This window comes from Pongo pygmaeus, chromosome 1, assembly GCF_028885625.2.
Source record: "Pongo pygmaeus isolate AG05252 chromosome 1, NHGRI_mPonPyg2-v2.0_pri, whole genome shotgun sequence".
Taxonomy (NCBI): domain Eukaryota; kingdom Metazoa; phylum Chordata; class Mammalia; order Primates; family Hominidae; genus Pongo; species Pongo pygmaeus.
In genome coordinates this window covers 230,349,370-230,421,458 of record NC_072373.2, presented here as the reverse complement: position 1 = coordinate 230,421,458, position 72,089 = coordinate 230,349,370, and the positions used below count along the sequence as shown (strand labels likewise).

The 72,089-nt window shown below is 40.9% G+C and overlaps 1 protein-coding gene and 1 pseudogene across 25 annotated transcripts; one reads left to right on the top strand and one right to left on the bottom strand.

Moving 5' to 3' along the window:
- Positions 1 to 25,949: 25,949 nt before the first annotated feature.
- On the top strand, positions 25,950 to 28,327 carry LOC129014473 (tubulin beta-8 chain-like; annotated as a pseudogene).
- Positions 28,328 to 30,196: 1,869 nt separating this feature from the next.
- LOC134739089 (keratin-associated protein 5-5-like) lies at positions 30,197 to 71,400 on the bottom strand. Of its 25 annotated transcripts, none has more exons than XM_063660988.1 (8): positions 71,244 to 71,381; positions 67,456 to 67,613; positions 50,487 to 50,686; positions 47,333 to 47,462; positions 42,660 to 42,789; positions 42,265 to 42,386; positions 41,225 to 41,602; positions 30,197 to 37,162 (listed from the first exon to the last, which is right to left on the bottom strand). In XM_063660988.1, exon 8 carries the CDS (start codon positions 33,777 to 33,779, stop codon positions 31,875 to 31,877), a length of 1,905 nt encoding a protein of 634 aa, XP_063517058.1. In that variant the 5' UTR covers positions 33,780 to 37,162; positions 41,225 to 41,602; positions 42,265 to 42,386; positions 42,660 to 42,789; positions 47,333 to 47,462; positions 50,487 to 50,686; positions 67,456 to 67,613; positions 71,244 to 71,381; the 3' UTR covers positions 30,197 to 31,874. The 25 variants fall into 25 exon arrangements, with proteins under 25 accessions (XP_063517058.1, XP_063517065.1, XP_063517059.1 ...); XM_063660995.1 differs by having other exon boundaries at positions 42,265 to 42,380; XM_063660989.1 differs by lacking the exon at positions 42,265 to 42,386 and adding an exon at positions 42,129 to 42,221.
- Between the last annotated feature and the right edge of the window lie 689 nt (positions 71,401 to 72,089).

Genomic DNA, 72,089 nt, shown 5'->3' with positions numbered 1-72,089 from the left:
CAATATTCCAGGATTTTGCAGGCTTGTAAAGTTTTCAGAAACTGCCTCAGAATTAAGCAATTTACAGTGGAAATGACTTTAAACTATCATAGTTAGACATAATTGGCAAGATAATTTTATTTTTTACAGGCGTGCGCCACCACGCCCAGCCTCTAAAGTTAATTAAATAAAACTTTATAAATAAATTTATCAAATGTTGTCATCTTTTAATCCCAGATTTTTTGAACCTGTGCTGTGCATTTTCCCCCAACTTTCTTTATTTATCTAGTTTTATGTAGTTTTTTTTTTACTTCTTCAATTTGAAATCTTTAAGTAACTTCAAACCAAAAAAAATTAAAACACATTTTTGTGTCTTCATAAGTTTTATCATCAAAAGCATATGTTCACAAGCCTGTAATCCCAGCACTTTGGGAGGCCAAGGCAGGTGCATCACTTGAGGTCAGGGGTTCAAGATCAGCCTGGCCAACATGGTGAAACTCCGTCTCTATTAAAAATACAAAAATTAGCCAGGTGTGGTTGCGAGCACCTGTAATCCCAGCTACTTGGGAGGCTGAGGCAGGTGAATCCCTTGAACTGGGGAGGCAGAGGTTGCAGTGAGCTGAGATCATGCCACTGCATGCCAGCCTGGGCAACAGAACAAGACTCATTCTCAAAAAAGAAAAAAAAAGCATATCTTGCTTTTTATACACTCTGTATGCAGAATTGTTTCTCTCATATCTAGTAATTAAGTCTTAGGAGCCCCAATTTTCAATGAAAACCCTAAAAAGTGATTTTCAACTGTCTTGTATTAGTATTTTTAGATAAAAACCATTTTATAACTTTTAAGAAATATAGTTCTTCAAATTACTGTTTATTAACAGAACTAAAGATATTTAGGTTTTCTATACCATATACAAGTAACATGTCATGGTATATAGACCTAAACTAATTTTTAATGGTTAATATTTCACTATTTTAGCTTACAAATGACTCAAGATATTTTTTGGTTATGTATTACTTAATTTAACATGATTTTAAGATTTTTAATTAATGAACAGAATTTTGAAACTATGACACAGGTAGCATCCGTAATGTCTTCCCTCAGTAATTCTAGGTCCCAAGTAGCCACATGGCACCCAGGAAAACTATGAAGATCAGGGCCTGCCTGAGTCCATTAGGACTAAAGACAAAGCTGTGAAGGCTATAACTGGAGGATCCAACCCTGCCTAAAATAGCCAGGAGGCAAAACAGGAAAAGCACAGAAAGAAGGGGCTGATTGCTTGATTCTGGCTTGTAGCTGCTGGTCTAGGCACTGAGAACATGTCTCCATACTTCATCATGGTCACCTATCAAGACCCATGAATCTAGAAACTTTCAACAAAAGACATAAGCTCACAGTTAAATCAAGCAAGTATCTAATTATTTTTAATGGATAATTGTAAAGCCATTTCTATTTAACTAACGATTTAAGAATGAGCTTTATTTATAAAATATTATCATATAACATGTAACACATATAGACATACAAACACACAGGAGCAGATCTTACAGCTTTCATAAAGGATTTTAAAAATTTTTTATTTTAGGTTTGGGGGTACATGTGAAGGTTTGTTACATAGATAAACTCATAACACAGGGGCTTGTTATACAGATTATTTCATAACACAAGTATTAAGCCCAGTACCCCATAGTTATCTTTTCTGTTCCTCTCCCTTCTCCCACCTTCTCTGCTCAAGTAGACCCCAGTGTCTGTTGTCTGTTGTTTCCTTCTTTGTGTTCATAAGTTCTCATTATTTAGCTCCCACTTACAAGTGAGAACACGTAGCTGCATAGTATTCCATGGTGCATGTGTTTGTTCTGTGTAGGAAACGTGTGAGGAAAGAAAAGAAACACACAATACTTTTAAAGGTAAATAGACTTTATCCCGAGTATATGGCAATATAGATATAATAAGCAAATGATACAATAAACAAATTTTAATGGGAAGGGGAGAAGGGAAAAGATATATACATACATATATATATATTTACACTCACCAGACTATGGAGGATTCATCACCAGACTGGGAAGCAACAGCCTGGGATTCAGAATTGGCCACTAGTCCGTGCACAGATGAGGAGGGGTCCCATGAAGCTTCGGCGCACTCTGGGAACCAAGCTCTTTTTGTAACAAGTTGTTTGTCATGAGGCCCAGTCATGAGGGCCCTTCACAACTGAGCTCAAGGAACACAAAAAGATCAACTTGTTTTTGCAATTGCCTGTTGTTTTTCAATAACTGTTTTTCAATAACTGTTGTTTTTCAATAACTGTTTCTTCGAAGCAGCACTGGATGAATGCCTCAAGGGGCTCACACAACTCGTTCCAGGACTTAGTGACCATTGTTTGTGTCCCTGTTCAATTGAGTTCAAATTTAATATTTAACTTTTCTTCCGCAGTGCGCCATATTATCTGCATCCAATCTGTCATCATTGGGCATTTAGGTTGATTCCATGTCTTTACTATTGTGAATAGTCCTGCAATAAACATTTATGTGCTTGTGTCCTTATGACAGAACAATTTATATACCTCTGGGTATATACCCAGTAGTGAGATTGTTGGGTCAAGTGATAGTTCTGCTTTTATGTCTTTCGAGGAAAGCACTGTTGTGCTTTCCACAATGGTGGGACCAATGTACACTCCCACCAACAGTGTATGTGTTCTCTTTCTCCACAACCTTGCCAGCATCTGTTATTTTTTGACTTTTTCATAATAGCCATTCTGACTGGTGTGAGATGGTGTCTCACTGTGCCTTTGATTTGCATTTCTCTAATGATCAGTGATATTGAGCTTTGTATTCTATGGTTGTTGGTCACATGTATGTATTCTTTTGAAAATTGTTCATGTCCTTTGCCCACTTTTGAAACATTTTATTTCCATAGGTTTTAGGACAACAGAGGGCATTTGGTCACATTAGTAAGTTATTTATTGATTTGTAAGATTTTGGTGCATCCATCACCTCATCTGTATACACTGAACCCAATTTGTAGCCTTTTATCCCTCACCACCTTCTCCCCTTTCTCCCTGAGTCCCTAAAGTCCATTGTGTCATTCTTATGCTTTTGCATCCTTATAGCTTAGCTCCCAATTATAAGTGAGAATATATGATGTTTGGTTTTCCATTCCTGAGTTACTTCACTTAGAATAATAGTCTTCAATCCCATCCAGGTTGCTGCAACTGCCATTAATTCATTCCTTTTTATGGCTGAGTGGTATCCCATCGTACATATGTACCACAGTTTCCTCATCCACTCATTGATTGATGGGCACTTGGATTGGTTCCACATTTTTGCAATTGCAAATTGTGCTGCTATAAATATGTGTGTGCAAGTATATTTTTTGTATAATGACTTTTTTTTCCTCTGGGTGCATAGCCAGTAGTGGGATTGGTGGATCAAATGGTACTTCTACTTTTAGTTCTTTAAGGAATCGCCACACTATTGTCCATAGTGATTGTACTAGCTTGCATTCCCACCAGCAGTGCAGAAGTGTTCCCTTTTCACAACATTCACACCAACATCTATTATTTTTTCTTATGTCCATTCTTGTGGGAGTGGGGTGGCATTGCATTGTGGTTGTAATTTGCATTTCCCTGATCATTAGTGATGCTGAGCATTTTTGCATATGTTTGTTGGCCATTTGTTTATCTTCTGAGAATTGTCTCTGACCACACTGCCAAAAGCAACCTACAAATTCAATGCAATTCCCATCAAAATACCATCATCATTCCTCACAGAACTAGAAAAAACAACCCTAAAATTCATATGGAACCAAAAAGGAGCCTGCATAGCCAAAGCAATATTAAACAAAAAGAACAAATCAGAAGGCATCACATTACCTGATTTCAAACTATATCATAAGACCATAGTCACCAAAACAGCATGGTTCTGGTATAAAAACAGGCACATAGACAAATGGAACATAACGGAGAACCCAGAAATTAACCCAAATATTTACAGCCATCTGATCTTTGACAAAGCAAACAAAAACAAAGTGGGGAAAGAACACCATACCCAACAAATGGTACTGGGATAATTGGCAAGCCACAAGTAGGAGAATGAAATTGGATCTTTATCTCTCACCTTATACAAAAATCAACTCAAGATGGATCGGGAACTTAAATCTAGGACCTGAGAGTATAAAAGTTCTAGATGATGACATCAAAAAAACCCTTCTAGATATTGGCTTAGGCAAAGATTTCATGACCAAGAACCCAACAGCAAATGCAAGAAAAACAAAGATAAATAGGTGGGATTTAATTAAACTAAAGAGCTTTTTCACGGCAAAAGGAACAGTCAGCAGAGTAAACAGACAATCCACAGAATGGGAGAAAATCTTCACAATCTGTATATCTGACAAAGAACTAATATCCAGAATATACAAAGAGCTCAAACAAATTAGCAAGAAAAAAACAAACAATCCCATCAAAAAGTAGGCTAAGGACATGAATAGACAATTCTTTGGCCACTTTTTGATAGGGTTGTTTGTTTTTCTCTTGTAAATTTAAGTTCCTTATATTGAATATTAGATCTTTGTCAGAGACATAGTTTGTAAATACTTTTTCTCATTCTATAGATTGTCTGTTCACTCTATTGATAATTTCTTTTGCTGAGCAGAAGCTTTTAAGTTTAATTAGATCCTGCTTGTCAATAGTTGCATTTGTTGTAATTGTTTTTTGTGTCTTTATCATGAAATCTTTGCCTGTTTCTATGTCCAGGATGGTATTGCCTAGGTTGTCTTCCAGGGCTTTTATAGTTTTGGGTTTTACATTTAAGTATTTAATCCATCTTGGGTTGATTTTTGTGTGTAGTATAAGGAAGAAGTCCAACTTCAATCTTCTGCATATGGCTAGCCAGTTATTCCAGCACCATTTACTGAATAGGGAATCTTTTCCCCATTGCTTGTTTTTGCCAGGTTTGTCAAAAATTAGATAGTTGTACATATGTGCAGTTATTCCAGCACCATTTATTGAATAGGGAATCTTTTCCCCATTGCTTGTTTTTGCCAGCTTTGTCAAAGATTAGATAGTTGTAGGTATGTGGTCTTATTTCTGGGCTCTCTATTCTGTTCCATTGGTGTATGTGTCTGTTTTTACACCAGTACCATGCTGTTTTGGTTACTGTAGTGCTGTAGTATAGTTTGAAGTCAAGTAATGTGATGCCTCAAGCTTTGCGGATTGCCTTGGCTACTTAGGTTCTTTCTTGGTTCTATATGAATTTTTAAATAGCTTTTTCTACTTCTGTGAAGCATGTCATTGGTAGTTTAATATAGCTTTGAGCAGTACAACCATTTAAATGATATTACTTCTTTCTCTCCATTAACATGGAATGATTTTTCTTTTGTTTGTGTTTTTTCTGACTTCTTTGAGCAGTGTTTTGTAATTTTCATTATAGAGATTTTTCACCACCCTGGTTAGCTGTATTCCTATGTATTTTATTCTTTTTGTGGAAATTGTGAATAAAATTGCCTCTCTGATTTGGTTTTTAGTCTGGCTCTTCTTGGTGTATGGGAATGTTAGCAAATTTTGTACATTGATTTTGTATCCTGAAACTGTATGGAAGTTGTATCAGCTTAAGGAGCTTTTGGGTCACAACTACAGGGTTCAGATAGAGAATTATGTTGTCTGCAAACAGAAGTAGTTGGACTTCTTTTTCTATTTAAATACACTTTTTTTCTTTCTCTTGTCTGATTGCTCCAGCAAGGACTTCTAATACTCTATTGAATAGGAGTGGTGAGAGAGGGCATCCTTGTCTTGTGCCGGTTTTCAAGGAGAATGCTTCCAGACTTTGCCCATTTAGTATAATGTTGGCTGTGACTTTATCATAGGTGGCCTTTATTATTTTGAGGTATGTTCCTTCAATACCTCATTTATTGAGACTTTTTAACATGAAGTATTGCTGAATTTTACTGAAGCCTTTTCTGTGTCTATTGAGACAATCACGTGGTTCTTGTCTTTAGTTTTATTTATGTTATGAATCACATTTTATTGATTTGCCCATGATGGACCAACCTTCCATTCCAGGGAAGAAGCCTACTTCACTGTGGTGAATTAGCCTTTTGATGTGTTGCTGGATTCGGTTTGCAAGGATTTTGTTGTGGATTATTGAATGGATGTTCATCAAGGATACTGGCCTGAAGCTTTCTTTTTTTGTTGTGTCACTGCCAGGCTTTGGTATCAAGATGATGCTGGCCTCGTAGAACAAGTTGGGGAGGAGTCCCTCCTCCTCTATTTCTTGAAATAGTTTTAGTAGGAATGGTACTGGCTCTTGTTCATATATCTGTTAAAATTTGACTATTAATCTATCAGGTCCTGGGCTTTTTTTTTTTTTCTGATGGTAGGCTATTTACTACTGATTAAATTTTTGGAGCTCATTATTGGTCTGTTCAGGGACTCAGTTTCTTCCTGGTTCAGTCTTCAGACTGTGTATGTGGCCAGGAATTTATCCATCTCTTTTAGAGTTTCTAGTTTGTGTGTGTAGATGTGTTCATAGTAGTTGCTGGTTGTTATTTTTACTTCTCTGGGGTCAGTGGTAACATTCCCTTCATCATTTCTAATTTTGTTTATTTGAATCTTCTCTCTTTTCTTCTTTATTCATCTAGCTAGTACCCTATCTTATTAATTTTTTCAAAAAACTTTGATTAAGTGATTTTTTGAACAGTTTTTCATGTCTCTATTTCTTTCAATTCCGCTATGATTTTAGTTATTTCTTGTCTTCTATAAGCTTTGTGGTTGAATTCTTCTTGCTTCTCTAATTCTTTCAATTGTGATGTTAGGTTGTTAATTTGAGATCTTTCTAACTTTTTGGTGTGGGCATTACTTCTTATGCCCCACCCTAACTTTTCTCCTTCTCCTAGAAAACTCAGAACTATGCTTTCTAAACCAATTCAAACTTTCTCAGTGAATCAACCTGGTCTCCCTGAGGCAAAGCTAACAATTTTCCATTACACATGGTCCTCTTTCTCTCTAAGAATATCTAATGCAACAATGCAAGTGTTTCATCCCTCTTGGGTATGCGAGGAATTCCTTTTGGCTGAAACCAAGACTTAAAACCTCGTTCTTTCAACATTAATGAAGATCTATTTAGAAAGCCTCCATTTTTTTATAGCAGAATGATTTATAATCCTTTGGGTATATACCCAGTAATGGGATGGCTGGGTCAAATGGTATTTCTAGTTCTAGATCCTTGAGGAATCGCCACACTGTCTTCCACAATGGTTGAACTAGTTTACAGTCCCACCAACAATGTAAAAGTGTTCCTATTTCTCCACATCCTCTCCAGCACCTGTTGTTTCCTGACTTTTTAATGATCACCATTCTAAATGAGATGGTATCTCATTGTGGTTTTGATTTGCATTTCTCTGATGACCAGTGATGATGAGCATTTTTTCATGTGTCTGTTGGCTGCATAAATGTCTTCTTTTGAGAAGTGTCTTTTCATATCCTTCACCCACTGGGGTTTTTTTTTTTTTTGTAAATTTGTTTGAGTTCTTTGCAGAAATAGCTATACTTATACTAGATAAAAATGATTTCAACAAAAGACTGTAAGACTGTAGAAAGAGATTTAAAAGGTCATTATATAATAATAAAGAGATCAATTCATCAAGAGGATATAGTAATTGAAAATATATATGCACCCAACACTAGAACACCTAGATAAATGAAGCAAATATTATAAGAGCTAAAGAAAGAGACCTCAATACAATAATGGCTGGACACTTTAACACCCCATTTTAGTCATTGGATAGACCTTTCAGACAGAAAATCAGCAAAGAAACATCAGACAATCTGCACTATAGAACAAATGAACCTAATAGATATTTACAGAAAATTTCATGCAACAGCTGCAGAATAAACATTCTTCTCCTCAGTGCATGGGTTATTCTCAAGGATAGACCATATGTTAAGTAACAAGTCTAAAAACATTCCAAAAAATTGAAGTAATATCAGCATTTTCTCTGACTACAGGGAATAAAACTAGAAATCAATTAAAAAAGGAATTTCAGAAACTGCACACACACGGACATTAAACAATAGGCTCCTGAATGATTAGTAGGTCGATAAGAAAGTTAAGAAGAAAAGAGAAAAATTTCTTGAAACAAATGATAATGGAAATATAGCATAGCAATACCTATGAATATAGTAAAAGAGGTACTATTATAAAAGGAAAATTTGTAACGGTAAGTGCCTACATAAAAAACAGAAAAGCTTCAAATAAATAACCTAATAATACATCTTAATTAACTAGAATAAAAAGGCCAAACCAAACCCAAAATTAGAAGAAAATAATAAAGATTACAGTGGAAGTAAATAAAGATAAAATGAAGAAAACGCAAAAGATTAATGAAACAGAAAGTTGATTTTTTGAAAAGTAAAACAATTGACAAATATTTAGACAGGCTAACTAAAAAACAGAGAAGATACAAATTAGTAAAATCAGAGGTGAAAAGGAGACATTACAAGTAATGCTTCAGAAAATCAAAAGATCATTAGTGGCTACTATCAGCAATTGTATGCCAACAAATTAGAAAATCTAGAGGAAATTAATTCTTAGACACACACAGCTTACCAAGATTGAACTAGGAAAAAATCTAAAACCTGAACAGACCAATAACAATTAACAAAATTAAAGCGTTAATAAAAAAGTCAGTAGGACCAGACTCAAAAATAGAGAAGGAAAGAACATTTCCAAACTCATTCTTTGAGGCTAGTATTACTCTGATATCAAAACCAGACAAAGACACATTAAAAAAGCAAACTACAGGCCCATATCTGAGAATACTGGTGCAAAACTTTGCAAAACACCTAGCAAACTCAATTAAACAAGACATAAATGGGTAATTCATAATGACCAAGTGGGATTTATCCCAGGGATGCAAGGATGGTTCAACATTCAAATCAATCAATGTGATACATCACAGAAACAGAATGAAGGGGCCGGGCAGAGTGGCTCACGCCTGTAATCCCAGCACTTTGGGAAGCCGAGGTGGGCAGATCACCTGAGTTCAGGAGTTTGAAACCAGTCTGGCCAACATGCCAAAACCCCGTCTCTACTAAAAATACAAAAATTAACCAGGCACGGTGGTGGGCTCCTGTAATCCCAGCTACTCGCGAGGCTGAAGAAGGAGAATCACTTGAACCCAGGAGGCAGAGGTTACAGTGAGCTGAGATCACGCCATTGCACTCCAGCCTGTGTGACAGAGGGAGACTTCACCTCAAAAAATAAATAAATAAAAGGACAAAATCCATATAATCATTTCAATTATGCTAAAAAATTTTTTGATAAAATTTAATATTCATTAATTATAAAAAACTCTTAGAAAACTGGGCATGGAATGAACATACCTCAACATAATAAAAGTCATATATGACAGACCCACAGCTAGTATCATGCTAAGTGGGGAAAAACTAAAAGCCTTTCCTCTAAAATCTGGAAGATGACAAGAATGTCCACTTTTACCACTGTTATTCAACATAATTCTGAAAGTCCTATCTGGAACAATTGGACAAGAGAAAGCAATAAAAGGCATCCCCATTGGAAAAGAAGTCAAATTATCTTTTTTTTGCCAATGATATAATCTTATATTTGAAAAAACATAAAGACTCCTCTGATAGGGTTTGAATGTATGTCCCCTCCCAAATCTCATATTTAAATGTAATTCTCAATGTTGGAGGTGGGCCTGGTGAAAGGTGATTTAACCATCGGGGGGGATTACTCAGAAATGGCTTAGCACCATCCCATTTGGTACTATACTCATAACAGTGAGTGAGTTCCTATAAGATCTGGTTATTTAAAAATGTGTAACAACTTGCCCCTCTGTTTTTTGCTCCGGCTTTTGCCCTTTGATGTGCAAGATTCTGCTTCAACTTCTGCCATGACTGGAAACTTCCAGAGGCCTCCCCAGAAGCACATGCCAGTGCTGTGTCTTCTCTACAGCCTGTAGAACCATGAGCCACTTAAACCTCCTTTTTTAAAAATAAATTATCCAGTCCCACTCTTATAGTGATGCAAAAATAGCTTAATACAGAAAATTGGCACCAAGGAGTGAAAAATTCTTATAAGAATACCTGAAAATGTGAAATTAGCTTTGTAATTGGGTAAACAGGCAGAGATTGAAAGAGTTTGTGGGATTCAGAGGAAGACAGAAAAATGAGGGAAAGTTGAGATTTTCTTAGAGACTGGTTGAATGGCTGTGACCAAAATGCTGATAGTGATCTGGACAGTGAAGGCCAGGCTAAGGAGGTCTCAGATAAAATTAGAAACTTATTAGGACCGAAACAAAGGTCATGCATGTTGTCTTAGCAAAGTAGTTGGCTGAATTTCTGTCATGCCCTAGGGATATATAAAACTTTGATTTGGAAATTGATGATTTAGAGTTTCTGTTGGAAAAATGTCTAAGTGGCAAAGCATTTGAGATATTGCCTGGCTGCTTCTAACAACCTATGCTCACATGATCTAGCAAAAAAAATATATAAGTTGTAACTTACAAGGGAAGCATAGTGTAAAAGCTTGAAAACTTTGCAGCCTAGTCATGTGGCTAAAAAATAAAAAGATTTTATAAGACAGGAACTCAAGCAGGCTATGGAGCAACGACTTGTTAGAGATATTTGTATAACCTAAAAAAAAGCAAGTGTTGATAGCCAAGACAAGGGAAGAGGAATTGAAGGCATTTTAGAAATCTAAAATGCAGCCCCCCCATCACAGGCCTTGAGGCCTAAAAGAAGTGAATAGTTTCTGGGATCAGGCCCAAGACCTGCTGCCTTGGGTAGCTTTGGAACATGGCTCCCTGCATCCTGGCCACTGCTTCAGCTCCAGGTGTAGGTCAAATTGACCCAGTTACAACTCCAGTCACTGCTTCAGAGGGTGCAAGCCATAAGCCTTGGTAGCTTCCATGTGGTGTTAGGCCTGTGGGTGTACAAAATGCAAGAGTTGAGACTTGGGGGCCTCCACCTTTGTTTCAAGGGATGTGTGAACAAGCCAGGGCGTGCAGGCAGAAACATGCTGCAGGGGTGGAGCCCTCATGGAGAATCTCTACTAAAACAATGGAGAAAATAAATATGGGGTGACAGTCTTCATGCAGGCTCCCCACTGGGGCATGGCCTAGTAGATCTGTGAGGAGAGGATCACTGTCCTCCAGACCCCAGAATGGTAGATCTAGCTACAGCTTGCACCTTGCACCTTGAAAAGCCAGAGACACACAATACCAGCCAGAGGCACACAATGCCAGCCCATGAGAGCAGCTATGGGGGCTGAACCATGCAAAGTCACAGGTTGAACCTTCCCAAGGCATTAGTGTGCCCTGGAAATGGGACACCGAGTCAAAAATAATTATTTTGGAGCCTTACAATTCAATAACTTCCCTTCTGGGTTTCAGACTTTCGTGGGTCCTGTGGCCCCTTTCTTTTGGCTTATTTCTTCCTTTTAGAATAGAAGTATTTACCCAGTGCCTCTGCTCCATTTGTATCTTGAAAGTGCCTAACTTTTTTTTTTTATTTTACAGGCTTATAGGAGGAATAAACTAGCTTTGTCTTAGATGAGACTTCTGACTTTTGAGTTAAGGCTGAAATGAGTTAAGACTTTGGGAATTATTGGGAAGTCATGACTGTATTTTGAAATATGAGAAGGATATGAGATTTGGAATGGCCAGGGGCAAAATGATATAGTTTGGGTGTGTGTTCCCACCAAAATCTTATATTTAAATGTAATCCTCAATGTTGGAAGTGGGCCTGGTGGGGAGGTGATTGAATCAAGAGGGCAGGATTTCCATGAACAGTTTGGCATCATTTCCTTTGGTGCCATTCCCACAATAGTAAGTTTTCATGAGAGCTGGTTATCTACAAGTGTGTAGCACTTACCCTCTGCCCTAGCACTTACCATGTGATGTGCAAGCACCGGATTTATTTTTCACCTTGTCAGTTGCCAGAGGCTTCCCCAGAAGCAGAAGCCAGTGCTATGCTTTCTGTACAGCCTGTAGAACCATGAACAAATTAAATCTATTTTCTTTATAAATTAACCAGTCACTGGTTATTTTTTATAGCAATGTGATAATAGCCTAATACATCCACCAAAAAACTATTAGAAGTAATAACTTGAGTAAATTTGCAGAATACACAATCAACATATACAAATCAGTAGGATTTCTATATGCCAACAGTCAACAAACTGAAAAAGAATTCAAAAATGTAATACTATTTGCAGTAGCCACAAATAAAACAGAATGTGTGGGAATTTACCAAAGAAATAAAAGTTCTCAACAATTAAAACTGTAAAACACTGATAAAAGAAATGAAAGAGGACCCAAAAATTGGAAAGATATTTTTATGTTCACAGATTGGAAGAATCAGTATTTTTCTAAAATGTCCATACAATCCAAAGCAATCTACACATTTCACGCCATCTCTATCAAAGTAACAGGCCAGGGGCAGTGGCTCATGTCTGTAATCCCAGCACTTTGGGAGGCCAAGGTTCGTGGATCATGAGGTCAGGAGTTCAAGACCAGCCTGGCCAACTTGGTGAAACCCCATCTCTACTAAAAATACAAAAAAATTAGCCAGGCATGGTGGCGGGTGCCTTCCCAGCTACTCAGGAGGCTGAGGCAGATAATTGCTTGAACCCAGGAGGCAGAGGTTGCAGTGAGCTGAGATCACATCACTGTACTCCAGTCTAGGTGACACAGTGAGATGCCATCTAAAAAAAAAAAAAGACATTCATCACAGAAATAGAAAAAAATTCTGAAATTTATATGGAACTGTCACAAAACACCACAATAGTCAAAGCTATGCTGAGTATATTAAAAAAAACTGGAGGAATTCCATTACCTGGTTTTAAATTATACTACTAAGTTATAGTAATTAAAACAGCATGACACTAGCATAAAAACAGACATAAAGACAAATGGAACGAAATAGAGACCTTAGAAACAAACTCATACAGCTAAACTAAACTTATTTTCAACAAAAGTGCCAAGAACATACAATAAAAAATAAGACAGTTTTTGTAATAAATAGGGCTGGGAAAACTGGCAAGCCATAGGCAGAAGAATAAAACTAGAACCCTATTTCTTGCCACATACAAAAATCAAATTAAAATGAATTAAAGACTTAAACCTAATGCCTCAAAGTATCACACTTTTACAATAAAACATTGGGGAAACTCTTTAGGGCATTGGTTTGGGCAAAAATTTCTTAAATAATGCCCCATAAGCACAGACAACCAAAACAAACACGGGCAAATGGGATTACAGCAAGTCAGAAAGCCTTTTTAAAGTGAAGGAAACAATAAAGTGAAGAGAAAATCCACAGAATGGGAGAAAATATTTGTAAATTATCCATCTGAAAAGCAATTAATAGCTGCATGATATGGTTAGGCTTTGTGTCCCCATCCAAATCTCATATTGAGTTGTAATCCCCAGATTTTGAGGAGAGGCCTGGTAGAAGGTGATTGGATCATGGGGGTGGTTTCCCCCATGCTGTTCTTCTGATAATGAGTGAGTTCTCATGAGATCTGATGGTTTTATAAGGGACTCTTCCCCCTTTGCTTCACATACATGCTGTCTCGCCTGCTGTCGTGTAAGAGCTGCCTGCTTCCCCATCTGCCATGAGTGTAAGTTTCCTGAGGCCTGCTAAGCCATGTGGAACTGTGAGTCAATTAAACCCATTTCCTTTATAAATTACCCAGTCTTGCCAGGTGCGGTGGTTCATGCCTGTAATGTCACCACTTTGGGAGGCTGAGGCAGGTAGATCACGAGGTCAGGAGTTCAAGACCAGCCTGGTCAAGATGGTGAAACCCCATCTCTACTAAAAATACAAAAATTAGCCACACATGGTGGCAGGTGCCTGTAACCCCAGCTACTCAGGAGGCTGAGGCAGAGAGTTGCTTGAACCAGGAGGCGGAGGTTGCAGTGAGCTGAGACTGCACCACTGCACTTCAGCCTGGGCAACAGATAAAGACTTCATCTCATTAAATAAATAGATAACCCAGTCTTGAGTATTTTTTTATAGCAGTGCTGAAACAGACTAATACACTACAATATATTGAGTTCAAAAAATTCTATAAAAAAATAATAATCCAATTAAAGGGTGGACAAAAAATGTAAATAGACATTTATGAAAAGAAGACATACAAATGTCAAACAGGCAAATGAAAAGGTGCTACACATTACTGATCAACATAGAAATGCAAATCAAACCCAAAATGAGATATCATTTCACCCCAGTTAAGGTGGCTTTTATCCAGAAGTCAGTAAAAAACCAATGCTGGTGAGTATGTGGAGTGAAGGGAATCCTTGTACATTGCTGTTGGGAGCACATTTAAGGACAGTTTGGATGTTCCTGATATAACTAAAAATAGAGCTACTATATGGTCCAGCAATCCCACTGCTCAGTATATGCCTAAAAGAAATAAAATTGGTAAATCAAAGACATATTGGCACTCTCATATTTGCTACAGCAGGGTTTATAATAGCCAAGATTTGGAAGCAACTTAAATGTCCCTCAACAGCTGACTGGATAGAGAAAATGTGGTACATATACCCAATGGAGTACTATTCAGCTATAAGAAAGAATGAGAGGCTGCCATTTGCAATAACATAAATGGAACTGAAAGTCTTTATGTTAAGTGAAATAAGTCAGGCACAGAAAGACAAATGTCACATGTTCTCACTTATTTGTGTGTGCTAAAATTCGAAACAATTGGTGTCATAGAGATGGAGAGTATAAGGATGGTTACCAGAGGCTGGGAAGGGCAGTGAGGGAACAGACGGGTAGTGGGGATGCGAAATCGGTACAAAAAATTGTTAGAAAGAATGAATAAGACAGTATTTGATAGCACAACAAGGTGATTGTAGTCAAAAATAATTTAACTATACATTTTAAAAAACTAAAAGAGTGTAATTAGATTGTTTATAACACAAGCTATAAATGCTTGAGGGGATGGACACCCCATTTTTTATTATGCATTACTCATTGCATGCCTGTATCAAAGTATGTCATGTACCCCCATAAATATATACACCAACTATGTACCCACAAAAATAAATTAAAAATTGAAATTAAAATTAAAACCAAAGGGAGGAGAATATAATGAGGCCCATGGCTTGAACTAGCTTTTCAGGTTAACTTTGGAATGTCCTTATCCAAGAAGAGGGGTCCATTTAGTCAATAGGGGCTTAGAAATTTATTTTTACTCTATTTATTTTTAGTTTAGTTTATAGCAATAACCTCTCCATCATTATGACTAGAAGTTGAAATGTGGTATTTAACAACCCTACCTGATAAGATCAGATATGCCTGTTTAGTGACAGCCTCTTTTATGACAAAATTTATTTTTAGTTTATAAGTGGAAAAAAGGATTTTTAATCCTGAGCTATATGTTTCAGTCAATCAATCCCTGCAGGGAACCCTGTTCTTTTCCACTGAATAACACCACATTTCAAAGTGAGGGGAAACATCTTGAAACTAAGAGGTACAGCCTTATTAAATTTGATTTGGTTTCCATTGTAATTAATTTAATCACATGTGTTCTAGAGTTTGTCCTCAGTCTTCTCCTACTTTAGGTCCACGATCTGTTGAATTTACTCAGCTCCCTGCTTAACAGCAGGAAATCAGTTAGAATTATTTAAAAATCTCACTGTGGCTGGGAGCAGTGGCTCATGCCTGTAATCCCAGCAATTTGGGAGGCCAAGGTGGGCAGATCACTTGTTGTCAGGGGTTTGAGACCAGCCCAGCCAACAGAGTGAAACCCCATCTCTACTAAAGATACAAAAATTAGCTGGGTGTGTTGATGCATGCCTGTAATTGCAGCTACTTGGGAAGCTGAGGCAGGAGAATTGCTTGAATCTGGGAGGCAGAGGTTTCAGTGAGCCAAGATGGTGCACTACACTCCAGCCTGGGCAACAGAGAAGACTCTGTCTCAAAATAATAATAATAATAAATAAGTAAAAATAAAAATCTCATTGTGTTTCAAACAAAATTTCTTTTGAATATCAACTGTATCAACTTGCATATTACCTATAATCATTTTGTTTACTTTATATCCAATCTTGAGAAATCTTTGAGGACTAATTTCACTCTTTTCTGCCATTTTGGTAAACATACCAAATTCCATCAAACAAAATGCACAGAATTCCTGAGAAATACATTTTCTCCTTGAGGAGTAGACTTGTTGTGTTAGAGCAGCTCATGGTTACCAAGCTTCTAGTTTAATAAACATGACTAGAATACTCTATCTTAATATGAGTAGCTAGGTACTCACAAGGCATCTAGAAGATTAATACTCATGGTCTGAAAATAGCCACATTTTTTAGCTGGCCACAAATTACAATTGCAGAATATTTGTGGTCATACAAGACATCTTCCACTAAGCCTGAAAAATGTATAAATGTCCTAGAGTGCAGCATTTTTTTTGTAAGGATAATATTAATGAGCTAGCTTAGGTCAACAGGTTAATGATCATTGTTAAAACCAATAGCCCCAACTTTAGTGAGTACATCTGCACCTTCCAAGTTTAACTATAACTCTTTCTCTTTGTGGTTACTTATAAGTAGAGACACTAACAAAAGACAATGCATTCCTGCTCTTGTTTTCTGAGGATGTCCAACTCTAATGGAGTCATTTCTGGTAAACTTGCTTCTTTCACTGTGCTCTCTGACTCACCTGAAATTTTTTCCTGCACAAGGTCTAAGAATCCTACTTTGTGGTCTGTATCAAGACCCTCTTTTCCAGCAACATCTTTCAGCAACACCATGAAGGGACACCAAGACAAGACCCCCACTCCAAGGAAAACAATCCACACAGAATCAATCAGCTAACACCTGGCAAGTGGGCTGTCTTTTAGAGTTGTGAAGCCATTCTGGTGGGCAAGAACGATTATCGACTACCACTTAAGTGAGAGGCCCTAGGGCATAATGTTAGGGTGAGAGACTCAGCCCAAAGTTAGAGGCCTGGGGGAGTCATACTCAGATTAGAGGCCAAGCCCACAGGGTTAGAGGCCCTTGGGAATATTGAGAAGAATGGATTTGGCTAAACAAGGTGTTTACCACTTTCTCTTTTTGGACTGTCCACCTTGTACTCTCTGTCCCTCACCTGAGTGCTCTGCATCTTGTCACCTTTCTGCTCACCTCCTCTGTTTTCTAGTAGCCTGGAGGCTGCCCCAGGAAAGAGGCCCCAAACAGTTTAGCTTTTCCTTTCCTCAGCGATCGTCTGACTTCTAGCTGATTGCTTATTTAATTTGCCACTGGTCCAAGTGACACTGAAAAAAAGAGATGTCTTGGAACCTAGTATTTTTGTACCTTAATTATCAGAAAAAAATCAGCAATAACCTCTCCATCATTATGACTAGAGGTTGAAATGTGGTATTTAACAGCCCTACATGATAAGATCAGATATGCCTGTTTAGTGACAGCCTCTTTTATGACAACCCTTTGCAAACAATTAGCCTCAAGATGGAGAACATGAGACTTTTTCTTAAGAGTTTTCTCTCATTTCTTAACCATAAGGTCATCTTTGATGAGCTGGTATAGGGCAGCTGGACCCTACTTTCTAAACCCAGCATGTCACTTTTTTCCTGAGAGAGTTTTGTCAGTTTTGTCATAGCAGTGTGAAAATGGACTGATACATTACAATATACAAGTTACAGCTTTCCCATTTCCCCTGTTCGGTCTGACTCCTTTTTTTGCAGCTTCATTTGTTTTATAGAAGAGAAACTAAGTGGGAGGAAATACATTATATACAGGCTTCTCTGATGCTTGGTCAGGATAAAAAATTAAAATGGGCTTCTATATGTTTGATGGAGGAAAAGACAAAATAGGGATGGCACATAATTGATTACCCTTTTAATGCAAGTGCCTCTTAATATTAGGCTTTTCTTAGCTGGGGCTGAACTCCCCCTGCCAGTCCAAGCACCCCATAAGAACACAGTCAGACTCCTTCCAGTTCTGGTGAGGTGTGCAACATGTTATTAATTTCATCTAGTTTTCCAGGGTTATCTAGTGTCCAGTCATCATCTTCTCCCTGCCCTTCGAGTCCTGTCTTACATACATACCCCACTGTTTGAACACCCGAGCTTCACCAGAACAACATGCAGTGGGGCCTCTTATCAGCTGGCAAAGTTGAATGTTTGCCCTCTCTGGGAAGTGACAGATGATAATAGGGACACTGTATAGGTATATGTACCCTTTTCTATGTCTGAATTAGCCATATGCAAGGAAAAACTAAAACAGTTTTCAGAGATGCCTGGAAAATACATAGACAAATTTAAGAGGCTAATCTTGATGTATGATCTGACCAGACAAGATTTACATATATTTATGTTTACCTGCTGCATGGTAGAAAAGCAGTGTGTTATTCTCTTTGAAGCAATTGTGAATGGGAGTTCACTCATGGTTTGGTTCTCTGTTTGTCTGTTATTGGTGTATAAGAATGCTTGTGATATTTGCACATTGATTTTGTATCCTGAGACTTTGCTTAAGTTGCTTATCAGCTTAAGGAGATTTTGGGCTGAGACTATGGGGTTTTCTAGATACACAATTATGTCATCTGCAAACAGGGACAATTTGACTTCCTCTTTCCCTAATTGAATACCGTTTATTTCCTTCTCCTGCCTGATTGCCCTGGTCAGAACTTCCAACACTATGTTGAATAGGAATGGTGAGAGAAGGCATCCCTGTCTTGTGCCAGTTTTCAAAGGGAATGCTTCCAGTTTTTACCCATTCAGTATGATATTGGCTGTGGGTTTGTCATAGACAGCTCTTATTATTTTGAGATACGTCAATATCTAATTTATTGAGAGTTTTTAGCATTAAGCATTGTTGAATTTTGTCAAAGGCCTTTTCTGCATCTATTGAGATAATCATGTGGGTTTTGTCTTTGGTTCTGTTTATATGCTGGATTACATTTATTGATTTGCATATGTTGAGCCAGCCTTGCATCCCAGGGATGAAGCCCACTAGATCATGGTGGATAAGCTTTTTGATGTGCTGCTGGATTTGGTTTGCCAGTATTTTATTGAGGATTTTTGTATTGATGTTCATCAGGGATATTGGTCTAAAATTCTCATTTTTTGTTGTGTCTCTGCCAGGCTTTGGTATCAGGAAGATGCTGGCTTCATAAAATGAGTTACGGAGGATTCCCTCTTTTTGTATTGATTGGAATAGTTTCAGAAGGAATGGTATCAGCTCCTCCTTGTACCTCTGGTAGAATTAGGCTGTGAATCCATCTGGTCCTGGACTTTTTTTGGTTGATAAAATACCTAGGAATCCAACTTAAAAGGGATGTGAAGAATCTCTTCAAGGAGAACTACAAACAACTGCTCAAAGAAATAAAAGAGGATATAAACAAATGGAAGAACATTCCATGCTCATGGGTAGGAAGAATCAATATTGTGAAAATGGCCATACTGCCCAAGGTAATTTATAGATTCAATGCCATCTCCATCAAGCTACTGATGAGTTTTTCACAGAATTGGAAAAAACTACTTTAAAATTCATATGGAAACAAAAAAGAGCCCACATTGCCAAGTCAATCCTAAGCCAAAAGAACAAAGCTGGAGGCATCACGCTACCTGACTTCAAACTATACTTCAAGGCTACAGTAACCAAAAGAGCATGGTACTGATACCAAAGCAGAGGTATAGACCAATGGAACAGAAAGAGCCCTCAGAAATAATGCCGCATATCTACAACTATCTGATCTTTGACAAACCTGACAAAAAACAAGAAATGGGGAAAAGATTCTCTATTTAATAAATGGTGCTAGGAAAACTGGCCAGACATATGTAGAAAGCTGAAACTAGATCCCTTCCTTACACCTTATACAAAAATTAATTCAAGATGGATTAAAGACTTAAATGTTAGACCTAAAACCATAAAAACCCTAGAAGAAAACCTAAGCAATACCATTCAGGACATAGGCATGGGCAAGGACTTCATGTCTAAAACACCAAAAGCAATGGCAACAAAAGCCAAAATTGACAAATGGATCTAATTAAACTCAAGAGCTTCTGCACAGCAAAAGAAAGTACCATCAGAGTGAACAGGTAACCTAGAGAATGGGAGAAAATTTTTGCAATCTACTCATCTGACAAAGGGCTAATATCCAGAATCTACAATGAACCCAAACAAATTTGCCAGAAAAAAACAAACGAACCCATCAAAAAGTGGGGGAAGGATATGAACAGACACTTCTGAAAAGAAAACATTTATGCAGCCAACAGACACATGAAAAAATGCTCATCATCACTGGCTATCAGAGAAATGCAAATCAAAACCACAGTGAGATGCCATCTCACACCAGTTAGAATGGTGATCATTAAAAAGTCAGGAAACAACAGGTGCTGGAGAGGATGTGGAGAAATAGGAACACTTTTACACTGTTGGTGGGACTGTAAACTAGTTCAACCATTGTGGAAGTCAGTGTGGTGATTCCTCAGGGATCTAGAACTAGAAATACCATTTGACCCAGCCATCCTATTACTGGGTATATACCCAAAGGATTATAAATCACGCTGCTATAAAGACACATGCACATGTATGTTTATTGTGGCACTATTCACAATAGCAAAGACTTCGAACCAACCCAAGTGCCTATCAATGATAGACTGGATTAAGAAAATATGGCACGTATACACCATGGAATACTATGCAGCCATAAAAAATGATGAGTTCATGTCATTTGTAGGGACATGGATGAAGCTGGAAGCCATCATTCTCAGCAAACTATCACAAGGACAAAAAACCAAACACAGCATGTTCTCACTCATAGGAGAGAATTGAACAATGAGAACACATGGACACAGGAAGGGGAACATCATGCACTGGGGCCTGTTGTGGGGTGGCGGGAGGGGGAAGGGATAGCATTAGGAGATATACCTAATGCTAAACGATGAGTTAATGGGTGCAGCACACCAACATGGCACATGTATACATATGTAACAAACCTGCACGTGGTGCACATATACCCTAAAACTTAAAGTATAATAAAAAAAAAAAAAAGAAAAAAGGAAAGCAGTGTGTTATGGGAGTGGTAGAGCACATGCTAATAGGGTGGCAGCCTGCAACCAGGGACATGACACCTATCAAGTAGGAGGCACAGCAGTGCCTGACTAAGACCCAAAAGAGAACTAGAATCTAGAAAAGACAAATGAATTAGGAAGAAAGTGGGATATAGAGAGAAAAAATTATGATCATTTGACTCCTTGAAGGAATAAAAAAAAGTGTGATAAAGCTTTTTAATTTTTATAAAGTCTGGAAAATTACTCGGAAAAGATGAAAACCTAGCCTTATTACAAGGGTGGATAATTTAGACCTTGAGAAAATACACTAACACTGACCCTTACTCCAAGAAGGGACAGGCATTGCTAGGAGTTTACTTTATAGACCAGCCTGCTTCTGATATCTGCAGGAAGCTGCCAAAAGCAGCCTTTGGCTTCCAGACTCCCATGGATCAGATTTTAGATTTGGATTTTGTAGTTTTCCATCACAGGAATAGGGCAGAGAAAACATAAAATAAACCAAATCTGCCAAAAGGCCCAGCTTCTAGCTGCAGCCTTGTGCTCTCCACCACTTCAGAGGCAGCCCCTTAACCCTGGCCCTCACAGAGGAAGTGAGAAGGTGAAAGTCCCAGTCTGTGCCTCTGGGCCACTGTGCCGTGGATATAAATCAATGTGCCTTCTGTAAGAAGGTCGGCCACTGCCGAAGGAAATGCACCGTGCTTCCAAGGGAGCCATCCTCAGAGCCCAGCAGACTCGCAAGTGGGAGGGCCTGATACTTCCTGCCACTCCCATTGGACTATTAGCTATGGAGAGATGGAGGAGCCTCAGGTGACTCTTGAAGTGGCAGGTAGGAGTATTAACTTCTTATTAGGTATGGGAGCAGATGACTCTGTCCAGATTCAATACAATGGGCTCCTGTCTCCTCACGATGGACAAGCCCAAAATAACTGCTTTTGGTATCTTCTAAGTTGTCCTCCAGGGCCTCTGGGCTTCTCACCTGCCTTTTAGTACTGTCTGAATGCCTGACCTCTTACTGGGGAGAGGTTTATTGACTCAGGAGACCAAGTCATGGTCACCTTCACAGATCATAAAGCATAGCAAGGGTTACTTTTGTTCCTGACCCCTCAGGGGGAAAAAAAGAAGTTAAGAATGAGCTGTCACATTTACCACCTGAGGTATTGTCTCAAGTAAATCTTGAGGTTTGGGCCACACAGGCTCTGGGAAATGCACTAAACACCTCCCCCATTCAAATCCAACTTCAGCCTAGTTCTCCTGCCCTCAGAAGTGACAATACATTTTAAGGCAAGAAGCATGAGGGGAAATTCAACCCCTTATTGCCAAATTCTTGCCATATGAGTTATGAAGGCCATGAGAGTCTCCTTACAATACTCGCATATTACCAGATAAAAAGCCTAATGGCAAGTACAGATTTGTCAGAATCCTTAGAGCATTAAGAAATGCAGTTGTCTCCATACACCTCATTGTCCCCAAAACTTACCAAGTCACAGTGGATGCAAGCTGGTTTACATTCTTAAATCTGAAAGATGCATTTTTCTGCATCTCAATGCATCCAGATTCATAATATGTTTGCCTTTGAATGGACTGATCCAGATATGGATTCAGCCTCAAAACTAACCTGGACAGTCATCCCTGAAGGGTTCTGGGATAGCCCCCACTTATTTGAAAATGCTCTAGCTAAGGACTTAAGAAATCTACAATTGGAAAGGGACACAATTATTCAGTATGTAGGTGACTTGCTCATTGCTAGCCCAACTAAAGAAGACTCAAATAATAATACGGTTAAGTTGGTAAATTTCCTGGGAACTTGCAGATATATGGTATCACCATACAGGACTCAGATTTTGACTCAAAGACTTAAATATTTGGAATCTATCTTAACCTCTGGAACTGATCAACATCCCTAGAAGATAAAAAAGTTATTTTAGTCATCTAAGGAGTCCTAGTCTGACAAATGACTGTGGGCTTTTTTAGGAGATGGCTGGGTACTGCTGCTTATGGGTGCCCAGATTTGGACATGTAGCCAAGCCGTTATATGATACACTGAAGGGAAAGATTTAGGGCTCCTAGAATGTAAGTATAACTGCAAGCAAACCTTCAATACTCTCAAGGAGAAATTGGGCTCTGCTGCAGCCGTGGGAGTCCCCAGGTTGGATGAACCATTTTTTCTTTATGTGACCAAAAATCAAGTCATAGGTCTTGGGTAATCTTGTCCCAAAACTGGGGGACATTCCAAGGCCAGTAGCCTAATTTTCTAAGCAGATAGGCCAGGTGGCCTCAGGATGGCCTTGATGTCTTAGAGCTATTGCTGCTACCACTTTTCTAGTAGGCAAAGCTAATAAACTAAAATTAGAACAGCACCTACAGGTTTTTGACCCCACACCAAAGGAAGAAGGTCTTAGAAACTAAAGGGCACAAGTGGATAATAGGAGAACATTTATGAAAGTGTCAGGCCTTATTGCTAGACACTCCAGACATAACCCTTAAAGCCTGCCAAACCACAAACCCAGCTACTTATCTGCCAGAGTCCGCAGGTGCTCCTAGCCTTTCTGGCATACAGATTGTATTAGTCTGTTCTCATGCTGCTAATAAAGACATATCTGAGGCTGGGTAACTTATAAAGAAAAGAGGTTTAATTGACTCACAGTTCTACATGGTCGGGGAGGCCTCACACTCATGGCAGAAGGCAAGTGAGGAACAAAGTCACATCTCTTACATGGCAGCAGGCAAAAGAGCTTGTGTAGGGAAACTCTCCTTTATAAAACCATCAGCTGTAATCCCAGCACTTTGGGAGGCCAAGGCAGTGGATGACCTGAGGTGAGGAGATGGAGGCCAGCCTGGCCAACATGGTGAAACCCCGTCTATACTAAAAGTACAAAAATTAAACAGGCATGGTGGTTGGCGCCTGTAATCCCAGCTACTCGGGAGGCTGAGACAGGAATCGCTTGAACCCAAGAATCAGAGGTTGCAGTGAGCCAAGATCATGATAGTGCACTCCAGCCTGAGCAACAGAGCAAGACTATGTCTCAAAAATAAATAAATAAATAAACCATCAGATCTCATGAGGCTTATTCTCTGTCACGAGAACAGCATGGGAAAGACCCATCCCCCGATTCAATTACCTCCCACGGGGCCCCTCCCAAGATATATGGAATTATGGGAGCTACAATTCAAGATAAGATTTGACTGGGGATACAGCAAAAGCATGTCACAGGTTATGAAACAAATGTATTCTAGCAGGCCAGACTTAAGAGAGATGAGCCCCTTGACCATCCCAAGGCAGAGTGGTTAACAGATGCAAGTTGTTTTATGCATCAGGAAAACAGGAGGGCTAGATATGCTACTATTAGTCAGCACAAGAGAATCAAGGCACAAGCCTTGCTGGCCTTGACCTCAGCTCAAAAAGCTAACTTAATTGAACTTACTAGGCCCCTGCAGTTGGAAAGGATTTAAAGATTAACATTTACACTGATTCCAAGTATGATTTTTTAGTGCTTCATGCTTATGCTGCAATTTGGAATGGGTAGGGACTCCTGACCCCCAAGGGCTTTTCCATACAACATCATTCAGATTTTGAGTTTGTTAGAATGCTGCTTTGCTGCCAGAAAGTGACTATAATTAATTGCAGAGGACATCAAAAGAGAGACTGACCATGTAAAAGGAAATGCCCTTGTAGATGCCGCAGCCAAGGCCCCTGCACTGAAAGGCCAGTGAAGCTTATGGGCGTGCTGGTCAGCATACATAGAACTGGGCCGGAATACCCTGAAGAAGAACAAAAATGGGCCAGGGATTGCATTTCAGTCCAGGGCCCCTCTGGCTGGCTGAATGATGGTAATAAATTATTAATGTCAAGTACCAATCACAGGAACATAACTCAGCACTTTCATAATTCTTTTCACCCTAGAAGGGATTGTTTCTGTTAATGTCTCATTTGTTTATAGGGGTAAATCTTTTCAAGACACTAAAACAGGCGACTCAGCACTGTGAGCTCTGTGATGGGCATGACCCAAGTGGCCAGCAATTTTCTCCTCCAGTTAAACCTGTCCAAAGTTGAGGATCCTATCCAGGTGAGAACTGGCAACTCTAGTGTACCCAGATGCCTTTCTGCAGGAGATTCAAATATTTGCTAATGTTTACTGATACCTTCACTGGTTAGATCGAGGCATTCCCCACCCCATCTGAAAAATGTTTACCAGAAGAAATAACTCCTCAGTTTGGGTAATCTAACAGCCTGCAAAGTGACAGTGGCCCATCTTTCACAGCAGGCGTAGCCCAACACCTATCCTCAGCTTTAAGAATCCAATATTACCTTCACTCTGCTGGAGACCGCAGTCCTCTGGAAAGGTGAAAGGGCTAATCCTACTATAAAGAAGACTGTAGCTAAATCAGAGGCCTGACTGTCTCTAACACCCATAGCTTACTGCGGGTTTGAACTGCTCCAAAGTAAAACGTATAATTAGGTCCGTTGAGTTAACATACGGAAGGCCTTTCCTAAACACAGATCTCCTAACAGATGAAAGGACGCATCCATTACAAAAATATGTCATCAAGCTAGGACACGTGCAAAGGCACTCTGTGAATACGGAAACAAGAGTCTTCCCCTCCCACATGGGAGGAAAATTCAGTTTCAGCTCAGCTAGGGATTTAGTCTTACTAAAGACGTGGGAGGAAGTTCTCCAGCTGAGCAGCTTTCCCCAACGTGGAAAGGACCACGCAAGGACACCTGAGCTCTCCAACAGACGTTCAACGCCAAGGGAGTCACAGGTGGGTGCACCTGTGTAGAAGTAAAGCTGTTGCTTATTCTGGGAGCTGAATCCGAGGCTGGGGGGAGGTGAGCGCGGGGCTATTTAAGCGTTGGCGGAGGGCGGGCTGGGTCGCTCCGCGTCTGCTCCTCCTTCTCGCGTTTCTCCTACAGCCCTGATCCCGCCTTGGCCATGAGGGAAATCGTGCTCACGCAGACCGGGCAGTGCGGGAACCAGCTCGGCGCCAAGGTTGGCAACCGGGGCTCTGAGGGCCCAGCCCGGGCCTGCCGGGGGCCGGGGAAGATGTTGGCAGTGGCGGGGGCGGTGTCCCTGCATTGCGGCCCTTGGGATCCCTGCCGGGGACGCGGTGGAACTAGGTGCTGGAGAGGCGGCCGGGGTGGAGCCCAGGGACACGGCGGCCTAGGGATGGGGGTGCGGATGAGGGTGCGGGTGGGAGAGGGGCTGGGGCGCCCTCATGACTCAGCCCTGGCCTGTCTGGCTCCTCCCGTCTCTGGCAGTTCTGGGAGGTGATCTCTGATGAACACGCCATCGACTGCGCTGGCACCTACCACGGGGACAGCCACCTGCAGCTGGAGCGCATATCAACGTGTACTACAACGAGGCCAGCGGTGAGATCCCCTCCTTCCCCACTGCCCTCCTGGGAACGCGGCCCTCCCCTCGCTCATGCGCTCCCGCCCCACTCAGGTGGCAGGTACGTGCCCCGCGCTGTGCTCGTGGATCTGGAGCCCCGCACCATGGACTCTGTGCGCTTGGGGCCCTTCGGGCAGGTCTTCAGGCCAAACAACTTCATCTTCGATGAGCTGCGGGAGAGGGCTGGGGCCAGGGCAGCTCAAAATCTAGGAGTGCCCCAAGGTCATCCTGTGGGAACTGTGGAGCCAGGGCCCCTGAACATCCTCTTGTCCTCCCAGTCGAGTCGCTCAGTCCATCTCTCCTAAACGGGCTTTGGGAGGAAGGCCCGGGTGTCTCCTCAAGGTGAGGAGCTACTGATGTAAACTCCCTGCAGGGAGCTGAGTTGGGGCCGTGGCTGCTGCCTTCCCTGAAAATGGGCAGGAGCTACCTGCAGCAAGGTCTGTTAGCCCCTCTCAGGTTTGACTCCTGACTTAATTCCTAACAGGGGAAGCTGCCGTCCTGTAACTCCGGGAGAGGGGGTTTCATTTGCTCCACCTGCAGTGAGGTCTGTTAGCTCCTCTCAGGTTTGACTCCTGACTTAATTCCTAACAGGGGAAGCTGCCGTCCTGTAACTCCGGGGGAGGGGGTTTCATTTGCTCCACCTGCAGTGAGGTCTGTTAGCCCCTCTCAGGTTTGACTCCTGACTTAATTCCTAACAGGGGAAGCTGCCGTACTGTAACTCCGGGGGAGGGGGTTTCATTTGCTCCACCTGCAGGGCGAACGGTGCTCTCACCTCACACGTGACACTTGGCTCTTTCTGCATTATGGTGGAGACCACTGATGACCATAAACCTGGCCATCGAGTGACTGGCTGTACTGTCTTACAGGTCAGAGTGGGGCTGGAAACAACTGGGCCAAGGGACACTACACGGAAGGCGCGGAGCTGATGGAGTCAGTGATGGATGTTGTCAGAAAGGAGGCTGAGAGCTGTGACTGCCTGCAGGGTTTCCAGCTGACCCAATCCCTGGGTGGGGGGACGGGGTCTGGGATGGGTACCCTTCTGCTCAGTAAGATCCGGGAGGAGTACCCAGACAGGATCATAAACACATTCAGCATCCTGCCCTCGCCCAAGGTGTCGGACACCGTGGTGGAGCCCTACAACGCCACCCTCTCAGTCCACCAGCTCATAGAAAACGCGGATGAGACCTTCTGCATAGATAACGAAGCGCTGTATGACATATGTTCCAGGACCCTAAAGCTGCCCACACCCACCTATGGTGACCTGAACCACCTGGTGTCTGCGACCATGAGCGGGGTCACCACGTGCCTGCACTTTCCAGGCCAGCTGAATGCCGACCTGCGGAAGCTGGCCGTGAACATGGTCCCGTTTCCCCGGCTGCATTTCTTCATGCCCGGCTTCGCCCCACTGACCAGCCGGGGCAGCCAGCAGTACCGGGCCTTGACCGTGGCTGAGCTCACCCGGCAGATGTTTGAAGCTAAGAACATGATGGCGGCCTGCGACCCCCATCACGGCCGCTGCCTGACGGCGGCCCCATTTTCAGGGGTCGCAGCCCATGAGGGAGGTGGATGAACAAATGTTCAACATTCAAGATAAGAACAGCAGCTACTTTGCTGACTGGCTCCCCAACAACGTGAAAACAGCCGTCTGTGACATCCCACCCGGGGGGCTGAAAATGTCGGCCACCTTCATTGGGAATAACACAGCCACCCAGGAACTCTTCAGGTGTGTCTCAGAGCAGTTTACAGCAATGCTCAGGCGCAAGGCCTTCCTCCACTGGTACACGGGCGAGGGCATGGATGAGATGGAATTCACTGAGGCCGAGAGCAACATGAACGACCTGGTGTCTGAATATCAGCAATATCAGGATGCCACGGCCGAGGAGGAGGATGAGGAGTGTGCTGAGGAGGAGGTGGCCTAGAACTTTCCTTTCCTAGGTAAAGGGGGGAAGCAGTGTGGATCCTTCACTGTGTTCTGACAGCCATGTGTCCCTAAGCACTTGTTCATTTGTGTCTTCACGTCTCCTCCTCCTGCATTTTAAAGCACTTTTATAGTATGTGGTTTTGCCTAACAAAGTATTCTCACAGCATCTGGTTTAACCTCCAATTTCTTTCTATGGGCCCTCTGGCCACTGCTGCCAGATGCGCATAGTTGTCCTGCAAGGCTGAAGCTGTCTGGAGTTATCACATGCGCAAGAACAAGCATTCCAGTGGCTTCAGGAGGGGTCGGCATGGGCTGTGGACATGGCAGGCAGGCTTCACACGAACTTGGGGATGCCCTGAACCTTTGAGCAGCGACGTGGTGGAGAACCTGTTCCTGAAGGCAAGCCTTGGCTTATCCTATGTACCAAACTTCTAGGAGACCCAGCATGTCTGCAGTTCTTAAAACAAAAATGGCCAGGCGTGGTATCTGATGCCTGTAATCCCAGCACATTGGGAGGCCAAGGCAGGTGGATCACGAGGTCAGGAGATCGAGAGCAGCCTAGCCAAGATGGTGAACCCAGTCTCTACTAAAAATTAGCCGGGCGTAGTTGTGGACATCTGTAGTCCCAGCTACTCGGGAGGCTGAGGCAGGAGACTTGCTTGAACCCGGGAGGCGGAGGTTGCAGTGAGCCAAGATAGTGCCACTGCACTCCTGCCTGGAGACAGAGCAAGACTCCATCAAAAAATAATAATAATAATAATTTAAAGGATTAAAAGACTTTGAAAAATGTATATATCTACCATTATAGTATCATACAGAATGGTTTTACTGCCGTTGAAGATTCTCTGTGCTCTGTGTGTCCATCTCTTCCTTCCCCTTGGTCCATGGCAACCACTGATCTTTCTACTGTTCCCATAGTTTCACCGTTTCCAGAACGTCATATAATTGGAATTGAACAGTACGTAGACTTTTCGGATTGGCTTCTTCTTTTAGCAATATGCATTTAAGTTTCCTCCATGTATTTTTTTTTGTGGCTTGTTAGATCATCTCCTGTTAGCAGTGAATAATATCCCATTGCCATTATAGTTTTGTCAAGACTCAAAGTACAATGTGAAGAGTAAACATGAATGTGCACTGTAAGCTTTGAATGATAATGAAGGGTCAAGGTAGGTTCCTGGTTGTCACAGGTGTGCTCCTGTGAGGCAGGAAGCTGTAGTGGGGAGGCTCTGTGTGGGGAAAGGGACACATGAGAAGTCTGTACTCTCTGCTCCATTTAGCTGTGAACCTGCACTTCTCTAAAAAATAAAATTAGTTAAAAGCAAAAAATTAGAAAAATTAAAACATTACAATGTGTCATATAGTTTTCAAATCACAAGACAGAAAAAGACATAATAAAAGAAACTATAGAAAACAACAAGGATAGGAATAAAACATCAGTTATAGAAGGCAGAAGACAGAAACGTGGAGCCAAACACAATTTATTTTAATCATTAGTTATACTCATTTATACTAATTTATATTGATTTAACATATTAATTTTGATTAAATGGCATTAAAGGAGGTTTGAGGAATTTGCATGTCACATTCTGGATGAGAGGACTCAATATTAACTCTTTAGTTTGCTGTAAATCATTTAAAAATATGCTCAAATTCCAATAAAAAGTCTAAGAAAAATATTTTTGAACAAGAAAATGTGATTTTAAATCCATCTACTGAACACACACATGAGCCCCAATATTATAAAATTTACTATATTTAAGATTGTTATTACTATTCAAAATTAAACAAATTTGAAATGGTACAAAAATAAACACATTAATGAAAGAATTAAAAACACAGAAATTGAGTATAATTTCATTTAGTAACAGGGTAACATTTTAAACCCACAAAACAGCGATTTTTCCATTTATGATATTAAAATATTGGGTAATGATTTGAGAATATAAAATGATACAATTGAATCATGGTCCCACACCTTACATAAAAGTTAATTACAGTATTAAATGTAAAAAAAAGAAAATTAGATGTGTGTGTGTTTTACGACCTTGAGAATGAATGGCTTCTGAAATCAAAATTTCAAACAGAAACTATATAAAAAGGAATAAACCTAACATACCTAAAACATAAATTCTTACACATTTCAACACCAGGTAAATAGCACGAAACAAACTGGGGACATTTTTACAACAATTATGTTACATGAAAGTTAAAATCCTTATGACATATACAATGTATAAAACAGTATTATTACCACTATTATTTAATACCATTATGATTACCTGGTCTTCCCACACACCAGTCCTCTTCTGGTTCCCTGTGGTTAAACAGAGCCCTCCCTCTCTGGCCACAGTGAGGGATCCAGCAGGAACCCTGACTAAACCCACAGAGGGTGTGAACCAAGCCAGGACATCACATTCCCTCCTGCAATGACGCAGATACCCACTCACGACAGAGATTTGGTCCCTCTCGGGAAAAGTTGTGTAACAATTATTGCAGAAACTTGTTTCTTATGTTCCCAGACACATGGAGAAAGCTGGTCTGGAAGACTGATGTCCACATACTAAGAGAAGCAGTCACTCATAACACACACTGCACACACCACACCATGTGCACATGTGCACACACCCCACACAGACACCACACAAACAGCACACACACCATGTGCACACGTGAAGAGGTGACCTGCCCCGCCACACTTGTGGGCATTTCTCGTTGGGTGGAATGAGAGACTTGAGAAAAGAAAGAGACACAGAGACAAAGTATGGACCCGCACCGGCACCAGTCTCTGAGTTCCCTTAGTATTTATTGATCATTATCGGGAGTTTCTCAGAGAGGGAGATGTGGCAGGACAATAGGGTAATAGTGGAGAGAAGGTCAGCAGTAAAACATATGAACAAATGTCTCTGCATCATAAACAAGGTAAAGAAAAAAGTGCTGTGCTTTTGATGTTCATACACATAAACATCTCAATTTCTTAAAGAGCAGTATTGCTGCCAGCATGTCCCACCTCCAGCCCTAAGGCGGTTTTCCCTTATCTCAGTAGATGGAATATACAATCGGCCTTTACACGGAGACATGCCATTGCCCAGGGACGAGCAGGAGACAGATGCCTTCCTCTTATCTCAACTGCAAAGAGGCCTTCCTCTTTTACTAATCCTCCTCAGCACAGACCCTTTATGGGTGTCAGGCTGGGGGACAGTTAAGTCTTTCCCTTCCCACGAGGCCATATTTCAGACTATCACATGGGGAGGAACCTTGGACAATACCTGGCTTTCCTAGGCAGAGGTCCCTGTGACCTTCCGCAGTGTTTTGTGTCTCTGGGTACTTGAGAGTAGGGATTGGTGGTGACTTAAGCATGCTGGCTTCAAGCATTTGTTTAACAAAGCACATCCTGCACAGCCCTTAATCCATTTAACCTTGACTTGACACATTACATGTCTCAGGGAGCACAGGGTTGGGGGTAGGGTCACAGATTAACAGCCTCTCAAGGCAGAAGAATTTTTCTTAGTACAGAACAAAATGGAGTCTCTTATGTCTACTTCTTTCTACATAGACACAGTAACAGTCTGATCTCTTTCTTTTCCCCACACACATGCATACACACCCCACATGCAGACACCACACACACTGCACACACACCATGTGCACACACACACACACCCCAGACACCACACACACACACCCCAGACACCACACCCACCGCACACACACCATGTGCACACGCACACACACGCCCCCCCCGCACTGCACACACACCCACTGCGCACACACCACGTGCACACGCACACACCCCAGACACCACACACTGCACACACACCATGTGCACATGCACACCCCACACACACACCACACCCACTCCACACACCATGTGCACATGCACACACACCCACCACACTGCACACACACCATGTGCACATGCACACCCCACACACACCATGTGCACATGCACACGCACCCGACACCACACTGCACACACACCATGTGCACACGCACACACCCCAGACACCACACACTGCACACACACCATGTGCACATGCACACGCACCCGACACCACACTGCACACACACCATGTGCACACGCACACACCCCAGACACCACACTGCACACACACCATGTGCACATGCACACCCCACACACACACCACACCCACTCCACACACCATGTGCACATGCACACGCACCCGACACCACACTGCACACACACCATGTGCACATGCACACCCCACACACACCACACCCACTCCACACACCATGTGCACATGCACACCCCACACACACACCACACCCACTCCACACACCATGTGCACATGCACACGCACCCGACACCACACTGCACACACACCATGTGCACACGCACACACCCCAGACACCACACACTGCACACACACCATGTGCACATGCACACGCACCCGACACCACACTGCACACACACCATGTGCACACGCACACACCCCAGACACCACACTGCACACACACCATGTGCACATGCACACCCCACACACACACCACACCCACTCCACACACCATGTGCACATGCACACGCACCCGACACCACACTGCACACACACCATGTGCACACACACCAGACACCACACACACTGCACATAACCATCTGCACATGCACACACCCTAGACACACACACACTGCACACGCATGTGCACATGCACACACCAGACACCACACTGCACACACTCCATGTGCACACACACCACACACACACCATGTGCACGCATACACACCCCACAGACACCACACGCACACACACCTCACAAACACACACCGCACACACATGTGCACACACACCCCACACAGAGACACCACACACTGCACACAAACCCACTTCACACGCCACACCATGTGTACATGCACACACCACACACACTGCATACACACCATGTACGCAAACACATACGCCCCACACATACACCACACACAGACACCACACACACTGCACGCAGCACACCATGTATACACGCACACACACCCCCACACACCACACCATGTACACACGCACACACACCCCACAGACACCACACACTGCACACACACCATGTATACATGCACACACACCCCCACATACTGCACACACACCACGTGCACATGTACACACACCACATACAGACACCACACATTGCATACACACCATGTGCACATGCACACACACCCCAACACACCACACACACTGCACACACACCAGGTGCACACACGCACACCCCTGATACACCACACACACACCATGTGCACACACACCCCCACACACCACACACACTGCACACACACCATGTGCACACGTGCACACATCCCCACACACACCGCACAATGTGCACACACCCATACCCCCCCACACACTGCACACACACAACACACACGAATCTACTACACACACAACATACACATACAGCACCACACACATCCCATACTCCCCACACACGTCACACACTCCACACATACTCCCCACACACTGCACACGTATATATAGCACCACACACACAGAGCACACACACCACACACACTGTGCACACACACACCACACATTCTACACACATCACACATCAAACACTACACACAGTGCACACACACCCAGCACCACACACACACATCACATACACCACACACTGCACACACACCTATCACACGCACACACCACACATAGTACACATACACACCACACACACATACATCACAAACAGCACGTATACACACCATGCACCACCCGCAAACTACACACAGTATACACACATAACACCCACAATACACACCACACACACATATACATACCCCATGAACCTACTACACACACAGACACACACACACCATACATACACATCACACGCATATACCTGCGCACACCTCACACATACATACAATCCTCACTTTTAGAAATTAATTTGGCTTTTAAAGGGCCTGGATAGTAAAGTATTTTATTGGCGTTTGAATGAGCCAAGAAAATGCGTATAAATACACATGCGTAACTATAAGGGCACAAGTAGTACTTTCGAAATCACAACATTAGATTAAACCATGTAAATTTTTTATTGTTTTTAAAAAATCAAGTCTTTCTCATTTTACTAGAAACTATTTACAAGAGTAAATAAGATTCTTACTGAGGTCAAAAGACTTTCTGGAAAAACTTCTCCTTGATGAAATTGCACTTAAAACATCACTTCCATCGTGAAGTATTTAAGATGTTCTTGGTCCTTTTCCTGTTATGTGGAATCATCAATTCAAATTTTAAAAGTGACTTTGAGATGTTTTTCATCTATTATTTTAAAAATGTTGAAGGCGTTTTTAATTCTGCCTTCAACAGAGATCGACATACCTCTGATTATGATGTAAAACTGAATACGTTACTCTGACAGGCTTTCTTTTCTGCAGCGCAGCTACCATCATTATTAATAAGGATTGAATGCTTTTAATCCATGCACAATCTGTATTCCCTGCTTTATAAAGAATAGAAATCTAATTCTCACTATGAAGGCAGATAAAAGTAATCCCTTCAACCTATAGATGAATCATTTACCAAAGCACTCAGACTTTAAATAGCATTCATCAAATGTGTCTATATTTCTATGCAGATTCATAGAAAGAACATGTAGTTTAAATCATTGCACATTTTATGCTTTTAAATGAGTTGTGATGTTCATTAGTATTTTTATCACATTTCCCCAAAGGTAGGCTAATTACTGTTATTATTTTCAGCTAGAAATATAAAATGTATTTTCTATTTTTGAAGACTTTGAAACATAACCCTTGGAATATAATATCTGTGTATAATATCTGCAGAAAGCATGAAAGTAATATTTAAACAGTATGCATTTTTTCCAGAATGAAAATTTCCTCTACAATAACATTCATCTTTTTTTCCTGATGGGCTCACAGAAGTCAACATTTCTAACATTGCTGGACGTTATTTACGTTAAACTTGCATCAGCTTCGGGTGTTGCAGAAACTGGGCAAGAGGCCACAAGGTACACAACACACACAAACACACACAAAACTTGTATTATTACACTTACCTAAGTGTCTAACGAGGTGGATAAATACATTAGATTGCTCCAGAACAAGGATTTTTATGGGGCCTATTGGAAAGTATGACTGCAGTTTGAGTGAGATGCCTGTAAGAGATTCAATATGGCCACTAATAGAGTATCCAATTTTAAAAACACTGACAGAAGGCTCACGAGATAGAAATTTTCACCTAAATCTATTGGAAATGTGCTACTAGATGCTGTAGTAAAAAGACTGGTGTGGTAATTGTAAAACACATCTGATATCTAAACCTTTGTTTTTTACCTGAAATCCTTATAGGGGTGATTGTGTATGTCAATTTGAATTTTCCCATCAACAAGATAAATAAATACACAAATAAATAGCCAGCCTGCCTGGATAAATTAGTTCACCTTTTCTATATTTTGAGGGCAGTGCTTCTCCTCCTTTGACAGCCACAAGATTCACCCGGGGATCCCTTAAAATGCAAAACCATAGACCACACTTTGACTAGCTTGGATAAGGGGCCAGAGCATTGAAATGAGTGTGTAGGTGACTGTGCTAAGATTCTCCTGCTCATTTGGGCACTGGCTTACCATACAAACAAAGCTTAGGACCTCTAGTCCTTGCTGGAAAAGAAATACACATACATAGGGTGTGACTATGGATATGGAATATCTGTTGTGTTCTGGACATTGTGCTACACAACAGAGATAAGAAGTCAAAAAATCCCCTGTCTCTATCTGAAAGATAGAGAAATAATCAAATTTATTATTTATTTCAAATGTTGAAATAATCTTATTTCAATTAAAATATTGAAATAATCTTAATTCAAATATTGAAATAATCTTCTCTTATTGAAAGATAGAGAAGTCAGATAATCCCTTGTCTCTATCTGAAAGGAGCTTCCTACACAGTGGCTTCTGAGGTCTTTGAAACTAGATTCACTTTCAGATTTGATTATTTATGATTTGATATTTTCATTGAACCCCATGATATGATGAAGTTTTCTAGAACCTGCTAGAATAATTGACTTTGCTCTCAGCATTATGAAGCCACTGGGCACATAAGTAGTTCATTTATGTTTGTGTTTAACCAGACAGGAACAACTTGAGCTACTTTTCTAGCCACCTTCGTTTAGAGCTGTTTTTGTTTGTTATTTTTGTTTGTTTGTTTTTGAGACGGGTCTCACTCTGTCACCTAGGCAGTGGCGTGATCAGAGCTCACTGCAGCCTCTACCTTCTGGGCTCAAGCAATCCTCTCACCTCAGCCTCCTGAAAAGCCGGGACCACAGGCTCATACCACCATACCCAGCTAATTAAAAATAATTTTTTTTTGTAGAGACGGTTTTTCCATGTTTCCTAGACTTGTCTCCAACTCTTGAACTTAAGCAATCTGCCTGGCTCAGACTCCTAATGTGTAGAGCTGTGTTTTCAGTCTTTTTTGAGCTGTTTTACAATCCAGTTTTGAACTGGTAAGTTTGGATTCATTCTGATATTTACAGATTTAACATCCTACTTCACAAGATGCTCATAGCCTTAATCCATTACAGCAGCCACCTCGTCCATCTCTGCTCATAACCTTGATCCATTGCAGTAGCCACCTCGTCCATCTCTGCTCATAGCCTTGATCCATTGCAGTAGCCACCTCGTCCATCTCTGCTCATAGCCTTGATCCATTGCAGCAGCTGCCTCGTCCATCTCTGCTCATAGCCTTGATCCATTGCAGTAGCCACCTCGTCCATCTCTGCTCATAGCCTTGATCCATTGCAGTAGCCACCTCGTCCATCTCTGCTCATAGCCTTGATCCATTGCAGTAGCCACCTCGTCCATCTCTGCTCATAGCCTAAATAGAAGCCAGAGGGAAGAAATGGAAGCCAACTTGACTCCAGAACACACATTTTATAAGAGTATAAGAAATTTAAAAACAGCAAAGTATATCATGAAGTTTGTAATAGATGTGCATGGCTAACATTTATTCTTAATCAATATATTCTATAAATTGGGAGAAAATATTAAACACACGAAAAGTAAGGAACTTGGGCTGGGTGCGGTGGCTCATGTCTGTAAACCCAGCACTTTGGGAGGCCGAGGCTAGTGGATCACAAGGTCAGGAGATCAAGACCATCCTGGCTAACATGGTGAAACCCCGTCTCTACTAAAAATACAAAAAAATTAGCCAGGTGTGGTGGTGGGTGCCTGTAGTCCCAGCTACTCGGGAGGCTGGGGCAGGAGAATGGCATGAATCTGGGAGGCAGAGCTTGCAGGGAACCGAGATCGATCGCGCCACTGCACTCCAGCCTGGGGACAGAGTGAGACTCCGTCGCAAAAAAAAAAGAAATAAAAGTAAGGAACTTTCATCATTAATATATAACTAATATGACGAGAATGTGGTTTATGTTTTTATCTTTGCAAGATTTAGGAACATTTGGTGCAAGGAGGAAGAATTTATAATAATGGGGAGCATGTATGATACTGGAGGGAGCCTTTTGACAAGGGGGAAATGGCATCACGACATATGCTATGGTCATAGCTATGTGGTAGCGCAGCCAGCTATGGTCTCCCCCATCAAACCCACTAGGCAGTGTTCAGTTACCAACATTGAGATAGAGCTCACCCACCCAGGACAGAAGAGAAAATATACACTGCAGTCAGAAGCCACTGTGTAGGAAGCTCCTTTCAGATACAGGCAAGGGATATTTGACTTTTTATCTCTAGTGTCTAGTACAATGTCGAGAACATAACAGATATTCCATATGCACAGTCACATCCTATGTATCTGTATTTCTTTTCCAGCATGGACTGGAGATCCTAAGCTTCATTAATATGGTAAGCCAGTGCCCACATGAACAGTAGGATCTTAGCACTGTCACCTGGACATCCATTTAAATGCTCTTGTCTTAGCTAGTCAAAGTGTGGTCTATGAGTATGCATTTTAATAAGATCCCCGGGTGAATCTTGTGCGTGTTACAGGGAAGCACTGTCCTACATCATACGTGACAGGCTCTCATAGTCACCATCATGATGGGAATCTTGCACACGTTACAGGGAAGCACTGTCCTACATCATATGTGACAGGCTCTCATAGTCACCATCATCACGGGAATCTTGTGCATGTTACAGGGAAGCAATGTCCTACAGCGTATCTGACAGGCTCTCATAGTCACCATCATCACGGGAATCTTGTGCATGTTACAGGGAAGCACTGTCCTACATCGTATCTGACAGGCTCTCATAGTCACCATCATCACGGGAATCTTGTGCATGTTACAGGGAAGCACTGTCCTACATCATATGTGACAGGCTCAGTCACCATCATCACGGGAATCCTGGACATGTTACAGGGAAGCACTGTCCTACATCGTATCTGACAGGCTCTCATAGTCACCATCATCACGGGAATCTTGCACACGTTACAGGGAATCACTGTCCTACATCATATGTCACAGGCTCTCAGAGTCACCATCATCACGGGAATCCTGTGCACATTACAGGGAAGCACTGTCCTACATCATATGTGGCAGGCTCTCATAGTCACCATCACCATGGGAATCTTGCACACGTTACAGGGAAGCACTGTCCTACATCATATGTGGCAGGCTCTCATAGTCACCATCATCACGGGAATCCTGGACATGTTACAGGGAAGCACTGTCCTACATCATATGTGGCAGGCTCTCATAGTCACCATCATCACGGGAATCCTGGACATGTTACAGGGAAGCACTGTCCTACATCGTATCTGACAGGCTCTCATAGTCACCGTCATCATGGGAATCTTGCACACGTTACAGGGAAGCACTGTCCTACATCATATGTGGCAGGCTCTCATAGTCACCATCACCATGGGAAGCTGCATTTAGAGCATTTAACTATATGGGCTCTGAAATCAGGTGACTGAGGTTTAGACTTCCTTCTACTTCTTACTAAGCAGAGAACTCTGGGGTGAAAACTTTACGAGACCCAGTTTTATCATGTCCAAATTGGAGGCACGGGGAAATTATAGCATTTTGCATAGAATATTGTTTTAAGTATAAAATGAAATAGTACATAGTAAGCTTCCGCCATACACTAACTGCACAATAAATATTTAGTTAATAGTAACTCATTTAATCCTAAGGTCTATAAATTTGTACACAATAATTTTTTGTGACTACCCAAATTTTCATAATTAGTCTAGATTTAAAATCAAGGAATGTTCTTACTTGTAGTTGGCGATCAATATGACATGCCAAAATTATATGTAAGTATTTTATTGTTGGTGGGGATATAAGAAATTTGCCATCAAAAGAGAGACGATAATCTATGTTTGCAGACTCCAGAAAGCTGTCTCTCACATAAGAATTTGCAATTTCTGGGGGAAAAGAAAAAGTTGATTGTGCAAATAAACATTACCATGGAGTCTTCTCTATGGCAACATCAAAAATGAAAGCTGATTCTCATCTTCCTAACAATCTGCAAAGATGAGTGAAATGCAACCTACTGAGCATCAAGTTAAAGAAGGAGAGAACTTGAGTGGAACAGGAGGAAATCATGTCACCGCTAGCGAAATCAATATGACCAGTGTTCCTCTGCCCTCCTCCGAGGCTAAGGATGGGTTAAATATCAGTGGCTGACCTCAGGTAATGGAATGAGAAAAAAAGCTATAAAAATGCATGCATTATGTAATTAAGAGGGTGGGAAGGGATTTTTTTTAAAAAGGCAATTCCTAGTTGGGTTCCTTCCTGTTCACCCCATTGGCGAAGAAGCTAGTCTTGCCCTAGAATTCTGGGAATGGCTGCAGACACAACAAACACTGAGCAGACGAAATTCACAGTAATTTACTCATCACACATACTCAGCCCAGCGGGGGATGACACTGCATTTATGCAGGTCATTATTACTCCAGAATAGTGGGTGTGGGAGGCAGGCTTGGTAGAAATCAGAGGGTGGGGTAACCCCTGGTCCCTTCAGGGATGTGCTTGACTAATTGAGTTTTGCAGTCTGGTGGGGGCATGAAGCCATTAGGCTGAGGACATGGTGGGGTGCTGCACGAAATTTTAGGTGTCACAATACAATTGACCCCTGATGTTTTAACATCAGACATTTATTTTCATGATGACTAATATTTTGAGAGGCTGAGAGAAAGCTGTTAAGACATTGTAATAAGTGCTTAGGGACATGAGAGATTAGGAAGGCCACAGTTATGAGTAATGTAATGTGGAAGCTGATGCAAAGCTACTGGCCCCATTTATTTAGCAGGACACAGGAAAAGTGATCTGGGGTCCCTGGCAGCACAAGTGTGTTGGTAAATATTTGGGTGATGTCATGCATTCCCCATGCATTGGTTTAGAGATCTGGGGCCTCTGGCAGCACAAGCGTGTTCATAAATATTTGGGTGACGTCACGCATTCGCCATGCATTGGTTTTCATGTCTCCAGTGAGTTATTGGGCAAGTCTGATATTACTGATTCACACGCAGCAGGCAGCTTCCTGTATGGAGCTACCTCCACCCCTGGACAGTCCAGGACTGAATGGTTGTCAAAAATGTGAACTCCTTGATGTCCAGTAAAGGCAACTGAGGGAACTGTGTAGCATTGGTGTAAAAAGTGCACTTTCCTAAGAAGCATGAACTTAGAGTAATCAAAGCCTGGGGCAACAGTGGAACCCAGCAGGGCATCCACTCACTGCTTTGTAACTTAAATAGGAATTCTTTGAGGAGCTCAGTCTATCTCTCAACTAAAGCAGCTGCCTGCAGCCTATAGGGGCAGTGGAAGCTCTACTGGACACTTTCACAAGCCCAGCACTGTGTTTTCTGATGAAATGTTGCCTTGGTCACCATCAGTAGTGTCTGGAACTCTGCAGGGGATAAGGAGTGTCCCTGTGAGATCCGTACTATGTCCTTGGTTAAAAAAAAGGCATCTGTTACCTTGATTGTATTCTGAGTATCCATGAGACAAGAAGTTTCTTCAATTCAATGAGGAGGGAAGGTGGACAATTCTTGGCAATTGCCAAAAAGTTTGTAAAAATGTACAAATGGGGCTAATTGTTGGCCCAGCATCAGTGCTGAGATGACCACCTCAAGTTTGGCTGGTCATGCTGAGGCTTGGGTGTCATCCTTTGTCAGGGACATCCTAGCTAAGGGAGGGAAGGCAGCAGCATCCCACTGAGCTCCATCACGTCTGATGATGGCATTCATTCAGAAGGTGGACGAACTTCACTGCTGGTCACTCAGTCGATCCTGAGGGGCCTCAGAGACGGGTGATTTCCAGCACCACAGCCTGAGGATGAAGGAGGCCAGTGTTTCCTGCAGATGAGAATGGTAGGGGGTCCAGGTTTGACTCCATCCTGAGGCAAGGAGGTCTCTGCAGCTGTGCCAAGGCTGTGGGGTGCTACTTCCCAAGGTCTGATGGCCAGATAGGCATGAAGCCTCGTGGACATGGATGCAGAGCCCTCTGTTTCCAGAGTGTCCAGTATGTGGTCAGCAATCACTGCCCTGATGCTGTACAGCACAGGGTCAAAAGGGGCAGGTCTGTTTTTTACATCAGAAGCCCATGGACTACTTATGGCCACCATATGCAACCCAGATACTTCAGGAGGTATGGGAAGAGGTTGCTAAAGCATCCACAGTGTGTTCTCTGAGGATATTCATTAGGGGCACCTGTTAATTTAAATTTGGACAGATTCCAGACTTTTTGAAGGAGGCTTCTTTCAAGGTGGGTCAGTTTGCCAATGACAGCATCAGTGAGATTAAGTAAGATTTGCAAATAAGAAATATGTTGTCACTTGAACCCCAAGTGAAGAATTAAAGGGCTGGGCACAGTGGCTCACACCTGTAATCCCAGAACTTTGGGAGGCCAAGGCAAGAGGATCGCTTCAGCCCAGGAGTTTGAGACCAGCCTGGGTAACATAGCAAGACCTTTTCTCTACAAAAAAAAAAAAAAATTAGCTGAGTGTCGTGGCACACACCTGCAGTCTTAGCTACTTGGAAGGCCGAGATGGGAGAATTGCTTGAGCTCAGGAGGTCGAGGCTGCAGTGAGCTGAAATCATGCCACTTCACACCAGCCTGTGTGACAGAGCAAGACTGTGCCTCCAAAAAACAAAACACAAATTAAGGAATGTTGGGTTTGTATTAACATTGTGGACGCTGAGAGGATCAATAACTATTTTTTGAAAGTCTCAGGAATAGGGCAGCCCCATGTTTACCAAGGAATTTTCAGGAATTGAAGCAAAGTGGCAGGGCCTTGCACTAGTGTGTTAGGGAAAGGTCCATTCCCTTTGTGTAAGCCTCCTTGTATCTGTGTGTCCTTAGTGTGTAAAATGAATTTTCTCTGAGAATGATGTCATCAGTATAATGTCACACCTGTGCTCCTGTAGAAAGGTGGTTGCAGTGAGATCTTGTCTGTGAAGATTGCATGCAATGACAAGGCTGCTGAGGCCCTCCGTGGGTCACCTGGTCCCTTCAGAGATGAAGGCAGGCTATGACTGAGACTCTGTTAAAATAGGCACAAAAAGAACATGGTAGCCAAATCTGTAACAACAAAGTATTTATCAGTTGCATGAATATATATAGGTTTATTGTAAGGAATTGGCTAATGTGGTTATGGAGGCTAAGAAGTCCCAGGACCTGCAGTCAGCAAGCTGAAGAACCAGGACTGCCAATGTTGGAGTTCCAGTCAAAGCCTAAAGTCTTGAGAACCAGGAAAGCTGATGGCATAAGTTACAGTCCACGTCTGACTTCAATCTATGTCTCAGCTCTGAAATCATCAGACAAAGAGAGTGAATTCTCTCTTCCTCTACCTTTGTGTTTTATTTGGGTTTTTAATGGATTGGATGAGGCCCACTCACATCGGGGAGGGCAACTACTTTACTAAGTCTACATATTCAAATGTTCATCTCATCAAGGAACACCCTCACAGACACATTCAGAGTGTTTAGGCAACCCAACTTGGCAAATAAAATTTACCATCAAAGGTGAAAGATGTATACGATCTGAAGAGAAACCAGAGATGCAGGATGGTTAAACATCTGCAAGTCAATAAATGTGATACACCATATAAACAGAATTAAAAACCAAAATCACATGATCATCTCAATACCTGCAGAAAAAGGATTTGACAAAATTCAGCATCACTTTATGCTTAAAACCCTCAGGAACACTGACATAGAAAAAGCATTTGACAAAATCCAGAATCCCTTTATGTTTAAAACCCTCAGGAAAATCGACATAGAAGGGACATACCTTAAGGTAATAAAAGCCATATATGACAAACACACAACCAACATTATACTGAATGGGGAAAAGTTGAAAGCATTCCCCCTGAGAACTGGAAAAAGACGATGATGCCCACTTTCACCACTTCTATTCAACACAGTACTAGAAGTCCTCGCCAGAGCAATCAGATAAGAGAAATAAAGGGCATCCAAATCGGTAAAGATGTTGAACTGTCACTCTTTGCTGATGACATGATCATATACCTAGAAAACCCTAGACTCATCCCAAAAGCTACTAGAATTGGTAAATGAATTCAGCAGTTTCAGGATACAAAATTAATGTTCACAAGTCAGTGGCTCTGCTATACACTAACAATAACCATGCTGAGAATCAAATCAAGAACTCACCCCCTTTTACAATAGCTGCAATAAAAACCTTAGGAATATTATAATTCCTATAATTATAATAGTATATTCCTATAATTGTCAATTGCATGCAATCTTTGCGGACAAAGTCTTAATTATATCTGGAATACTTAAAGAAGCAAAAGGTCTCTACAAGGAAAACTACAAAACACTGCTGACAGAAATTATAGACACAAACAAATGGAAACACATCCCATGCTAATGGATAGGTAAAATCAATATTGTGAAAATACCATACTGCCAAAAGCAATCTACAAACTCAATGCAATCCCCATCAAAGTACCAACATCAGTTTTCACAGAACCAGAAAAATTCATATGGAAACAAAAAAGACATAGAAGGGACATACCTTAAGGTAATAAAAGCCTAGAACCAAAAAAGAGTCTGATAGCCAAAGCAAGACTAAGCAAAAAGAACAAATCTAGAAGCCGACTTCAAACTATACTATAAGGCCATAGTCACCAAAACAGCATGGTACTGGTATAAAAATGGGCACATAGATCAATGGAACATAATAGAGAACCCAGAAATAAAGCCAAATACTTAACAGTCATCTAATCTTCAACAAAGCAAACAAAAACATAAAGCAGGGAAAGAAAATCCTATTCAACAAATGGTGCTGGGATAAATGGCAAAACCACACATAGAAGAATGAAAGTGGATCCTCATTTCTCACCCTATACAAAAATCAACTCAAGATGGATCAAGGACTTTAATACTTGAAACCACAAAAATTCTAGAAGATGACATTGGAAAAACCCTTCTAGACATTGGCTTAGGCAAAGACTTCACGACCAATAACCCAAAAAGCAAATTCAACTAAAACAAAGATAAATAGATGGGACTTAATTAAACTAAAAAGCTTCTTCACAGTAAAAGAAATAATCAGCAGAGTAAACAGATAACCTATGGAGTGGGAGAAAATCTTCACAATCTATACTTCTGATTAAAGGACTAATATGCAGAATCTGCAAGGAACTCAAACAAACCAGCAAGAAAAAAAAATCCCATCAAAAAGTGGGCTAAGGACATGAATAGACAATTCTCAAAATCAGATATACAACTAGCCAACAAACACATGTAAAAATGCTCAACATAACTAATTATCAGGGAAATGCAAATCAAAACCACAATACAATACAATACCACCTCACTCCTACAAGAATGGTCATAATCAAAAAATCAACAAATAATAGCTGTTGGCATGGATGTAGTAAAAAGGGAACACTTTTACACTTTTTGGAGGGAATGTAAACTAGTACAACAGCTATGGAAAACAGTGAAGAGATTTTGGAAAGAACTAAAAGCAGATCTATCATTTGATCCAGGAATCCCACTCCTGGGTATCTACCCAGAGGAAAAGAAGTCATTATATGAAAAAGATACTTGCACATGCATGTTTATAGCAGCACAATATGCAACTGCAAGAATTTGAAACGAGCCTAAATGCCCATCAATCAATAAATGGATAAAGAAAATGTGGTATATATATTTAACATGGAATACTACTCAGCCATAAGATGGAATGAAAGAATGCATTCACAACAACCTGGATGAAACTGGACACCATTATTCTAAGTGAAGTAACTTAGGAATGGAAAACCAAACATTGTATGTTCTCACTCAAAAGTGGGAGCTAAGGTATGAGGATGCAAAGGCATAAGAATGATACAGTAGTCTTCGGGGACTTAGGGGAAAGGCTAGGAGTGGTGGGGTGGGTGCAGTGAGGGATAAAACACTACATGTTGGGTACATTGTACACTGCTTGTGTGATGGGTGCACCAAAAATCTCAGAAATCGCCACTAAAGAACTTATTCATGTAACTAAACAGCACCTGTTCCCCAAAAACTTGTTGAAATAAAAAAAAAACCATTGTATTCCCCAAAAACCTATTGAAATAAAAAAAATTAACCACAGTAACATTAGGCACTGGGTATGGGGGCCTTAATGGATGGGAGCACTGCACTCACAATACAGCAACCCACTATGAAACACCATTTATTATTTGCAGGTTTAAGAACAGACCAAATTCTACTGCTAACTGTTGAAGCAATGAGGATAATCACCCCTTCACTAATTAATTAGGACTTATATAAGTTTTATTTGTTTGAAGTAATGTGGTAATTTATTTGGACCGTATATGCCAATTTTTCAAGATGGGGAGGCTAGGCACCATGGCTCACGACTGTAATCCCACACCTGTAACCCTAACCTTAACCACAACCACAACCCTAACCCTTAACCCTAACCCCTAATCCTAACACCTAACTCTAAACCTAACCCTTACCACTAGCCCTAGCCCTAGCCCTAACACCTAACCCCTAAACTTAACCCTTAACCCTAACCCTTAACCCTAACCCTACCCTGACCCCAACCCTAACCCTCACCCCAACCCCTAACCCTAGCCCTAACCCCTAACCACAACCCAAACCCCATAACCCCCAACCCTAACCCCAGCCCCAAACTCTACCACCAACCACTAACCCTACCGCCAACCCCTAACCCAAACCACTAACCCCTAATCCTAACCCTCTAACCTCTAACCCCCAAACCCTAACCCTACCCTAACCCTAACTCCAACCCCAATGCCAAACCCAACCCCTAACCCTACCCTAACCCCTAACCTTAACCCTTAACCCTAACCCTACCCTTAACCCTAACCCAACCCTATACCTAACCCTTACCCCTAACCATGACCCTGACCCCAGAACCAGCCCTGAACCTAACACCTAACCCCAACCCTAACCCTAGCATTAACCCTAACTCTAACCCCTAAACCATAACCCTAACCCTAACTCCAACCCCCAACCCTAAACCTTAACCCTAACCCCTATCCATAACCTGAACCTGAACCCACATCCCTAACCCTCTAACCCTCATCCTAACTCTAAACCTTAACCTTAACCCCTAACCCTTACCATAACACAAACCCACTAATGGTAGCCCATAACCCTAGCCCAAACCCTAAACCCTAACCCTAATCTGACTGCAACCCCTCACCATAACGGATAATGCTAACCCCAAACATTAACCCTACCACTCGAATCCTAATCCCCTAACCTTAAAATGTAACCACAACCCAAATCCCAAAGCTGACATATCCTAATCCATAACCCCTAACCCTAATTCTAATCCTAATCACAACCCCTAAACCCTTATGCTAATGCTGTCCCCAACCCCAACATCATACCCTAATCCTAACCCTCACACTGATAGTAACCCTAATTCTCACCATAACAATCATAAACCTATCTTTGGATTCTAAGCCGTAACCCTGAGTGACCCTAAACCCCCTCCCTTGTTAAACATTCCCATTTCACCATGCTGCATTTGGAATTGAGCTGTGTCACTCCACCACTGCAAAATCCTATTCGTCAAGATCCTGTATATCTTACCTTGCCTCAGCAGGTGTCTGTTTCTGTCTTTGACATGTTCTTCAATACTGTTCTTCCCCATTAAACTACTGTACTCGGAAAAAATGTTGCCACACTTTTGTGCGCCACTTGCCATGGATCAACACACGTCCTAAAGGAGTAAGTCAAGGATAGACAATCAGTTCAATGTTTTTATTTTTAATTTTTGTTGGGACATACTAGGTGTATGTAATTCCTTCAGTCTTAAAGCAGTCACCTTTTCCCACCTATGGCTCCCAAGGCCATCATAGGGGTCATCAGTACTTCGGTACCACAGGATCTGAGAAAATGTGGAAGGCTTTATGTCACTCTGTGTGAGAGCCAGGCCCGTAAGGATCATCACTCACATAATTTTTTTTTTTTTTTTGAGATGGAGTGTTGCTCTGTCGCCCAGGCTGGGGTGCAATGGGACGATTTCAGCTCACTGCAACCTCTGCCTCCTGGGTTCACACCATTCTCCCGCCTCAGCCTCCAGAGTAGCTGGGATTACAGGTGCACATCACCATGACTGGCTATTAATTTTTATATTTTTTAGTAGAAACAGGGTTTCACGATGTTGGTCAGGCTGGTCTCAAACTCCTGTCCTCGTGTTCTGCCCACCTCAGCCTCCCAAAGTGCTGGGATTACAGTCGTGAGCTACTGCGCCTGGCTACTTGCATACATATTCTACTACAGAGCTGTTATATAATGCACCCACGATAACAGGGGGCTGAGAAATGCAGTCTGTGTGTCCAACAGATAAAAGGGTGAATTTTGTAGAACACATAGCCAGTCTCTGACACACAGGATTTCTCTCTTGTGTGAATTCCCTAATACCTGCTGAGGTGTTACTTCAGACAAAAGGATTTTGCACATTCATTACACTTTTTTTTTTTTTTTTTGAGATTGGAGTCTCACTCTGTCACCCAGGCTGGAGTGCAGTGGCATGATCTTGGCTCACTGCAAGCTCCGCCTCCCTGGTTCATGCCATTCTCCTGCCTCAGCCTCCTGAGTAGCAGGGGCTACAGGCACCCACCACCATGCCCAGCTAATTTTTTTGTATTTTTATTAGAGACACGGTTTCACCATCTTAGCCAGGATGGTCTCGATCTCCTGACCTCGTGATCCACCCGCCTTGGCGTCCCAAAGAGCTGGGATTACAGGCATGAGCCACCGCGCCCAGCCTACATTCATTATACTCTTAAGCTTTCTCCCTTGTATGAATTTCTTGATGCCTCCTGAAGTCTGACTTCTACTAAAAGCTGTTTCCAACACTCCTACAGTCATAGGGCTTTCCTTGTGTGACTTCTCTGATGGACAGTAAGGCTTGACTTGTGACTGAAGGATTTCTCACACTGGTTACATGCACAGGGTTTATTTCCTGTATGCATCCACTGATATGCTGTAGGATTTCATTTGCTAATAAGGCTTTTCACACCTTCAGTATGTTAACAGGCCTCTTCAACTGAGTGAGTTCTGTAATGTACGGTGAGGGCTGACTTCTGGTAGAAAGCTTGCCTACATTCTTTGCATTCATATGGTTTCTCACCTGTGTGAGTTATCTCATGTCTATTGAGGGTTGACTTCTGGCAAAAGCTTTTCCCACATTCTTTACACTGATATGGTTTCTCCCATGTGTATTCTTTCATGTATCATGAGGGATGACTTCTGGTAGAATGTTTTCCCACATTCATTACATTCATGGGATTTCTTCCCTGTGTGAATTCTTTCATGTACAGTGAGGGCTGACTTCTGGAAGAAGGTTTCCCTACATCCATTACATTTATAAGGCTTCTGTCCCATGTGAGTTTTCTGATGCCTGCTGTAGTTCGCCCTCTGATGAAAGGTTTTTCCACATTTGTTACAAACATAGGGTTTTTCTCCTGTGTGAGTTCTCTGATGCATAGTGAGCACTGTCTTCTGGTAGAAGGATTTTCCACATTCACTACATTTGTAGGGTTTCTCCCCTGTGTGAGTACTCTGATACATCCTCAGGTTTGACTTCTGGCTAAAAGTTCTCCCACATTCATTACTCATAGGGTTTTTCCCCTGTGTGAGTCCTCTGATGTTTAGTGAGAACTGCCTTCTGGTAGAAGGTTTTCCCACATTCATTACACTCATAGGGTTTTTCCCCTGTGTGAGTACCCTGATGCATCCTGAGATTTGACTTCTGGCTAAAGGTTTTTCCACATTTATTACATTCATATGGTTTCTCACCTGAGTGAGTTCTTTGATGTATAATGAGAACTGAATTCAGGCAAAATGTTTTTCCACATTCATTACATTCATAGGGTTTTTCCCCATGTGAGTTCTCTGATATACAGAAAGTTTTGACTTCTGAGCAAAAGTTTTCCTGCATTCTTTACATTCATATGGGTTCTCACCTGTGTGAGTTCTCTGATGTACCGTGAGGGCTGACTTATGGTAGAAAGTTTTCCTACATTCTTTACATTCATATGGTTTCTCACCTGTGTGAATTCTCTGATGTACATTGAGGGCTGACCTCTGGTAGAAGGTTTTCCCAAATTCCATACATTCATAGGGTTTTTCTCCTGTGTGTATTCGGTGATGATAAATAATGGCTGACATTTGGCAGAAGGTTTCCCCACATTCATGACACTCATAGGGCTTTTCCCCTGGGTGGATTCTCTGATGAACAATTAGATTTGACTTCTGACAGAAGGATTTCTCACATTTGGTACATGCAAAGGGTTTTTCCCGTGTATGTATGTGTTCTCTGATGATTTGCAAGGTATGATTTCCTAATGAAGGATTTCTCACATTGAATACATTTATAGGGTTTGTCTCTTGTGTGTATTTTCTGATGTTTGGTAAGTTTAGACTTTTTACAGAACATTTTCCCACATACATTACATTCAACATTTATCTTCTGGGAAGAGAGTGCTGACTTATCACAGGATTTCCCATATTCATTATAAGTACATGCAGTCTCTCTACCATGACCCTTCTCTGCCTCAGTGCTGAAAGCTTTTCCTTGTCCACTATATTCAAAATGCTGCTGTCCCATATGAATCTTGTTATGGTGACTAAGATACTCATGACACACGAGAGATTTCCCAGTTATACTTCAATCATCAAGTTTTCCTCCTGCCTGCATTTCATGAGGCTCAATAGAGATAAATATGTTCTGACTTACATTTAACTCCTCAGCCCTCATTCCTGAATAGCTTGTGTCATTTACCATCATATTTGGAATACGGTTTAAGCTCAAATTAAGTATTTTTCCTAATTCATCTGTTTCCTCAGTTGATGTTTTGCTGTTGGTGATTGCAACCTGCCATATATGTCTCTGATGAACTTCCTGGCTTCTTTCAATTATGTCAACTGTCTGGACATCTGAAATGAAAAAACAAAACAAAACAAAGCAAAACAAAAATCCATGAACCACACGTAAGCATTTGTTATGGAATGCTCATGTAAAGACTCAATGAAGTTACTTTCTTTCCTAGTGGCATAAGATTCTTTAAAAATCAATAATCAGTACTGGTTTTATAAGCACATGGCTGTTCCTACTAACTTAATATAAGAAATTACATTAATAGATTTTCTAATGTGAAATCATGTCTTTCACTGTTTTTTGTTTCATCAAAAATATTTGGTAAAAAATATTCACCTACACCTAGTTGTAATTTTCACCTAAGTGCTTATCACCTGCCAACTGTTTTCTCTATTGTTTTACTCCATTTCATTCTTGTGACAACAGGAGGTATCTTGTGCTGCTATTTTTCTCATTCTGCCTTGAAGATGATAAGGTATTCCTGGATCAGCTACCTGCAGGTACCCATGATGGCCACGTGTCTTCAGGACCAGATTTTATACCAGTGTTTCTTTAGTTTTCATGCTTCCCTGGGAATGTCTATAGGCATCTGGGCATTTTTCAAATACAAAGTCTCTCCTCCAAACTAGATGAAGACTGCTTCTTTCAAATTTCTAATTTAAACTGACTTGCTTCACTTCTCAGAACTGTAATAGGTACACGAAGTGCCACTCCACCACTGTGGGCATCCCCTCCCTGCTGGTCCTAAGGATTCAGTTCTGGAACTCGGGTGGACCATCTTTGAAAAGTCATTTATGGGTTCCTTCTGAGATGAACAGCCCTGATATTCTCCCCCCATATTCCTGGCACATCCATCCCTGCTTCATAATTCAATGCCTCTGAAGGCTTTTATTTTGTGTGTTCAAGTTTCAGCTGTCTCCTAGTTTCAGAGAAAAATGGGGTCTCTTGTACACTTCTCATTGTCTACTGCCAAACAGAAATCTCAGCCCTTCAACATCAAACCTTTGCTTCAATAGGCTTTGGAATCCAGAACCTCCTGGTTCTCTTCCAAAGTCCAGGCCTATCCTGTTCCATGTTCTTATGCTGGGTCCTCCTCACTGTAAGGATTTCTGGTGTCATTATAAAAAAAAGCCTCACTCTTAGATTGCTCTTATTTTTTGTTCAACTCCCTATGTGACCTCCTCTATAATTACGATTCTAAACACCAGCTGTGACTTACCAATTTTTAAGTTGGTATCTCCAATTGTGATGTCCACTCTTACATATATATTTATATTCACCTACTATGTGCCATAATTGGAAAAGAGTGAAATTGAACTGGAGCTATGCCAAAGTTAACAATGCCTCTGACACTGCATTGTCTTAACATCTTTCCTAAATTATATCTTTTTTTCTCACTCTGGTTAAATATTCCACATGGTTCTTTTACAACTACTTGACATATATTATTTTGTTTTTCTCTTATCACAATGTACACTTTATGAAAAAAGACATTATTTTGACCATTGCTGTTATAAATGCAAGTATAAAGTTACCACAGCTTACAAGCTCCTCAATTAAGATGTGTTGAAAGAATAAATGGACGTATGAATAAATGTCTGGGAGAAAAAAAGCAGTCCATGAAAATGGAGGAAAAGAAGACAACTGAGAAAATGAACAGCAAAGAAAAATGTCTAAGAAGAGCAAGGTAGGGACTAGATTGAGGAAATATTTTAAAATATTCAGCAAAATAAAATTCAGGGATATATGCATGAAAGCCCTCCTTGGAGATGATATAATTCACATGTTCGATGCACAAAGACCAGCTGTCCTCAGGTATGGGACCTGGGAGAAAAACTGGTGGAAACAAGTCAACAATGCAGATATCTGCTGCGCTTTGCTCTTCCTGGCTTCCCTGCCCAGGATGCAGTGACCAACCTGAGAGACACTAATTCACCCATTCTTCTCCTAACCATGGCTCTGCTCCTTGCTCCAACTTGAAGATCACCTCAGGTTTGGTAACGCAATGGCCTGGTAATGGGAAATAATGGAGGACTTAGCCAAACTGCAAAGTAAGGTCCTTTTCAGAATGACAACAGCTCAGTTTCAGAAGCTGGATAATGAAAGAGCCTATCTGAATCTTTTGTTAGAGAGGGTTGACACATTCTTCACATGGAATAGCATTAAACCTTATAAATGTGGGGCTGGGCACGGTGGTTCACACCTGTAATCCCAGCACTTTGGGAGGCCGAGGCGGGTGGATCACGAGGTCAGGAGATCGAGACCATCCTGGCTAACATGGTCAAACCCCGTCTCTACTAAAAATACAAAAAATTAGCTGGGCGTGGTGGTGGATACCTGTAGTCCCAGCTACTCTGGAGGCTGAGGCAGGAGAATGGCATGAACCCAGGAGGCAGAGCCTGCAGTGAGCTGAGATTGTGCCACTGCACTCCAGCCTGGGCGACGGAGTGAGACTCCATCTCAATAAAAAAAAAAAAAAAACTTATAAATGCTTCCTATATTTACCAACGTGGAAGTAAGTGTTGCTTCTGGGGGTTACTGGGAAGCTTCACTCACTCAATGATACCAGGCTGCTGTAGGTCTCCAGCATCATGTCCCTGTACAGGGTCCTCTGAGCATCATCCAGGTCCTGCCACTCCTCTCAGGTGAAGTGCATGGCTACCTCCTCAAAGGACCCCAACCCCTGTAATAGCACATTTCTCCTCAAGTCATCAGCCCAGGGTCACAAGAATACGAATGTCAGAGTTCATTCTTCTGTAGCTGCATGTCTCTTATGTGTATCTTACATAAACTGTAGCTTCTCTGTACTCTATATGGAGAAAGAACAAGCACAGTAGAAGTATCCTGCCACTATAATGTTTTGTTAATAAAATAGATTACAGAGTTTACCTTGTATATGTAGAACCACCCTTATTGTGAAAGATAAAAGTAGGAATAAAATTCTGCTGTAATCTGGTATGATGACAAAAATTATAAATACATACCTGGAACAATATGATAGATGAACTAGTGGAGACATAAGTTTAATGTTGACTGCAGTAAGAAAAGAGAAAATATAGTTCTATATTGTATTAGAAGGTTGCACTTCATTGAAAAACCAAAGATGCTTAGTACTTCCATGTGAACCGTGTGTTCTCATGACTATGAGGCAACACCGGAGCCTAGTCATAAGGACAGGAAGAACACATACCACATTAACGGAACTGCACCCAGCACCCTGTCTAGGTGAATGACCCTGGGCTGTGATGAGAGAGAACACAACACTGAAGGAACTGATTATGGAGTGAGTCTGCATGTAAATATCTGACCTAACTCCAAACCTTATTTTTAAATTATTTATAAATTAAAATAATGTACACAAGCATCTGAACATTTCCTTCCTCATGCCCAATGACTGCTTGTGTCCACCCTAGGGTGAACACTCCTATTTCCCTAACCACCTGGTATAAATAATTTGTAAATCTGTGTAATATTTACACTCATTTGTGAGTGTAATGCGTGTAATACATACCTGTAAAAACAAGTATGTTACATAACCAAATATGCATTTTAACGGTCACCCAGAGGGAGAATGGGTAAGGACTTTGGGGAGACTCAGAGGGGAAGAAAACAGAGTGATAGATGACCACATTCATCCTATCACAGAGCAGTAAGAATACAGAACAGGGAAGTAACCCTTAAAAAGGAAAAGGGGAAAAGAAAAAGAATTTGGTGCTAATTTGCTGTGCAGAGGGTAAAGTGGGGAGTTTCACTTCCAGATGATGCAGAATCATGTCTAGTGAGGTACTGGTACTGCAAATTTAGAAAATTAAAAATATGATTACCACAAGTGACACAGATTTAGATCATATTGGAAACATCTGAGGTACTGTACATGGGGATGTCCAACTAGCAACTGGGTATACAATTCGAGTTCAGAAAAGATATCTAAGCAGAAGATAAATACGTGGAAAGTATCAGAATTTGTAAGGTACTTGTAGTCATCACAGTTTAAGAGATTGAAAGAAAAAAGGAACAAATGCAGAATCTACAGAAACACTGACCAAGAGAAACTTTCTAAGACTATTCTACAAATAAAGCTCAGTGTTAATAAGTATACTAATATAATCATATTCATAGTTCTATAAAGAAAAACTCAATTTCGCACATAGACATACACAAGGTACTTTTAGAAACACATTCCAGGTTTCCATTTCTGCATGTAAGAAGCTTGAAAGTCATCATTCCATCTTAACAACAAACGAAAAGCGGAAGAAACGGAAAAATCAGCAACTCTTCTTGGATCTGTAAGGGAGGGAGAACACAGGACAATCCACTGCCCCAGGATTGGAGATATAGACAGGGAAAAAGAACAGAGATTCACTAGCAAAAACCACCATGGGAACCAGTGCAAGAGTAGGAAATTCTGAATTGTAACTGACAAATTGCGAGAGGTTCAGTGTGAACAACTCCAAAAGTTAAAAACTCTGGGGGGACCCAGTCATAGGGGTGACTCCACAGTATTGTGAAATTTACCTCTAGGAGCTTAAACAGGCTCCTACAGTAAATATTGGAGGTAGCTCCCCTCCTGCTTCCACCTGCAGGCAGGAGCGGAAAAGGCAAATCATTCTGAAATACGAAAGAGCACTGCATTGTTTCTTACCAGGCCTGCCCTGGGGAGAGACTACTTCACCAGAGCCCAGGCCTGCCCTCGAAGAAACTACTTAACCAGAGCCCAGGGCTGCCCTGGGGAGAGACTACTTCACCAGAGTCCAGGCCTGCCCTGGGGAGAGACTACTTCACCAGAACCCAGGCCTGCCCTGGGGAGAGACTACTTCACCAGAGCCCAGGGCTACCCTCGGGAGAGACTACTTCACCAGAGCCCAGGCCTGCCCTCGAAGAAACTACTTAACCAGAGCCCAGGCCTGCCCTGGGGAGAGACTACTTCACCAGAGCCCAGGCCTGCCCTGGGGAGAGACTACTTCACCAGAGCCCAGGCCTGCCCTCGAAGAAACTACTTCACCAGAGCCAGGCCTGCCTTTGGAGAAACTACTTAACCAGAGCCTAGCCTGGTGTGCTATTGACAGCTTCAACGACCTAGGTGAAGGGAAACACCCAACTCCAACCCACTCTAGCCATCGTGTCCCACCTAAAATAGAAGGAAAAAAAAAAGAGCAACACTTGTGAAGTTCACAGTTCAAAAGGAAGAAGAGCTCATGAAAAGAATAAGCCCTATTGACGGGACTACAGCCCACTTCGGCTATGGTCTACAAGTTTTTGTCCCCCAAAATCATTATTTGGAAGCCTGACCTCTAATTTTACTGCAAGATTTGGAAGATACAAATTCAAGTGATTGCCAAGGTTGGACTATTGGGAGATACCTGTTTTGATGACAAACACTGAGACCATACAATCGACCAGGCCAAAGTTATCTAGAAAAATGAGCTCACACATGGAAAAGTTTGGAACCTAGCTGTTCCTACTGTGTTTTCCAAAACTTAGGGACATCTGCCTTATAGGACTCATGCTGCTCTCAAGTACACACATGGTAATACTTTCGTTTAAGTAGAGACACTCCCAGCACCAAACTCTCCCCAGAGAAAAGGGCCACCCAGACCATCCTGCTGCTGGATCTCACTCTCTCACCCAGGATGGAGTATAGTGGCAAAATCATAGACCACAGTAACCTCATGGGCTCAAGTAAATCCTCCCTCTTCAGCCTCCTGGGTAGCCAGGACTACAGAAGTGTACCACTATCCCAGCTAATTTTTTGGTTGTTGTTTTGTAGACATGAGGTCTCACTGTGTTACCCAGGCTGGTCTTGAACTCCTGGCCTAAGGCAGTCTTTCTGCCTCAGCCTCCCAAAGTGTTGGGATTGAAGACACGACCTACAGTGTGCAACTACATAACATTTTCTATATTCACTTATATTTCTATGGACATTTAGGTTGTTTTAATATCTTGCCATAATTCATTTTCAATTTACTTTTGTGTATGGTGTAAAATATGGGTCCAATTTTTTGCAGGTAGATAACCAGATTTACTGAAGAGTTTGTTTTCTTGTGTGTATTTGTATGTATTTGTTGAAAATTAGTTCACTCAGGCCAGGTTGACTGATATATTTCTGACCTCTCTATTCTGTTCCATTGGTCTATGTGTCTGTTTTTATGTTAGTATCATTCTGTTTTGATGACTACAGCTTTGGTAGGTAGTTTAAAATCAGGAAGTATAATGCCTCCAGCTTTGCCTTTCTTACTCAAAATTGCTTTACTCTGTCATGATTCTAAACGAGAATTTTTTTCTATTTTTGTGAAATATGCTGTTGAAATTTTGATAGAGGCTGATTTGAATCTGTATATCACTTTGGGCAGTATGGATGTTTAAACAAACCTTTTTCAGGAACACAACATATTTTTGTTTTATTTGTGTCTCCTATAATTGCTTTCATTAATATTTTACAGTTTTTGATGTACAGATCCTTCACTTTCTTGGTTATATTCATTCCTAAATACTTTGACATTTGTTAAATGGATTTATTTCTGGATTTTTGTCAGATATATTGTTAGGGTACAGAAATGCAAGTGATACTTTTGGTACATTGATACAATATCCTGAAATGTTACTTAATTAGTTTATTAGTTCAAAAAGTTATTTGGTGTAATGAGGAGCACAATGGACTGTCATTACACATTAAATGATAGCTTCTGTTAGTATATCACAGTGCCCCAAAATGTGATCTGCTGTATTTTTGCTGTTACAAAGTCAGTCGCATTTTTTAGTCCTAGTATTTTTTCTTCTAAAATATTTTTGTCTGTTATTTGCTAACAATGTGTATCCTCTGCTTACTGTTCAATTGTGCTACCCATTTATCTTCAAGCCTAGTTAGTCCAACTTTCTAATAAAATTTCTAACAATGGTATGTTCATTTATTGTAAACCTAAATAGTAAATTTGTATGATAGTTTTACAGTTACCAAATAGGATTCAAAACATGTCAATCTGTCACTACTAATGAATCTCTGGGTTCCTAATTTTAAACTCTTATGTATCATGTCTATTAAATATGTATGTACAATGGCTTAGAATCATGCCTAACATATCTTATGCACTAAGTATCAATCAAACCAATTTTTTAAATTATCATCTTCATACTATTAAAAATGATTAAGAGAGAAGAAAAAGATACAGGTCATATACCTGGATCTACATAAAGGAAGAGCAGTAAAGAAACAATAAATGAGGGTATCTTAACCAATCTACATATTATTGTGTACAAATATATACAATTACATACACATGCATGATTATGTGTGCTTATATATAGTTGAAATGAATGATGACAGCGACACAAGGGACAGCAAGATGGAAGAGAAAAATTATGTTGGAAGACAGTCACACTATTTGTGAAGTGGTATAGTATTATTTGAAACTGGACTTGTAAGTGCATATTGAAACCCTAGGGCAACTAGTATAAAAAGTTTAAAAATATACAGCTATAAAGAAAATACATGCTAAGAAAGAAGAGAAAATGGAATCATAAAATGCTCAGTTAACATCACAAAAGGCAGAAAGAGTGGAAGACAAAACAATATAGGAATAATAACAATAACAAATATGGCAGATATTAATTCAACTATATCAATAATCACTTTGAATGTCAATGGTCTAAATGCACCAATTAAAACAGATTGTCAGAGTGGATCAAAATACAAGACCCAGCTATATGTTGTCTACTAGAAGCCCATTTTAAATATAAAACCACACATTAATTAAAAGTAAATAGAGAAAAATATACAATGCTAACAATAATCAAAAGAAAGCAGGAGTGGCCAGGTGTGGTGGCTCACGCCTGTAATCCCAACACTTTGGGAGGCTGAGGTGGGTGGATCACTTGAGGTCAGGAGTTCGAAACCTGTCTGGCCAACATGGTGAAACCCCATCTGTATTTAAAAAAAAAAGTACAAAAATTATCTGGACATGGTGACAGGCACCTGTAATCCCAACTACTTGGGAGGGTGAGGCAGGAGAATCACTTGAACCCAGGAGGCAGAGGTTGCAGTGAGCTGAGATTGCACCATTGCACTCCAGCCTAGGCAACAAGAGTGAAATTCAGTCTCAAAAAAAAAAAAGAGTAACTATATTTCACACAAAGTAGACTTCAAAGAAAGAAAGTTATCATGGATAAAGAATGGTACTTCATCATGACATAGCAGTTAATCCTCCAAAAAGATGACAATCCTTAATGTCCATGCTCCTGACAACAGATTGTCAAATGACATGAGGCAAAAACAGAACTAGAAGGAGAAATAGATGGATCCACTGTCACAATTTGAGACATCAGCACCCCCCATCAGAAACAGATCTAGCAGGCAGAAATTAGTAACAATATAGTTGAATTCAATATCAACATACATCAACTGGATACTGACAGAGCAGGAGCACCCATCACCTCAGACAAACACTGCCACTTTAAGTTCCAGCTCCCTTCTTAGCCTCATGCATTTCAAGGAAATCACTTCTCTTCTAACTACAAGCAGCCAGAAAGAGCAGACAGTAAAACACTGATAAGACAGCTCGGGCCCAGAGGGAGGTGGGGGGAAAGTCTCTTGGGTAAAGTTTAACTGCCAAACTTCACCCTCATACAATAGGCCCAGTAAAATAGTGGGCCTTAGTAAGCACATTCCTTTCCCTGCAGGTGCACTAAGATAGAAAAGCTAAAAGCAGACTCGGGACAAGCCTACAGCTGCAGAAAGATGTATGGGGACAGACACACAACTCTCCCTCCCAGATAAGCACAACACGGACACAGAAGCAGTCCAAGCCTTAATCAACTCTCCCACCCTGAATCCTTAAAAACTCTTAGTCTGTAAGAGAGTGTGCCTCTGACCTAACTTGGCCAGAAGGCATCTCTCAGGTTTGTTTTTTCTAAAATAAATGTCTTAACTGGCAAGACACCTTTCATGTTTCTCTCCTCTTTCTTTAATTCTTACAAATACAATTCTATTTATAGACTTCATCCAACAGCAGTAAAATATACATTCTTCTCAGGCTCAATAATCACCAAGATATATCACATTGTGGACCATAAAATACCCTTTAACCAATTTGAAATAACAAATCTTGCCATTTGCGCTCTTAGACCACAATGAAATCAAACTTAAAATTAGCAATAGACAGACAAGTGGAAAATCTCTAAATACAGTAAAATAAAAGAACCTCTTCTAAATAATGAATGGATCAAAGAAGAAATCTCAAGATAAATTAATATTTTATTTTATTATTTATATATATTTTTAGAGACAAGGTCTCACTGTCACCAAGGCTGGAGTGCAGTGGCATGGTCAAAGCTCACTGCAGGCTTGAACTCCTGGGCTTAAGCAATCCTCTCACCTCAGCCTCACAAGTGGCTGAAAATACAGGCACATGTCTCCCTGCTAACTTTTTAAAATTTTCTTGTAGAGACAGGGTCTTGCTATAGCTGCTGAAGCTGGTCTCAAACTCCTGACCTCAAGTAATCCTCCTGCCTTGGCCTCCCAAATCTCAGCCTCCCTGGCTGAGATTACAAGTGTGAGCCACGCCTGGCCTAATAAGTATTTTCACTAAATAAAAATGAAAATAAAAACAGAACTTATCAAAATTTGTAGAATACAGCAAAAGCATGGCTTAGAAGAAATTTTATGGCATCGAATGCATATGTTAGAAAATAAGAATGATATAAAATAAAGGAAAAAATGGGCAGATTAAACTCAAAGTAAGAAGAAAATAAATTATTGCAGAAATCAATGAAATTGAAAACAGAAAAATCAAGAGAATATTATTAATGACAAAGCTGGTTCTTTTAAAAGGTCAATAAAATTAAAAACCCTACAGCCAGCTAAGAAAAAAAGACAGAAACTAATAATATCAGAAATGAAAGAGGGGTTACCACCACACATCCTGTGGACATTAAACAGATAATAAGGAAATACTATGAACAACTCTGTGCACACATCTGATCATCTAGTTCAAATGGATTGCTTCCTTGACAGACACAATTTACTGAAACTCACACAAGAAGAAACACACAATCTGAATAACCTATTATTTTAATAACCTTCAAAACAGAAAGTACCTGACCCAGATATATTCACTGGTAAATTGACCAAATATTTCAGGAAGAAATTATACCCATTTCCCATCATCTATTTCAGAGGATAGAGGCTGTTGAAATACTTCCTAGTTCATTATGTGAGGCCAGCATTATTCCAATGACATTTCAAAATAGAAAATCACAGACCATGATCTCCCATGAAAATACATACAAAAATCCTCAAAAACACTAGCACATCAAATCCAACAATATATAGAAAGAATCATACACCATCACCAAGTGGGATTTATTCTGGAGATACCAGGCTGGTTCAACATTTGCAAATCAATTAATGTAATTCATTACATCAAGAGACTGAAAAGGAAAAATCACATGATCAAGCTAAGAGGGGAACTTCCTGAAATTAATAAAGAATATCTACAGAAAACTACAGGGAACATCATACTTAATAATGAGAAACTCAAAGCTTTTCCACAATATCAGGAGGAAGAAAAGGATGTACTCTCTCATCACCCCTTTCAATATCATACTGAAAATACTAGCTAATGCAATGAGGCAAGAAAACACAATTAAAGGCATACAGCTTGGGAAGGAATAAATAAAACTTTGTTCACAGATGACAGGATTGTCTATACAGAAAATCTAAACAATTAAAAAAGAAAAAAGACCAAACCGAAAAAAAAACCCTCCTGGAACTGAAAAGCAAGATTACAGAATACAAGGTTAAAAGAGAAAGTCATCACTTTCCAATGCACCAGCAACAACCAAGTGCAATTTGCTATGAAAACACAGTACTACTTATATTTAGCACCCAAAAGATGAAATACTTATGTATAAATTTAACAAATGTAACAGGATCTATATGAGGAATACTATAAAACCTTAATAAACAAAATAAAAGTAAACCTGATTCTAAAGTTCACATGGAGAAGCAAAAGACCAAGAATAGTCAATTACTGAAGCACAAAGTTGGAAGACTAACACTACCTAACTTTAAGCCTTATTCATTAATCAAAATGCTGTGGTATTACCCAAAAGTAGGCAAACATAACAATGGAACAGGATAAAGAGCCCAGAAATACACCCACCTAAATACACTAAACTGATACAATAAAGCGAAGTTGCTGTTTTCAACAAATGGCATGGGGACAACTAGAAATCCACATTTAAAAAAACAAAAAACAAAAAACCAGAATCTAGACATAGCTCTTATGCCCATCATAAAAATTAACTCAAAATGGATCACAGACTTCAATGTAAAATGCAAAAGTATAAAACTGTAGAAAATAACAAAGGAAAAAACCTAGACAATCCTGGGAAAGGAAATGACTTTTTAGATATAACACCAATGTCAAGATCCATTTTAAAATGATTCATAAACAAGACTTCATTAAAATTGAAAACTTCTGTTCTGCAAAAGCCAATGTCACAAAAATGAGAAGAAAAGCCACAGATTGGGAGGAAATATCTGCAAAAGACACATCTGAGAAAGAGAATGTTCTACAAAACATCTGATAGACTGTTACACAAAACATCTGAGAAAGAGACTGTTCTACAAAATGTCTGATAAAGAGACTTTTACACAAAACATCTGATAAAGAGACTGTTACACAAAACATCTGAGAGACTTTACACAAAACATCTGAGAAAGAGACTGTTATACAAAACATCTGAGAAAGAGACTGTTACACAAAACATCTGATAAAGAGACCATTACACAAAACATCTGATAAAGAGACTGTTATGCAAAACACTCCAAAGACTCTTAAAACTCATATCTGATAAAGAGACTGTTATGCAAAACATTCCAAAAACTCTTAAAACTCACATCTGATAAAGAGACTGTTATGCAAAACATTCCAAAAACTCTTAAAACTCACATCTGATAAAGAGACTGTTATGCAAAACATTCCAAAAACTCTTAAAACTCACATCTGATATAGAGACTGTTATGCAAAACATTCCAAAAACTCTTAAAACTACAGTAAGAAAACCACCTAATAAAATAGACCAAAGACCTTAACAGATACATCTGATAAAGAGACTGTTTCACCAAACACTCCAAAAACTCTTAAAACTCACATCTGATAAAGAGACTGTTACGCAAAACATTCCAAAAACTCTTAAAACTCACATCTGATAAAGAGACTGTTACGCAAAACATTCCAAAAACTCTTAAAACTCACATCTGATAAAGAGACTGTTACGCAAAACATTCCAAAAACTCTTAAAACTCACATCTGATAAAGAGACTGTTTCACAAAACACTCCAAAAACTCTTAAAACTCACATCTGATAAAGAGACTGTTACGCAAAACATTCCAAAAACTCTTAAAACTCACATCTGATATAAAGACTGTTATGCAAAACATTTCAAAAACTCTTAAAACTCTACAGTAAGAAAACCACCTAATAAAATAGACCAAAGACCTTAACAGATACCTCACCAATGATGAGAAACATCTAGGAAATAAATATATAAAAGAATGCATTATATTGTGTAACATTAAGGTAACATATTAAAATAATGAGATACCGCTACATACCTAGTAGAATGGCCAAAATTGGGAGCACTGACAACAACTGACAGTGAGAATGCACAGCAACTGGAACTCTCATCCAGATTGTGGAAATGCAAAATGGTACAGTCACTCAGTTGGAGGACAATTTGGTTGTTCTTACAAAAGTAAACATATTCTTACCATATGATCCAGCAACTGCACCCCTTGGTATTTACCCAAAGGAGGTGAAAATAAATGCTAGCCTAAAAACCTGTAAACAGGGATTTATAGCAGCTTTATTCAAAATAACTAAAATTTGGAAGCAACCAAGATGCCCTTCAGTAAGTGAATGGATAAACTATGGTACACACAATGGAACATAATTCAGCACTAAAAAGAAATGGGCTATCTTGTCCTCAAAAGATGAGGAAACTTTAAAAATGCATATTACTAAGTAAAAGAAGGCAGTCTGAAAAGGCTGCTTACTATACAACTGCAACTATGTAACATTCTGCAAAATGATGGAGATGGTTTGCAGGGTTAAGGGGATGATATGTAATAAACAGGAAGAGCAGGGATGACTTTTAGAACAAAGTGTTCTGTGAGGTACTATAAGGCTGGATACATGTCATTATACATTTACTCAAACCCATAGCATGTAAAACCACAAGAGTAAACCCTAATGTAAACTATGGCCTTTGGACAACTATGATGTCTCAATGTTGGTTCCTCATTTTAACAAAGGTACTACTATGGTGAGGGGAGGAGTTGAAAAGGGTGAAGGCTACATATATATGTGGATCAGGGTATATGGGAAATCTATGTACTTCTTAATTCTGCTGTGAAATTAAAACTGCCTTAATAAAGTATATTTATTTTTAAAAAGAATCTAACCATCTAAAAATGTTTTTAATAATAAAAATTAAATGAATATTAAAAACCACTTCCCCATTTGTAATAAGAACTCTCAATAATAATGAATGCATAAAGAAAATGTGGTCTATACATGCAATGAAATATTACTCAGCCTTAAAAAGGAAGAAAACCTTGCCATCTGCAAAAACATGCACATACCAGAAAGATATTGTGCTAAGACATAAGCCAAACAGGAACAAAGTATTACATAATCCCATCTGCAATAGTCTACATGTATGTATTCCCCTCAAATTCCTATGTTGAAATCTAATCACCAAGGTGATAATATTAGAAGGTGAGGCCTCAGGGGAGTGATGAGGTGAGGGCTCTTCCCTCTCGAATGGACACGGAGTGCATTCATTCTCTGCCACTCTTTTGCCTTCCACCATGTAAGGATGCAGGAAGAAGTCTCTCACCAGGCACCAGATGACGGTGCCTTGATCTTGGACTTCCCAGCCTTCAGAACTGTTAAGAATAAATTTCTGTTCTTTATTAATTACCAAGTCTGAAGTATGTTGTTTTTCCAGCACAAATGAAGCCATGCTCCCTGTACAGCCTGTGGAACTCCACATATATAAAAATGTAAAACAGTTAAACTTACAAAAGCCTAGAGCTGAATCGTGGTTACCAAGGGCTGATGGGGAAGGGTAACTGGGGAGGTATTGGTCACAGGGTATAAGTTTTAGTTATGCAATGAGTAAGTTCTAAATATCGAATCTACAGATCAAAGCATGTAGTTAATATGGAATTGCATACTTAAAAATGCAATGAGTAAGTTCTAAATATCGAATCTACAGATCAAAGCATATAGTTAATACGGAATTGCATACTTAAAAATGTGTTAAGAGGATGGTATTGTTTTGATTTGTTTACTTGCCCAAATCTCATGTCAAATTGTAAGCCTCAAGGCTGGCTGGAGGAGGGGCCTGGTGGGAGGTGACTGGATCAGGGGGCAGACTTGCCCCTTGCTGTTTTTGTGTTAGTAAATTTTCATGAGATCTGGTTGTTAAAAGTGTACACCACCTTCCCCTTCACCACCCACTTCCTCCTGCTCCAGACACATAGAACGTGCCTGCTTCCCCTTCATCTTACACCATAACTGTAAGTTTCCTGAGGCCTCCCCAGCCATGCTTCCTGTACAGCCTATGGAACTGTGAGTCAATTAAACCTCTTTTCTTTATAAATTACCCAGTCCCAGGTAGTTTTTTATAGCAATGGGAGAACGGACTTATACAGAGAATATATCTTATGTCAAATGGTTATATCCCAAAAGGGGCAGGGAGCAGGGGGAGAAACTCGTGGAGGCAAAGGTTGTTTATCACACTGTTTGTGGTGACGGTTCCATGGGTGAATACTTATCTCTACACGTAGGTATATTTTGCATGTGGAAGGAATGTAAATAATTTGTAGCCTGAGGGAAAACTGTGTTTTATTAAAGACTGCTACAGATTCTCACTATTCCTCTTATTGAGAGGTAGAAGCTAATTAGTCTCTAATCTAATACCGTGTGTAAAGGAAGAGAGAAGGATGTAATTTTATTTTGTATTTGTTAAGCTTGAGGTGCCTTCCGGATAGCTACAAAGAATCATTCAATGGAGAGTTGAACCTGTGGTCTAGAGCAGTGATCCCCAACCTTTTTGGCACCAGGTTTTGTGAAAGACAATTTTTCCATATACCAGGGTGTGAGGGGGGATGGTTTTGGGATGCAGCTATTCATCAGGCATTAGATTCTCATAAGGAGCAGGCAACCTAGATCCCTCACATGCATAGTTCACAATAGGGTTCATGATCCTATGAGAATTTAATGCTGTCATTCATCTGAGAGGAGGCAGAGTGCAAGCAGTAATGCTTGCTTGCCTGCCACCCACCTCCTGCCATGCAGCCCAGTTCCTCACAGGCCACAGACTGGACCGGTCCATGGCCTGGGGGTTGGGGATCCCTGGCCTAAAGTCCAGAGAAGTCCATGCTGGAGAGAAACACAACTGCTACACCACAGAGAGCAGAACTGGTAAAAAATGAACAACCAACAACAAAAAAAGAACTGCACGGTGGGATGGATGGGGAATTGGATGAAACAATTGGATAAGCTATGTAAAGGAGAAGTAGAAGAATTCAGGAAAAAAAGACAAGCAGCGTCAGTAAGATCATGATAGAAACTAACACAGAAGAATTTCCAGGAGAAGATAATGAACAATAATTTGAAATGCAGGAGTCCCCCCTTATCCATGCGGGATACATTCCAGGTCCCCTAGCAGATCCCTGAAACTGTTTATAGTACCAAACCTTATATACACTATGTTTTTTCTTATATATACATACCCTTGACAGTTTAATTTATAAATCAGGCACAGTATGATATTAACAACAATAAAATGGAACAATTATAACAACATACTATACTAAAAGTTATAGGAATGTGGTCTCTCAAAATATCTTATTCTACTGTATTCAACATATTCAAAATATCAAAATATTCAAGATATTCAAAATATCTTATTGTCTTTTCTGTCTGCAGTTGACTATGGGGAACTGAAACCACAGAAAGCAAAACTGTGGATAAGGGGGATTACTGTACGGCACAAGATTCAAGTAAGGCAGACTACAGAACAGCCACTGGGGTTGCATATAATTTAGGTTAATGGTGAGCATTAGAATAAACCAATTAAGACTACACTGAATGAAAATGCAAGTTAGCAGTGGAAATATTTGTCAGAAAATACAATTGTGAACAATCTGCCACAAATTCTCCATGTACAGATGAATTGACAGAAACGTATGGGGGGTTAGTTAAGGACCTGTGGTCAACTCAATCCTCCAGATGTTCTAAGTTTTAGCCATGAATCAAGTAGGGCCTTCCAAAAGCCATCTGGGACCGCACTGTTTCAGCAACTCCAGAAAAACCTCATTACGGGAGTTATGCTTTAGCACTAAGTGACTGTTTCTACCACAAAATGCTAAAAGTGTTTATTTCCAGGTTGGCAGTAAAAAAACTTTTCACTACATCATCTCTATGACCAATGCAGTCAGTGTTCCAGACTTTGGTGAGAGCAAGTCTTCCTGTCCCATGAGAATGCAGCATGCACTCCTTCCAGGTTCCATTCCAATCATGTAACAAATGTGACCGCCTTTTTGTTGCAGCATCAGAAAGACCAGAGACACATTTGTACTCAAGTTCCATGGCTTATAACCTGCATATGTCTACATGCCAGCATTATTTTATTTATGTGCATTTCCTTTAACCTGAATTTTACTTATTTCTGTTTTTTCATTTTAATCCGTGGACTCCATAAAGGCAAAAAATACAATGTAAAACAAAGTGAGGAATATATAAACAAATGACTCACCAGAGATTTATTCATCGTTTGTTGATCATGGAAATGCACAGAGCACTCTGGAAGCATAGCTGGGAGAACAGTCGAATGGAGTGGGTTAAGCAGAGAACCGATGTGGCTTGGTCCTAGATTATCTTGTCCGAAACGCTCTACACAATAGCTGGAAAAGACTAAAACAACAACAAAACCTCCCTGTGACAGAATATTCATTCATGCCTCAATAAGGGACAACAAATATCCCACTGAAGATGTACCCACAAGAACATTAATTAGTAGAGATACATACAATTTATTTTGGGATTAATGAAAACATGTATTACCTACTGATTAAGGGACAATTAATTTATCCAAAGAAACAATGTAATAATTTAAACCAAAGAAATATACATTTAGTCTTCAATGAAATTAATATTGTAGAAATATAATTCAGCTGCATTATCTATTTCACTACTAATATGGAGATTCTACACGATTCCATATAGGTGTTTCCACTAGAATACATCTTGCTTTTATACCTTCGCATCATTGAAAGGATTCATGTTTTATATATCTATGCATCATTGAAAGGATGCATCTTTTATATACCTAAGCATCACTGAAAGGATGCATCTTTTATATACCTACGCATCATTGAAAGGATGCATCTTTTATATATCTACGCATCATTGAAAGGATGTATGTTTTATATACCTAAGCATCACTGAAAGGATGCATCTTTTATATACCTACTCATCATTGAAAGGATGCATCTTTTATATACCTACGCATCATTGAAAGGATGCATTTTTTATATACCTAAGCATCATTGAAAGAATGCATCTTGCAACCCAACATTTTTTGCCCACAATTATATAGGGGGAAAAATGTACATATTGTATATTTCTTGGGCTATACTGTTTTAGTAATGTTTCCTAGTGACAAGTCTCCCTGTATCTAAGACCTCATAGAGTGTGCTCTCATAATGAATGGAGCTCTGGCATTTGACTTGCTTTGGCCAATGGGACATAGAGAATATGATGAAAATATATGTTGGAAAAGTACTTGCCCACTGGTGCTTGCCTTCTTGGACAAGTGTCAGCATGAACCACCAGACATGTGAGTGAAGGCACCAGATGACTAAAGCCTCATCTGTGATCCAGACAACATTAGCAAAGGAAATGCCCAGGTGAACACACACCAAAATGTGAATCAACAGAACTTCTATCAAATAAAGCGGTCACTTCTTTTTAAGCCATTGAGTTTCGTTGGTTCTTTACACAGAAAACAGTAACTGATACACCTAAGCCACCAGAACTCAATGTTTTTAAGAAAATCATGTGAAGGAGATAATGTGAAATTACTTGTCAAATACAATCACTAGAACATCACAACCTCGTGTAGAAGTTTTGCAAATCACAATAAATGCCAACTTGATGGAAATCAGTGAGACTGCTGGTGCTAAATCATAAAAAGCAACTCTTTGCATATTAGTAAATTGTGTTTTAAGGTTCTTTACATCATAAAAATGTCTGTTGACTTTTAAAAAATACACAAAAAGGATCTCTTACAAAGTGAGCATTGTACTGTATTTTACTTACATTTTAAGATACTGGTTGGAATAGAAGTGAGACACTGTCTAATCTTCCCTTTTTAAGTATGTAAAATATGCTATTGTTTTCCTACAGAATTATAATTTCCAAGAACAGATTACTGACACTGAGCAGGAAACACTTGTGTTATTTGTCCTTGAGGTCACATAATTCAAAGAAAGAGTTGGGGATAAAAAGGAAAAGAGATGGTTACGGAAATGTTTCTGCTTGGTTGATTGGTTGGTTGGTTGGTTTCGAGACAGAGTCTCATTCTGTCACCCAGGGTGGAGTGCAGTGGCACAACCACAGCTTACTGTAACTTCGCCCTCCTGGGCTCAAGTGATCTTCCCACCTCAGCCCCCCAAGTAGTTGGGGCCACAAGTGGATGCCACCACAACCAGCTAAATTTTTTTTTTTTTTTTTTTTTTTTGTGAACACATAGGGTCTCCCTATGTGACCAAGGCCAGTCCCAAACTCCTGGGCGCAAGCGATCCTCCTGTCTGACCTCCCAAAGTCCTATGATTATAGCTGTGAGATACTACACCCGGCAAGGGAATGTACTTTATTATTATTTTTTCCAGTGGGAGGGGTGAGCAGGCAGGGAGGGGCTGAGGAAGTACTTTAAAGCAATGTTTGTTCTTAGTTGACTTCAGTGTCAGCAAAAATCTAAAAAGAAAAAAAAAAACTTTTGACTTAATTGGGGCAAAATGAGTAACACTAGCCAAAAAGTCAGGATGCATAACATCTGTATATCATGTGACCCTGGCAAGTCACAGCTCCTCAAAGCCAGATTTTTTTCATGTTTCTCATAAGGTAGAAATAGTTTGGCTAACCCTTACTGAACTACCAGGAAGAGCTACCAGGATAGAGGGAGCTTCCGCATATCACTGGAAGCTGAATTTTGTGACAGGCCTTTTTTTTTTTTTTTTTTTTTGAGAAACAGAGGCTCGCTCTGTTGCCCAGGCTAGAGTAGGGTGGCACAATCTCGGCTCACTACAACCTCCGCCTCCCCAGTACAAGTCATTCTCTTGCTTCAGTTTCCCAAGTAGCTGGGACTATACAGGTGTGCACCACCATGCCCAGCTAATTTTTGTATTTTTTAGTAGAGACAAGGTTTTACTATATGTTGGCCAGGCTGGTGTCGAACTCCTGACCTCAGGTGATCCTCTTGCCTTGGCCTAGACTACTTTTAAGAAAGTTCAGCCACTGGAAACAATGAGAAAAGATTGAAGGAATGAAAGTGTCTTTACAGAGTACTCCAGACAGATCCTCTCAGGTATAACAGGATATTTTTCCACCGAAGACCACACTATTAAGTCCTCTCCAATAAGTAACATCTTTTTGGCCCCTGCCTGTCATTCGCAGCCAAACTCCCCTGTTCCTTCTGAATGTTGGTCCAAACCTTCCGCTACCACCCGGTGTTTGAGAGCTATTGGATAAGGTCTTACCAACCAAATCTGGGCCATTCTGGGGAGTGGGAAAATAACTGCTTAGGTCATACAAACTGGAATCTTCACCTGTGACACTTCCTCTGCTTTGAAGTACCAGTGAGAGGGTTAGTCCAAAGAGGTGTTCTTTTAGGTGGGATTCCTAAAAGGCGCCCTCCTCCAAACTTTGTAACACCTACTTTATTACAAAGAAAACAGGACCATCATCTGGGACCCCCAACTTCCCTAGAAACCAGATCTTGTATAAACTCCTATAAACTAAAGCCGGGATGGGATGCGTAGGAAGGGGACACAAGCAGAATCTTCACTTGCTGAAAAGACACCGGGAAACCCTACTAATACACTCGCCAAGTAGTAGGACGGTCGGTGTGCACGCGCTTCATACTCCTCGTCTGGGAATGAGGGGCATCTCCCTAGAACTTCCCTATGCTGACCTTACAAGGGCGTGCATGGAACGCCGCACAAGGTTCATGCAGTGCGGGAGCGCAGCCTCCCCGCAGACCTCCCAGGCTCGGGTGGCCTGCAAACCCTGTCCCCGCGCCACCGGCTTCGCCCACCCGCTCCGGCGTCTCTGGAACTGGCTTCAGTACCGGGATCCCACGCCCGCCCTCCCAGCAGCGCCGCCCTTTCAGCCCCAGCCTGGGTCCGCGGCCCGCACCTGCGCATCAGGCCCCGCCCCCCTGAGATGTGCCCGCGCCTCTGCTCCCACCAACTGGGGCACGTCAGCCCCGCCTCCCTATGGTGCCTCCAAGCCCGCTGTCTCCTCTTTCATCCTACCACCGACCTGCAGGGACGAAGAGACCCCAACCCCAGAGCTTCCAGAGCACCCTCTCCATTGCGGCAGGAGCCGGAATTCTCTAGCGGAAGATGGCGGGCGTGGGCGGGGCGGCGCATGCGCAAAGAGCCCTTCCGGCCGTCCCGTGCTGGTGACGTCATTGGAAGCCAAGACTGCGTTTCCCACAGACATTGCGGTATTGAAGCGGGAAATTCTGTTCCAAGCGGGAGCCGAGGATGGATCAGGATTGGTGTCTATCCACCTGACAGACGTGGAATCTGGTTATTAAATCCTGGTTTGACAACCAGGCACATTGCAGGAATATTGGGAAAATTCGAATGCGGACCAACTAGTCAATTATATTAGCAAGTAATCTTACTTTTTTTTTTTAGTTCTAAGTGTTGCTGTCACAGAAAAAACTTTTTTTTTCTTTTTAAACGGATTCTCCCTCTGTCTCCCAGGCTGGAGTGCAGTGGTGGGATCTCAGCTCACTGCAGCCTCCACCTCCCAGGTTCAAGTGATTCTCCTGCCTCAGCCTCCAGAGGAGCTGGGACTACAGAAATGCACCACCACGCCCAGATAATGTTTGTATTTTTAATAGAGATAGGGTTTCCACATGTTGGCTAGGCTGGTCTTGAATTCATGGCCTGAAGTGATCTGCCCACCTTGGCCTTCAAAAGTGCTGGACTAGAGGACTAGAGAGACTAGAGAGACCAATATGAAATAGAGGACTCCAGAGACTGGAGAGACCAATATGGAGAACAGGACGATTGTTTATTTTAGGGTATGTAGGGTCCAGCCCCAAAGGGTTGGTGGGTTTTCTCCTCATGTGCAGAGACAAGAGAGCATAGAAAT

What these genes read in the sequence shown, in the direction of transcription:
- LOC134739089 (XM_063661027.1), bottom strand. Translation starts at nt 33,779, where the DNA reads ATGTGTGGAGTGTGTGACGTGTGTGGGGAGTATGGGATGTGTGTGGTG.